This window comes from Hirundo rustica, chromosome 2 (genome assembly GCF_015227805.2).
Source record: "Hirundo rustica isolate bHirRus1 chromosome 2, bHirRus1.pri.v3, whole genome shotgun sequence".
NCBI classification, from domain to species: domain Eukaryota; kingdom Metazoa; phylum Chordata; class Aves; order Passeriformes; family Hirundinidae; genus Hirundo; species Hirundo rustica.
The window spans coordinates 101846562-101918650 of NC_053451.1; the positions used below are offsets into that span (position 1 = coordinate 101846562).

The window sequence follows — 72089 nt, forward strand, 5'->3', positions numbered from 1 at the left end:
TAGTAATAAACAGTGGATTAATGCTTATTGTGCTTGATGATAACATTGCTATTGATCAAAAGCCATCATAAAAAGCCTCCAAAGTTATTTTTAAAATACTCTGATGGTCTCTTTTGATACAACAGTACCCCATCACAGCTACAGTAAAGCAAGTCTTGGTCAGGCAGTGTCTGGAGTGTGGGAACTGCCAAGTTCAGAGAGGTGGCAGGATTGTGACACAAGTCAGGTCTATCCTGTAATTCTGGTCATAAGTGCTTCCTATTACAGCAGTGTCAGTCTCCACTCAGAATTAATTGCTTCTGCTGTCATTAGCACAGAACTTGGTTCTGTCCTTGCCTGTCTGGCACGTGTGGACAACAGTGGCTGGGCTGTTTTCCTCACCCATTCGATAAAGGAAAAAACTGTATGCCTGCGCCCATCTTCTGAGCTTTATTAATTTGATTAATTATTATACATGTTGAAGATATAAGTGATCATGTACATATCGTGTGCTAATTCTTATTGCAACCTGTGCTGCATCACCTTATCATTTATTTCCTCTGTCTTCAAAATCGGAAGCGCAGAATCCTGTCCTGCCCCAGGGGCTGGCACCAGACAAGTCAGCCCTGAATATGGCTGTGGCTCAATGCAGCCATGAACACAGAGGAAATTCAGCTATCCAGCTTGTCAGAAGCAATAAATACTGTGTATCAGAAGAAAATCATTCTGACTGGTGGAAAGTAAGGGCTTTGGAAGGATACGTATGCCCTGCAGAATGCTTTTGTTCCATGACCAAAGTCTTCCACATATCTCATCTTCAAAGACAAGACTGCAGACAGTCCTGGCACCTTTCAGGGTCTATGTTAAAATTACCTCAATAGATTTAAACCTTGCTCTACAAGCCTGGTTGTCTTCTGTACAACTCCATTTTCATTACCATCCTTGGCTGGCAGGTGGAATAAAATTTACAGCAGTCACTGCCTAGTGTAATAGCTAAGATAGTATCCACTGGCCTTATTTTTTACATGTGCCTGAAGAAGGGCTTGTGTACACAGAAGTTATACATTTTTCCCAGCTATTTAATTTACATGAATAAGAAGATAAAACCTCTTCTAACAAATGTTGCCCCGTGTGTGTGCAAACCAGTTTTAGATCAGCACCATTATAACTGCAGTAGCGCAGACAGCATGGGAGACCCGTGAGAGCTGCTGAGGCACAAATCCTGTGTCACTTCAGTCTCTACTCAGCTATAGCAATACTTTTCCCCAAAGTCAGGGCATCCCTACCCTGTACAGGGTTTATTATTCTTTTAGAGGTTCACAAATGGAGAAATTCCCTTCAGCAAATCAAAATAAGATATTTTTCATTATTATCCATCAAGGGCAGAAAAGAGTACATTTTCTAAGTTATTAAATGAGAAACAGCTTCAGGAGTTCACTGGAGACCAAGGCAGTACAACAAACAGGAGTTGCCTAGAACAGATAAGGTTCCTGGTGTGTCTCATGATGGATACTAGCTGAGTTTAATTTTTTGTGCTTGATAGAAATGTGGAAGGGAAGAACTTTTGAGCTAGGGGATGCTCAAATTGCTTTGAAACATACTGAAATTACTTGACCGACTCATAATTCCCTAATTAGGTTTACAATTAAAAGAAAACCAACCAAAAAAGCCACTTAACTTGAGGTAACTCACAGGATTGCATACAGTTGTGGATGAAGAAAGCAGCACATGACTCCACCAGCTCAAAGAAAATGATTAATTGGTAAGCTGATATATGCTCCTAAACACTTTCATTTATGGTTATGTAAAAATATACAATACAGTCAGCTTTGTTTATGGAGCCTGATTAGAGGGCTCTAAGATGGATGAAGGAGCAGAGAGAGAAAGGCAGGACATATTTGGTTTTTTTCCCCTCTGGGTCAAGAAACTGAGACTTTTGCCATGTTGATTGCTTAAGGAGAAGTCACATATACACCATATAAAAAATCTTTAAATTCTGCTTGAAAAAAAAGAATGAAGATCTCAATTTCTTGAATGTAGTAAGAACAAACATCTGGATCTACCTGTTTCACCTGTTTTTATGAAGTATCAGTTTTCTTGTGCTACTGAGATCTGTGTTAAAGGAACTTTTCCCTCCATGCCCACCCATATTCAAATACACCATTTATTCCCCTCATTTATTTTTCTGATGGGCACAACATCCAGTCCACCACTTTAAATCTACAGACGCCTGTCGGCCCCTATAACATAGACCCATCATGTCTGAGTGTAGCTCAGCTGTCCACACTCACTCAGCTTCTCGTTTTCTTCTGGCACTGTGCAGGGAAGAGAGCTGAGCCTCCCTGCTGACTCTGTGTTCAACCTTGGGTAGTTTGCAGGCAGCCATTTGTCACTGGTGTCCACCACAGCGCCTGAGATGGCACCCGAGCACATCCTTGTACAGCTGCTCCAGCCTCCCACCAATGAAACCAACCACAGAGCAAGAAACCACTTCAATGACCAGCAAAAAGAGTTCTTCATTGAACTGCAATTTTCTAAAAAAATTGCTTTTTAATTTTTTGCATGGTAAGTAAAAGCAGAAATGTTTTAACCATGAGCATTTCTGTTAGTGGTGTTCTAAAAAGGGGCTCTCTGATTAATCCTTTTTCCTGTTTTAAGTGACCAATTTAAGATGCAGTCATGTAGGATACCTAAATCAGGAACTGCTTATCTTGTGGGAATGAGGATTTGTACCAAATACTTACTTGAGAAAGCTGCCTTGGAATGATGATAAGCCATGGGTAATCAATATGCAGCCATCTACTGTTAAAGTGTTTTCCAGACCAGTCTAGTAAAGATTAGGCAACATTTCTGGAATATTTTTCTTCTTAAATAATCTTCTGAGTATTAAGCATAAAGTTTCCTGAAATGCTTAGAATCAGATAAAGTTTATATTCTTGACTCATACATTAATAAAAGCCATCCTGGTTTCATTTAAATCAGTAGGGTTTTGTCACTGATTTCAATGGTGCCGGGATTTCAATCTTTGTACTCTTTGTACTCTTATTTCAGCATTAAAACTGCCTTGCTAGCACTCCTGTATCTATGTGAGTAGTCAGTGCAGGATAAAGGGAGTCCAGAACAGATCCACCTTTCTCTTTTTAGTATTAGATGTATGCCAAACTATTTGAATGAAACAGAACAGATTTTCTTATATTAAACAATACTGGACAAAATTCAGAGCTTTCCTTGAAAAATCTCTACTCTTCTGAAAGGAATCATAAATAACAATCTCTATTATTTCTATAGAAGAGGTTATTTTAGAGGTCTCCTTCTCTGCCACATGAACTCCTGTCATCTGTCATGCTAAGGACATTTGTTTGGAAAGTCTAAGGTTGTGCAATTTTGGAAAGATTCTCTGTAATGTCTGCAAGGTAGATGCCATCTCCTCCTAAGGTCACTCAAGGGATATGTAGTGTCATTGCCTTTTAGGGCTTGCATTGAGAATATTCAGCTTTCTAACTTACTGCACTGTGGAGGAGTAAGGCTGTTTAAGTGTTTACCAAGTGACAAAAACATCCAGACAATTACATATGTGTCAATGTTTTCAAATATTCACCTTAGACCATGGCATAACTACTCCAAAAAAAAAAAAAAAAAAAAAAAAAAAAAAAAAAAAAAAAAAAAGTATATGTTACATTACTTTTAACTCAAGAAAGGAATTTTTCATAGAGTCATTGAATCTTACAATGGTTTGTGTTTCAAGGGACCTTTAAAGATCATCTTGTCCCTGCCATGGAAAAGGATGTTTTTCACTAGATCAGGTTGCTCAAAGCCCTGTATACCATGACTTCAAGCACTTCCAGGGATGCGGCATTCGCAGCTTCTCTGGGCAAACAGTTCCAGCATTTCACCACCGTCTTAATGAAAAATATTTTCCTTATGTCCAGTCTAAATTTACCCTCATTCAATTTAAAATCATTACTCCTTGCCTCTTTACTATGGGTATTACTACAAAGTCTGTCTCCATCTTTCTGATAACTCATTTTAAGTATTGAAAAGGAATAAGTTTTTTACAATTTTAACTTACTGTTTTTTCAATCGCAGGGAAAATTCTAATGTCAGCGAACTGACATTGGCAGAAGAGCAGAATATTGCTAAGCATGAGTGAATTTATAGAACCCATCTTCATAAGAACCAGAAGATTTTTCTGGCAGAACTTGCATTTCCACTTTACACGTCCACTATACCTACAGCAGTGGCATCCTATGTATGGCTGTCATAATAATGACAATAAATATAGACATTGTCAGGAACATCACTGCCCACAGATTTCTGAAAGATGAAGGTATTTGTTTTCAGGGAAAGAAAAACTCACTTAGGTAAATGAATCTTGTAGACTAAAGTGATGTTTCATGAAAGGAAACTGCTGTTAAAAAAGATTGTCGTTGGTGCTCCCCGAACTGATCTGACAGAGCATGTTTGGATTGTTTCTGTCATTTGGCAACTCTCAGTTTACTTAGCTTACTTAAATATTATGCAACTCTCTGGTTACATAATAATAATAAGGTTAGAGGAGAACTATGTACCACCCAGGTTTAAGGCAGACAGCTGTGTCATGGTCTGCAGGAGACAGCAAACTACTTCTGATAAGAGCTCTGGGGAGAAATTTAGGGCAGCAGGATGCTCCTCTAAGGAGTCACCCTAAAAAGTCAATATCACAGAATGGACCCAGATATTTAGGGCAAGGAGAATCTGATGAGAAAATGAGGGGAAGCAGATGGGAACTATTGGTTTCCCTGTAATCTCATGGCAAATAATTGCATATGCAGGATAAGTCCCAGATCTACCCTCTGACTCTTAAAAGCAGTTTTGAAAATATTTATGTCTGGCTTTTTTGTGTGTGTCTGCTGCACTTTATTCAGAAACCAGCCCATGAATAAAAAGCCAAATATTTCTCTTTGTAGTCGGTATGCAGGTAATATCTCCCGTGCCCAGTCTGCACAGCTGCTCTGTCAGAAGGTCCTATACATCCTTTATTGCTTCTGTGTGAACAACCATGGAACAGTTTCTGTGCCGTCTTTGCTCTACTGTGTAGCTAGAGGATGCTGATGCTCTTCAAATAGCTGTAGTATTATAAAGCGTTAGAAATCCTTGTGCTGACTTGGTGTTAATAGTCATATTTCAAAAAACGACTCTTCTACATAAATGAACAAATTTTGCACTTCTAAAATAGGCTTGGCACAAAGCCACACTGAGTGCATTTCCCCTCAAGCTCTGTTTTTTGTTTGTTTTCACCTCTAGAACCTGTGTTGTTTACTCAGAGTGTGACTTTTCCTGCAGGTCAGTCCAGAGGAATCCTCTGAGGCAGTTTTATGAAATACAGGTGTGGAGTAAAAGCAGCTCACCCAGACAAGAAGCCAGCCCTGAGCAAACTCAGCGCTGTGCTCACTGAGTGTTGACTGATGCAGCTGACCAGGAGCAAGGATGGGCAGCACCACAGGACTGGTCAGGTGCACAAGGAGATGAGCAGAAATACTTATCCATGGACCTTTCTGGAAGAGACACAACCTCATCCATGCTTTCCTCCTGGATATGCTGTGAAACATCTTTTCCTCTTGTGGCTTGCTTCTTGCTCTCACTCAGTCTTGATGGTACTCAGCCACCGAGAGCTTTGATGGAACATGATCCTTTGGGAGCCTTGGATCACTGTCCTTTTCCTTAGACCTGCACAAGAAGTTCAGAATTAAATGCAAGTGTGGCCAAAGGACTGGGAAAGGCAGTTATGTTCCCAGTCTTCAAAGATGCTGGATGGCACTGGCTCTATTTAACTTCAGCGGACAGGAAATTACCTTCAAACTTCACAGCAATGAACTTGTAGGTTTCTTTTTCCCTCTCTGCAATAGAGAGGTGTAGCTGTTAAATGAACTCTGAAAACCAGAATTTCCAGCCCAGTATGGCAAACCATTAACAGGAATAAAGCTGGATAGCAAAAGTTAGGATTGGAGTACCACATAAAGACTAAAAATAGTGCAAATACAGAATACAGCGAGAATCTTTTTACTTATATGGTATATCAGAAATACTTGGACAATAGAAAATACCTTAAAGTTATGTAAATGTAAGATAATTAATTAATTAATTAATTAATTAATGTAAGATTACTAATGTAATGTAAGATACACTAATCAATGTAAAGAAATTAAGTGTGGTGGATAGGGCTCTTATATTTAGCAGTGTATGGGTCTTATAAACTGTACAGCCTCTGGAGGAGACATGAGGTTAATAACTCTTCATCTCCCCACTTATGAATCTGTATCTGTGCAACAAAACAAAATTGCAGACGACTTGCTTCATGTCTGGGCTGGAGCAGAACTCATCTAATTTAAAATATTTATAGTGGGATACCACAACCACTTTCCTATACCCTCTCTTTAATGGAAAGAAATATTTCTCAGGCATAATTCATCATGTCCTAATGTAGTCCTTTAAGGAGCTCAGATGACTCATGTCTCCTTCATTCTGGACATAATGTTGTAAAAGCCTAAAGCTCACTGAAATTAATCCCAACCTCATTGCTTCTTTTTTTTCTTGTAAGTTATTAATATATATATATATATTTTATTATTATTATTATTTTAATTAGGGAAAAGAATTCCGTCCAGCTAGGCAGGAATGTACACGGTGTCTGTATTCAACAAGGTTCCTTACTAAGGAATGCAGTGAATGTGCAGCATTTCTGTGAGTGTGCCATGGACATGCTGCTCGTTGTGACCAGTCAACAGCAAAATCCCGACATTGTGTTAGAAATTAACTCGGGCCACATTCAGGTCATATTCATTCTTTGAATTTGAACATGGCAGTGGCTCCCTGAATGGGAAAACAGGAGTCCAGAGCTGTCTCATCTGAACAATGGCATGCAGCAAGCACGTAATCTAGGGGAATAGAGGAGTCTCAAGAGTGAGAGGAAAGGAGGGAAATTCAAATGAGAATGGAAAAGGGAGCTGGAATGGGAAGAAGAAGGGAAAAATAGAAGGGAACAGGAAAAGGAAGGAGGAGGAAAGGAAGGTGTTAAAATAAGATCTAGAACCATTGCAAGGGCAGAATGTGAAAGTCTTTTGCTCCAGATGTAACTGTTGGGAGACAAGTATTAACCATCAGATTTCATTAGAGTATGCTGCAGGAATGGGCTGGGAGCCTGCAGTGCATATCCCAGGTGCTAAGGAGGGAAAAACAAGCCGAGGCAAATGTAAGACTTTTCCTGGTGACATCTACTACATATTTTGTTATTTGGCCAGCTGGAGCATTGCAGCTCATGCAACAACTAACTAATCTACTAACACAAGGGCTGGAAGGCACTTAGTGAGGTTTTTGACATGTACTGCATTTGGTGATGTTTCTAATTAGTAAAAAAAGGAGCAACCAATCATTAAATGTGTACAAACCCCTGAGAAGAACTTCTACCTCTCTGAAAATTACTGCTTTGAATCAATTCCCAAACTTATACACTACCTCCAGCACAACTTAGCTTTCTGGAAGTATGTTAGGATGGTTTTGGTGGTATTTCTGGAGAGCTGTCAGTTCAGGCAGGCAGACTTTGTAAGGTATCCCACAGGAGAAGTGGTGCTCAGAAGGCAGGGGCATGACCTGTCATGGGTCGGTTCTACCTCTCGGGATGAGCCACAACTGCGCTGCCTTTGCTGGCACTCACCCCAGACAGCATTGTGGTCTGCTGGGCACAGACACCCAGCTGGCTCAGCACAGGGCAGCTCTGGAGGAAGCACTAGGGTCACACTGCCCACCAGGATCCCTGTGGGTCCCTTCCAGCCCAGGATATCCTGCATTCTAAGGTACTCTGTTTCAGAGTGGAGCTGAAAAGTCTGCAGCACTGCACGCTGTGCTGCCTGCCTTTGTGGGCTCTAGGCTCAGGAATTAATGTGCCACTTTGCAGCACAGACATCCAACATCCTTCCAGAAAGATAAAGGGTAGGAAGGGCCCCTTCCCATGACTCCTTAAGTAGCTGACCAAACAGCTATTAGACAAACATTCAGTCAATAAATAGATGGAATCTAATTCTAAGCATCCACTGTACAACAAAAAATACTTGAGATGATTAATTTTCTCAAAATAATTAAAAAAAATCAAAGATTAAATAGAAATTATTGTACATCTCTCTAAGTTTTGTTCTTCAAATATCAATACAATGCACTGAAAGATATTGTCGAAACTGGATACAGTCCCATCTCAGACTTCAAATACTCCGTTTCAAAAAGGTTGAGCTTCCTTCTGCTTATTGCTTTGAAACTTGGTATTGATGACAGTCAAAAGACTCAGTATTGATGAAATTACAGTCTTATAGCCAAAATCTGAAACAGGATTTAGCAGCACAAAAGGGTGGCCTTAATGGTGGGAATCCCCCACATTTATCTGCCAGTTTGCAAGGAAGTATTTCAAGTTGTTTTTGATAAGGGGATCAGTCCTTTCAAAGACTTGTACCTAAAGTTTATGAAAAACCTTTCAAAAATGCTGTCATTCACTGGGGAAATGAGCTGTTACTTTATTGACTTAATAACAGTGAATGCAACCAAATTTCTGGTGCATTATGCTTCAGCAGTAACTTTAGACAAAAACGTGCTGAAATATTTTTGGCAGTTTATGTTCCAGACTTGTTTCATTTTTCAATAGATATGCAGGCCCCTCAGGTAGCATTTTAGTTGTATTATTGTTGCTTTCAAAGAATTGTCTTTATGTGTAAACAAAGTTTTTAAATCCATATTTCACCAGTTTTCACAAACTGATTCAGAAATCAGGAATATCAGACAACTTAAGTAGCAGAATTCAAGCTGCAAATATAAAGTCAGTTTACAGAAAACTGGCTGTGTACCGTGAGAAAGAAGAAACAAAAGCTTGATTTCAGATTGAAAACTGTGGCTGCAAACAGTATCACAGAAGTTAATGAGTATGCACACAGAGAATACAGCCCCAGATAAATGTCCTCAAGTGATCGTTAGCAGAAAAAGGCTTCTATTGAACTTTTCATAAATCAAGATGTTTAAATTGCCTTTCACTCTGTTTGTAGTGTATTGCAAATAATCCAATCAAAGTTTTTCACTTTTTGATGCCTTGGTAAATTCTGAGACTACTGAAAAGGACCTGTAGTATGAAGCCTTTAGAAACACAGGGTTATTTTCTTGCTCTGTTACTGTTTTTCTAGATCAATGTGGGTTTCTCACCTCTGTTTCTCATCATTAAATTTTCTTCTTTTTAAAGTTGGGAAAATGGTACAGAATGTTTTTCATTCAATAGTCAAAAAGTGAAACGAGAGCAACAGTTTCAAATGTAATTGCATCAATTAAAGATGTCATTATTCACTGAAATGCTAGAGGACAGCAATTATTAGCAAACACCTGATGTTATCTGGTCCTCTTTGTGTTCTTTCCACTCATCTCTTTCCAGTTCTCCCCTACGGGCTGCTAGGAACTGTTTGATTGCCAGCAAACTTTCTGTGAAAGTATCTGACCTTGGGATGACGAGGTAGGTGAAAGAATTGGGAGCCTGACAATTAGGAGCTCTGATGTTGGTGTATATGAGTTTACTGGCATTGATCAGCTGCAGCTGGCTGTCAGGGAAGTTGGGACACCAGGTCTGATACAGCACTTTGTGTTTTCTTTCCATTAATGACCACAAGTTATTACAGAATAAGAATAAAAAATAGAGACTAGAGAATTGCGCCTGATTTGGGGACCAGGCATCTTAATCAGCGGCCACAATGAAGAGAAGCTGGAGAGGATGAGCAGCCCATGGAGCACGTCCTCTGAGAAGAGGCTTTGAAGAGAGCTGCTTTGCCTGGAGGAGAGGGGGATAAGAGGGGATCTAAATGCTGCCTGTAGCCACTTAGAGTTACAAAGCTAACAGAGGCAAGGAAGGATCTGTGCCAGGTCATGTAACAGCAGACATTGGCCACGGGCTGCAACTCGGGAAGCTCAAGTTGGATAGTAAGAGTTGTTTCTCCAGAAGGGTGGTGGAACACTGAAACATGCTGTTTGAGGAGATGGCAGTCTTTAGGGGCATGTAAGACTTAGCAACACAGAGCCAAGGCTGACCTGCTCTGATGTTGGGAGGAACCTTACCCGAGCAGAAAGCTGGGCTAGATTGGCCTGACAAGAGGTGCTTCTGTGATTCTGCATTATTTCCCTAGTAAATTGACAGCGATAATCTGTTCTAGATTATAGCTAATGCCTCTATCAGGTATCCCTTGGAAACCTGAGATTCTGCCTAGCCTTTCTTTAGGAACCTTATGGTGTTCAAGGAAGAAGCAGCAAATAGTATTTCACTGTAACTTGGTCACAATCAAGTTTGGTTTTTGTTTTTAGGTATGTTCTGGATAACCTGCATTTAAGTTCTCTAGGAACCAAGTTTCCTGTGAAGTGCTCAGCACCAGAAGTTTTCATCACACCAAATTCAGCAGCAAGTCAGGTGCATGGGCCTTTGGTATGTATGGAATTTGACATAAGAGTTTGCATGTATATATGCCATTACATTTGGATTTCATCAGATTGTTAAGCAGAAATGTTAGACATTTAACACACTGAAGGGCATAAAAAGCAGTTATAGTTTGTGTTCAACATTTTTATGCAAACAAGCCCTATCATTGTTGGATTTTTTAGCCCTAGGATTCTTCTTTTAGGCAAACAGGAACTCTGCCCACTCCACATTTGCTACATATCTGTTTAATACGGTAAACTTCGGCAGTGGAGATCGAGTAGAATCTTTAGTCTGTCTGGACCATAAATCAGCGTTGCCCAGCTGTGGAAGAGAGTCTCTGTGAGCTGGGACTCTGTATCTCAGCGAAAAGCATATCTGTTTGCAGATCACTTTCCACCAAGAATTTCAACTTCTACTTCATTTGAACTTCTACTTCAGTGGTTTCAAGCTGTGATTTCCAAATCCCTGGAGTGTGTTCAGTGTTTCTAAAAGTCTGCAAAAGGTGTCAAAGGAAAGGGAACCTTTTGTGAACAGACTTGACGTCCACTTATCTGGGTCTGCTCCTCCAGAAGGAAAATTTTGGCAGTTGTCAAATTGATGAAAGATTGGCAACCCACTGTTCTTGGCATTAAACCGCAGTGAATAAAGCAGATAAAAGAGGTTCTGAATGTTGGCTTGCTTCTTATCTTTAACCTCAGCTAGTCTCCTAGTGTTAAGCACTCTGGCAGAAAAATAGCCCATTCATGCCCTTTACAAGTTGTTTATAATATATACAATTAAGTCAGAAGTTGGATTTTTTGTGGCTACATTTTCTTTTTGCTCCTATTGATTAAATCCTGGCCCCAGGCTTTACTTTCATTAACTTCAATATTGGCATTAACTTGAATGAGAAATTATATTTTTCCTTAGAAGATATTTTTTCTCATTTTAACACTCTCCATTGATGCAGTGGAAGCAAGGGGAGTGTGGGATCAGTCAGTTCTTGTGTGATTGTTTTTAACTAATGAGCCTTTAAAGAGCTAAAGAACAGAAATGATGTATTCATATCCCAAAAGCAGATGTCAGAGAACAAAGAATCCTAGTTTTTTATGTTCCCATCAAGGAAAGCTGGGATTTGGATGCCATTTTAGTGTCAGTGTGACACTGCAATGCTCCATTCTTCAAGCTGGAGTGAAATCATAGATCCAAAAAAATTATTTTTAAAAAAATTATAGCCAATATTATTATCATTGTGAAATAAATATTTCCCAATTATTTTTTTACTTTAGGGTAGTCATATTTATCACATATATTCAGTTACAAGCAAAATTGCTTCTTGCAAGGCTATAATTATGAATTAGTGATTTTGGTATTATTCAGTGTTTCTCTTGCTTCTGTGTACTCCAGCTTTTAAAGGTATATATACAGCTGACACTGTAAAATATTTGGAAATTTTTCTGATACCAAAGAAGTGTATGTCCCACTCAGAAAAATAATTTATTATTATTATTATTATTTCATAAAGACATAGATACCTATAGTTGTCATTTTGTTTTTCCTTCTCTGTGTACACACACATACGTTAAGAGGATATTTGCATGTATTCTGCAGAAAATTCAGCCCATCATTGTCATTAATCCCCATTAAATGTATTTTGTAACTAACTTTATCACCTAAATTAATCTCCTTATGAAGTAGGAGTTGTTTTACATTCAGGAACAGAACCACACCTGTCAGTCATTTTTTGAGGGGACAATATTCTCAGAGTCTGATCATTTTTATGTTGCACGTGTATCTTGTTCTGTGAAAAAGGGGCTTGTATTCCCTGATTATCATTTTGTGTCTTAATGTGGGAGGTGTTCACTTTGGGAAAGCAGCCCTATGAGCCTCATGATGATTGCAGAAAGGATATTACTCAAGGATACGGACTTCACAGACCACAGCAGGTTTTGAACATCATCGACCAGGTAATGGACAACTGCTGGTATGAGGTATGTGTGTACATCTGCACATCCAAATTGGAGAAAACAAAATAACTAGGGAATCACTAGGAGTCCCTGCTGATAGCTGAACTGATGTTCATAATGAAAATATCCTTTAATAAAAGCCATTGCTTTTATTATGTAAATTTTATTATGTAAACAATAAATTCTATATTGTCTAGTTCAGGACATAGTTAATACAGGAAATGAGGCACAAAGGCAGGTTGGCTCCCTTCTTTTCAGAAGAACATATTTAAGCATAACACCTTTCAACATCAACAAACACAAGATGAGATTCCTCTCACCTAATTTTAACAGTTTAAAAATTGTGTGCTGAACTAAACTAACTGTCTGAATTTCTTCCACGACTACAGGACAATTTCTGGTCCCTCGCCATGGTCATTTGCCCTTTTTCTCTTAGCAGCCACAGAATAAAAGATATTTGCTTTCCTGTACAGAGATTTTAAACAGCAGACGTAATGGAGACAGAGCTCCAGTTTTACAGACAGTTAAATCTCTTTGAAATAATCCTGCCCTTACAACAGAAGGATGTGTTACCACATCCACGAGTCTTCTAGGAGCTGGAAGTCAAATGCCGATCATGCTCATTTTATTTTGAGATCTGCATCTTCTGTGCCAAAAATCATCCTGATTTATTGCTCCTCTTCACCTAAATTTTGATCAGCTGTCTGTAGACCAGGACTTGTTTCTCGCCAGCAACAAAGAACTGTTTTGCACATTATTGATAACACCATGAAATGACTGATTTTCTCTTGGGTTTTTTAATAAAATTGCCAGGAAAATGAGTAAAGTGACTTATATTAGAGGACATATTAATGCAAAGAAAGAAGATTAAACTATCACAATGTTAGATAGATATAAAAAGTAAGTTAAATTTTATTTACCTCCTGCAACTTCATTTTAGCGCACAGAAATTTATAGTAACATCCCTGTCTATGAATTTCTGCATGCTAAAATCAAGAAAAAATAATGCAAATTACAGTTTCTGAGTAATTTTAAAATTAAGCAACTATACCTGTCATCTTTGCTTCATTTAGCTACCAGAAGAGTGCTCTGCCTTTTATCTGCTGTTACCATTCTTTTCAGGCATTGAGAAAGGGCAGCAAAGCTTGAGAAATAAGATTCACAAACAGATGGCTGTGCACACTGGCTCCACATCACCTCTCTGCTGTACAAGAGCTGACCCTGAAATATGCCTGACATTAGCCACCCTTATTATTCTGCATTTTAGTGTCGTTCTCATTTAATCAGGGGGTTGACCAAGAAGCATATGGAGACAGCATTTCTGATGCTCTGTGGGTGACAGAATTTGGAAGGATACTGCGGAAGAATGTAATTTATTTTGTTAGCATTTTTTCAAAAGACTTCTCAGACACTGAGATATATATACCAATTATGTGCACTCCTTCCATGCCTCCAAACTGTCATTATTTGGCCTTAACTGGAAATGTGAACAGGGAAAAATATGCTTGGTAGGTTTTCTGATTATCATAACTCATCTGAATGTGTTTTTTCTTCATAATCACTTGAAGCTGACACCTAAAGTTGAATTTAGAGCTACTGCAAGTGACAGCAACATAAATAGATATAGTCTGACTTTCAATTACTTAGAAATTACTACAGGTAAAATATTGTATCTGTTTTCTCACCAGTATTATTGATCCTAGTTTTGGCCCTCAGGGTGTATATTTGATTTGGAATTCATTCTAAGCTTCATATTTAGGATATTTTCAATTTAGCAACATATGAGGCATCTAGTGGAGTGTTATTGCTTCCTGCAATAAGAGGTAGAAATAAAGAAAATAATGTTTTATACAGAATTCTATAGTCCTTGCAACAGTAAATGGTAAATTTGCTGATCTCTATAAAACTTGAGAAGCAAAAATTTGAAGATAAATGAAAATGCTATTAATATAATTGCTTAGCCAAATATTTTACTACTGAGGCACTGAAATTTGGCTTCTGATGTTAGTACTTAAATAGGAGGACCCAACTTTCAAAAGTGCACAGCACTACAAAAATTAGCGCTAACTTCAGCAAGTCTTGAGATACAGATACATCTGAAGCTACATAACAGAGGCATCTAAACTTAGACACTAACAGTTGTAAAATGCTGATCTAATATCTGTAAAGAGGCTTTAAAATAAAGTAATTTCTGAAATAAATCCTTTTCTCTCTCCTCATATCTGAGCTATTTCAGCATGTGATGCCCGTGAGAGTCCAAGGGATGTCTGCTTGCCCTTGCTCTGATGGAGCTGGCCCAGCCCTAACAGGGACCTTTCTGCAGCTCTAGCTGGAGCTCACCTGAACCGAAGGAATAAGAAATGCAGGGTGCAGACATGGGGAAAGAGGAGAAAGAAACGAAGGTCTCTGGTCAGACAGAGGCTCCCACGCCTGCGCTTGCCAGCCTTGCCTGGTGCCAGCACTGCAGGCTGGCTCGGAGAGCACATCCTTGTCCACGTGGGCTGCTGGAGGTGCGTTTGAGGGAAAGCTGCATTTGGGGACATGCAAATGGCCTTGGAGATCTGTGCAGCCCTGGGGGGCACAGAGGATGCACAGGAAAGAGGGGCAGGGCTTGGTATGATGCTGCCCATGCACCAACCTGGGCCAAGGAGTGCTGGCTCAGAGCAGGGGTCAGGAAGGAGCGCAGACCTGACGATGGCTGGCGTGACTGATTACTTTATTTGATTGTTTCCAGAACTGCCATTCCTTTTTCGCATTACTGCAAAGTAAATAGGAAGACCACAAATAGTTGATTTATTTCTCCTAAAATTTCAGCTCAAATACTAAGGTTTGGGGCTTTTATGGCAATGAATATATGGTATAGATAAGCAACTTTAAAAAAGCATTTTCATTCCTTTGTATCAGTGTCTAGTTTGCAGTTAATTAGTATTGTCTGCTTACCATTTTGAACTGCTTTAAGGGTCTTATCTCTTACACAGAAAATTAATGTGGAGTGTTATAAGAGTGTTTTGTGAACCCATAGAGCCCAGATGTATTTTTCAGATAAACGTTTGGCTGCTTTCTATAGAGCGTGATCATTTCGGAGACCCTTGATTTTAAGAGTCCATGCATTTTCTGAGCATTTTTCCTGCAGGATTGGGTTTGCTAACAGCTCTTTGTCGCAATCCAGGACTAAGTATCAGAAAATCTTGTGGTTTTCAGCGACTGGATGTGTACAGACAAACAAACAAACAAACAAACAAAAAACCCCACACTGGTATGGTTGCAGCTACAGTGGGGAACCTGCAAGACTCAGAATCATAGAAAATCTGGCTGAAAGGGCCCTCTGGAAGTCATCTAGCCAAACATCTCAGTCAGAGTGGGATTTCCCCCACTGCTCCATCATCCATACCTTCATACATATCTTCATCTAAGTGATCTCTGGACGCTTCTAAAGGTGGAGATCCCACACCCTCTCCCAGAGTACAGAACAGCAAACCTGGTCCAGTGCTACTCTACCCTCCGTGTGAACAGATTTTGTTTTCCAGGTGCAATCAGAATTTCCCAAGCCTCAATCTACTGTCCCTTGTGTGTAAGAGCACAATTGTATTTGTTGTACACAGCACTTGTAATGCAGTATTTGTAATTGTGGAGGCAATGGCCAAGGTACAGGGAAAAATAACAAAAACCACTTTGATCATTTAGTATCAATAAAGTTTCCGTTTTTAATGTCAACATAAAAGAGATTTTTTTTTTTTTGAAGGAGCATGGGCTATTTCATCTCTACAATACTTATCAAGCAAACAGTTAGAAAAATAACTTATGTTATAATTTTCTAATAAACTTCCAGTGCTTGTTAGTCTTCATCCAGTATCCATTTTACACTGATACAGATTTCTTGAAGGTGCAAAAATTGCAGTTATATCAAATTGAGTTCTTTATCACTGAGGTTCTTCTCTTAATCAAGGGGTTTTTTCATCAATGCCTTTAGAAACACTTTTGAGGTCTCCATCTGGAAAGATCAAGATGTTCTTCAGGAGTATATGAGTTATTTTTATGTGTGTCCTGGTCTGTATACATCTGTATACTTCCAAGCTTTTGTATCTCATTACACAGGAAACTGAAGCTGGATGCACCACACACACGAAAAGCAGCACAAATGGTGTGTAACGTTATGCACATAACTCATAGAAAAGCCATGCATGTTTTCTAGTTACCACACAGACAGCAGATTTAGTTGCTTTGGCCATGAACCAGTAGATTAATGGTCAACCAGAAGACATTGTTTGATGACATCCATAGTGTTTTGCTCCTTTGCTAGGCACTGTTGTTAAAAGTGGAATGAAAAAACCAAGCCCTTAGTGTGTCCACACCTTTTAAAAGGATGTTTGTGTCTCTTCAGCTGGCTCAAAGCCCAGGTTGCTTCTTCCCTCTTCACCATAAGGGTTCACCTCTCCATGATTTGATCCTGCTTCACCTCTGCTTTCTCTTGCTCTCCTGTAACAAATATTAATTTTATATTAGAAGAATATTATAATATTTATATTAGAAGGTCCCTGTTCTGTTCAAGTCCTTGTGGATCCCCAGAAACCCTGACTGTAAATAATACTGCGTTTAACTGGAAATATTTATATAAAAGAAATCGAGTTAGGTTTAAGAAGAACTGTAGCAAATCTGCTGTGTTCTTAGAAACCCTCTTAGTGGAGGGACAGAGAAAACCAACAAAGCTACACTTGTTAATACAGTAATAGTTAAGGAAAATGTCATTACTGTACAGCCTACAATCAGATTACAGAAAACTGCAGGTGCTGATGAATGTGAGCAACTCTGTTGTTGGAGAAGGCACCAACAACACCTTCTTCCCAGCAGGACATCCCCTCCTCCTTGCAGCAGGGTTGGCAGAAGCCTGGCCACCCTGCAGCTCCCTGTGGCCAAAGTGTTGTTTAAACTGATGGTGATGGAGAAATTGCATTAAGCTGTCAAAGCTGTCATATACTGAGAAGCAGAGGGATAAACCTTTAGCTATCACTGTTGATGGGAAAGGGATAACAGGCTTTCATTCCTTAACTTCAGGTAAACTAAAGCCTAATTTGTAAAAATCCTGATGATTGGATCATTGGGACATCTTCCAGTAGTCATGATCATAGTATCAAAAAACATTACTCACTTTTTGCGATCTCTTAGCCCAGTGACGATCAAGGCAATAACTCCAACAACAGTCAGACTAATGACCACCCCAAATACAATTAACCAGATGGTTACTGGTGGTTCATAAGGTGCAGCCAGGGTTGGAAGTATTCCCACAAACTCCAGGGTATTATCATCCAGTCGGAAAGCCTCATTGATTCGTCCTCGAGACATCCTGCCATCAAATGCAAATTCAAAGAGTTTCACACATTTATTGGAAGGAAAGGAACAGTTTTCAGTTGTTCTACAAATCTCCAGCATGCCAAGCTTCCCCTGAACTGCTGAAAAGGCTGCAGAGGAGGGACTCCTAAACCCATATTCCTTCTGGTATGTGAGTGACAACCACAGGAACTTAAACCCTTAACCCATTGCAGCTTAACTGACATGTTCAGACACTGCATGGACTCTTAAACTCAATCTTAACATTTATCAAATGAACCTTCTGATCTCTTCTCTTTGCATTTTGACCTTCATTCTCTTTACCATTTCTTGTCTATTGAAAAGATTCTTAGTTATGCCAGATAAACCCACAGCTTTGACATTTTACCTGTTTCCCTGCTACAATCTTATACAATTTTGATTAGGGTGTTTCTCACTGCCCTGAAAACCCCTCCCCTGGTGTATGATCTGTGACTTGTTTTTCCTTACACTTCCACATATGCTATCGAGTGCTAACTCAGGAGTGACTTTCACAGCCATATTCTTCTCCCTTAGTTCACCAATTTATATCACTACTTCTTCAACCCTATCTCATGTGGATGCTGCTTTTAGATTTGTGCCCTCTTCATTTCCCGCTGCACATTACCCATGATCTTCTGCAGAGTTGCAGTTTTACTTATCATTTTTATAGCAATGACTTACAGTGGTGTCACATTGTGCTATAAAAGAGCTGTTCATTGACCTGTAAGTGGAACTAGCTCCTGCTCTGACCTCTTCTATATAATCAAATACATCTGGCTGTCTTTCTAGTACACCATTATTCTGGAGTCCTTGTTAACAATATATCTTGCACTGACTTTTCAAAAATGAGAGGAAGAACATGTGTGCATACATCATTACTGTGTTCTGTGTTTCAGGATATAAAATAGTTCCTGTTAAAGTTTGAGCAATTGCATCTGCTGGCAAGGTATGACGCAATGAGATGTGTTTTGGCAATTTTACAAGACCCTTGAACCATTTTACTTTGGCTGTTGTCCAAGATACCATCTGATAGATGGACTGTTTTCTTTTTGTCATAATAGTTTTCATCCTAGTATCTCTCATCCCACTATTCCCCTTTTAACTGCAGAATTTTCTTTCTTGTCATTGCTTCTGCCTCAGCTGACTTAGGCACTGCTTTCCTTTCCAACCTTCCATCTGGTTGGTCGGTTGGTTGTTTTTTTCTTTTTTCCCCAGAGAGCAAAATCTCACCTGATGGCTTCTTCCACGTCAGCTTTGGGCACAACATCACTGATATTACCTGGCATGCTGACAGTAATGTAAAAGGAGATCCTTTGTGTCTGTTCTCCAACATGAATGTCTGTAATTCTGAAGGAGAAACAGAAGAAAAAGGTTATTTTCATTACTGAGATGACATTAGCTCTAAATTCGGGCAAGTGAACAGTTGTGTTTGATTGGCATTGCCAGGGGTTTAGTTTACACTGGGGAAATGATTTCTAGTGAAATCAGCTGGGAAGTGAAATCAATTTTCCTGCCAGAATTCCTTTTCCTATGTGCTAATTTGTAACTTGAGCTGGAGAGAGTCTCCCTCATGCCTAAGACAAGACTGGGTGTAATTTTCCACGGCACATAATCACTTGCAGAACAGAAAGTGTTTGGGGTTGGTCTCATGAGTGAGGTGATGTATGAAGTACAAAGTGGAAAAAAAAAAAAATAGCTTTCTTCCTTAATTTTCTAGAGTAGATTCTAGATATTACATGACTGATTCTATAAAGTAATATCTAATAGCTTGTCTAAACATTATTGAAGATACTTAATCAAAAGCATTGTTTTTCTTACCAAAATCACTTTCAGGTGAAAGATTTTCAGCTTGTAACTGAACTTAGATAGGATTAGTAAGTCTGTACCAAATTCCAGTGCTTTATAGTCAACATGTTTATCTCTCCTTGGCCCCAAACCTCTTGGATATTCAAGTATGATACACATACACTGCTAGAAATGTTTATTTCTAATCAGTGTACCTTCCCTGATATGCCTACATAAGTGTTGGGCAGAAATTGCCAAGTTCATCTCTATGACTGATAAGCTGCAGGAGACAAAGTTTCTTACCTAACTTTAGCACGTTATTCCTAAACTTGAGGCTCTTGAGCGGAAAGATACCACATAAGCAAGCTGGCATCTTGCCTTTTACAAACAGCTGATGTTTCTGTCACCTTACATTTGACTGAAGGCACAACTAAACCCACCAGTTCATGCCATTAGCCATGCAGAAGCAATGCAGGCACAGCTGGCACAACTAAGCAAGCCACTCACTGGAAGTCAACATCCTGTTTCTTTTTCTTTGCGAAGTATTTTCTCATGGCATAGGCCACAGATGACTTGAACAAGAAGAGCTCGCTTTCATCCCATGCATACTGCAGAAACAGCACAAGAGAAATTCCTCAGAGATGGCAAGAAATCAGACACAATAAGAAATCTTTCTAAAGAGAAATAGCAACTGTAATGCTGGGCATCCAATTCAGCATTATTTATTTGTGCCATGATAGCACATCAGAAACCAACCCAAACCCTTTAGATCTGTTAATCTGGACACTGTGCAGGAGAATAACCAAGGAGGCATCCCTGCTGCCAGACATCAGGCTGTCCCTCTGCAATCTCTAGCACCTTTATATAGGACTGCTGGAGATGCTGCAGTTCCAGCACACCTCCCTGCCTTACAGGGAGAAAAGGCATCAGCAAGGCTATCCCTACTAAATACTGTGGATTTTCTTTGAAATTAAAAGATGTCATGATTTAGATCTTGTTTTAATCACATAATTTAATTTGCAGACCTGTTCTATTAAGGAGGAAAACCTTTGTGGTAGAGTTGTTGTGTGAAGGTGGCTAATTTATTTGCTTGATGAGATCGGATTTTTGTTTGGGGTCTGTTTTGGTAAAAAACTCTTTGCATCAGTACTTCTGCAGCAAGCACATACTTGGTTGTTTTGTTTTTGTTTTTTTTTTTTTTTTCCCTGGAGAGCAGATAGGTGATATAAAAAAAAGTATTGCCTGTGTGCAGGCTTCTCCTGGCCTGCCTTGTAAGTCCAAAGTTATTCACAGTGGAAGACTGAAACAGCTTCTCTGGGGCAGGAACCAAGAGCTGTACAGGGGGCAAAAACCACCACAGGAGGTGATAAAGCAGCCTGCTCTGTTGTGAAATAACGTGTGTGCATGAAGGGAAAATTCCCAACTGAACTCTGTGGCAATATCTTTTTATTCCCCTCAGGCACAGATTTGATTGTGGTTATGATACCTGGGCAGGAAGGCCTATAAACGCTGTCAATGATAGAAAGTCAGCTCCTGATTTTCTTGAACATTATTCAGGAAGGTGTGGTAGAAGGCAGCTCTGCTGTAACAGGCTTTATAAAACCCAGCTACATTCTTCAAATGTGTCCACCTCTTGACACTGATGTAAAATTAGAGGTATGTATAAATATCTATGAGGAAGACAGGGATAGACAGGAACAGACAGGGATAGACAGGGATAAACTGTTTAGCTGGGTCTGTTGCAACAGAACAAGGAGTAATGGCTTTAGACCAAAAGAGAGTTGATTTAGATTAGTTACTAGGAGGAAATTCTATGTGAAGGAATGTGAAGGTGGTGAGGCATTGAAACAGGTTGTCCAGAGAGGTGGTGGATATCCAGTTTCTGGAAACATTCAAGGTCAAGCTGGTGAGGCTTACAGTAACTTGCTCTACATGAAGATGTCCCTGCTCATTGCAGCAGGCTTGGGCTAGCTGATCTTTAAAGGTCCCTCACAACCTAAAGAGTCCTGATTCTATTACTGAAGGGGAGGAAAGGGCAGAAAGAACCCATTGCTGTCAGTCCATTCAGAACCAGGTCTTGGGAAAGGTGCAGGTACCCAAAGCCACGGCAATCAGAGCAGTCTCCAGGGCATTTGGAGGGCAGGGGCTGTGCCAGGCTTGGCTGTTCTCACCAGGAAAGGCTGAACCCCCTTTGTGAGGCAAATGCCCCCAACTTTCTCGTTTGCACAGGCCTGCACTGAAAGCACCTCATCATGTTACTGCTGCTGCCTCCGGCAGCTGGCACTGTTCACTATCACAGCAAAGAGGCTATTGTTGAGGCTTCTCAATTTTCTATTTATGCTCAACATCATCAGGCTTGCAGTGCTTTATTATTATTATTATTATTACCAGGATCTAATTGAGCTTGATTCCTCTCTTGATGTTTTCTGTACTTGGCATGTTGACTTTTTAATAACTGATTCATTTCTCTAGCTTATATTTTGTCTTTTTCAGTCTAATGTATTTTAATTGCCACTGTGCCTCTCAGCTGCCTTTATAAATACTATTACTGGCTGTGTGGATGGAAAGTACCTGGCTGGCTTCTGATCTTTGAGTCGTGACGACTCACACGGCTTCTCCAGGCATCTCAGGCACCCACCGTGCACTGTGCATTACAGAAGCTGCTTTGCTTTCAGAGAGAAATGAACTGTGCCAAGCACCTCTGCTCTGTTACAGTGTGTTCACTCCAAGACCCCATATGTGATTAGAAGGACAGTGTAAGTGTGGCCTCTGATTCAAAAGGGATTTTTCCTTGTAAAATACAAGCAGGCTGCATGTATTTTAAATGCCTGCAGGCTGACAGCTCTCCATTCCCTAACACTGTCTTGCGTGACAACCCTTTACAATGTGATCACACATACGACATTGACCTGGTAGAGAATTTTGAATTAATGTTTGGAGAGGGTTCTGGTTTTCAAGTGGCAGTCAAGGGCTGACACTCCTCTTTATTTTAAGTATGGCAGACCTCAAGAGATTCAGAGGGGATCTTGTAACACTTTCCCTTGTGCAGGCCCTTTCATAAAGCCCCAGCTGAAGCAAAGCTGGGGATGCGTCAGCCTCATCAGCTGCACTGGTGATCCAGGGATGCTGCGGCTGCAGCTCTAATCTCATCAGCCTAAAAACAATTAGCAGGGTAATTGCGGCAGTGCACGCTCTGGTACAGCTGGCGTGGAGCCCATCCCGGAGTCTGGATGCTTAATTTGCCGGAACCTGGGGCTGTCGAAAACGTCCCTGCCAGTAAGAGCCAGGGCTGAGTCAGGGCCCGTGGGAGCTGCAGCTGCGCTGTGCCCCCAGCACAGCTGTACCTGAGCCCAAGAGCAGCAATCTTTCCCTGCCTGCTCTCTCCAGAGCTAACGAGTACAAGTACAAAACTGCTTGCTGGCATACTCAGAGTGCTTTGTGCTGTTAGGTCAGTGCAAAGCAACTCAAAGTACACCTTAAACAAACTATTGCATCTTCTGTGCACTGTGAGCTGTGCAAAGCACCCAAAACACATTGCTCTGTGTAGCTGGGCTGAGATTCCTGCCCGAGATTCCCCCTGCCTTTTCTCTATGCCAGGTCATGCACGTAGCATCGCCTGCTGCTGCCATACCAGCATTCAGCCACGTCCCTGGGGGCTCAGCAAAAGGGAACTTTGTGGGGAGGCAGAAAGCAACTGAATAGAGAAGGTTTCTTGCAAGTTTGTGATGGGAACTGGTTTTGAGAGGAAAAGGTATGGCTTGCTCTTCAGAACCTACTGTCCATGAAATAATTCAAATTAAGTAATCTGTACGAGATTGTTTTACAGCTGCTCAATTGCACAACAAAAGACTACGATGGCTAAAGGCAGGCATAAAAACGATATTAAGCTAAACATTAACCATAATGACTAATAAATGTGTTGTAATATGGAACCTTTTTATGCTGTTGATATCAGTTTTGAATTGTATCTAACTCGACTAGGCAGTCTAGGAAGCAATAAAACTCCAGTGGGGCTTGCATGTGAGAGTGATTGAAGCAAGAGCATCAATTCACATGAAAAATGAGCCCATGGTTTGTGTCCTTGCTAGTGCAATAGGCTCCTAAATGACCTGCCTGATGACATACTCATTCTTGGCAAATTACTAATGTCCTGCAAGGTGAAAATGGCTATTAACAGGAATGAAGTGTCTGCACTTAAACCTTCTACAGTACCTCCATGAGATTAGCATAAAGAGGAAGAATTAGAATAAGAAGAGAATTTTCAGCCTGGGTTAAGCAGATGGGCTAAACCAATACTCTGTTTAAAATCGTAAAATCCATCTTTGGCTTTGATGAGATTTTTTTTCATTGCTGTAATACATTTTATTGGACCAGCTGGTATAATTGGGGAAAGCAGACAAGCTCTTGGGAATGAAAGCCCTTCTCCTCATCTGAAACAGGAGCAGCTGCGCTGCACTGTCCCCCACAATCTCAATAACAAACTGTCTCTGCATCAGGGTTGGAGGGCAGGGAGGCAGCTGAATGTATCAGGGCCTGGAAATATTATCATAAACAGCCGAACAAAAATCTACAGAGAAATGCTAACAGATGTGTTTTAGTTTGAAATCAAGAGCATTTAAGGACAGAGAGTCGGAGCCACCAGCCTGCTTTTAAATGTGAAGCTGCTCTAAAAACTTGTGAAGTTTTAGTTATTTAGGTATTAGTTATTGCCATGATAATGGCAATTAGAAGAAACCAGGTAGAAGATTAAAGTGGACACATCAGCAAATCTGGGGAAAATACAGCCATTTTCATGTACACAGGTTCCTCCATGTTAGCCCTCTAGGCCTGGTCTTTAGGAGGTGAAAAATCATGATTGGTATCTCTACAGAATAACTCATCTAGCCGAGATGCCTTTCCTAAAGTGGGTGGGCTCGCTCCCTGGAGAAGTCATTCCACTAATTCTAGAGGGAGCCTTGACCACAAACTCAGACAAGGCATCTTAATGTGACAACTGTATGTGACAGCCCTTCACCTGAGCTGATGCCACCCTTCAGACACAAAGATCAACCATCAGACTCCTTTTCTGAGCCATTATCACAACCCCCCTGTTGCCCAAGCAATAAGAAGGGTGCCACAGGACAAAAATACTCACCGCCTGGTCCCCCAGAGCTGACTTCAGGCTGATGCGCACTTTGATGGCATCGCTAGAATCTGGTTTTAAAAGAAACAAGGTCCATGTTAGAGCTGCAGCAACAAAAATTCTGCTCCTGGGAAATGCTGAGATGGCTAAAGTTTCCTTACAGGTTCCCTTGCTCCCCTTGGAGACCTTGGTGGAACTGAATTTGTTTCCCTTCAGTCACCTCTATTGCAAACACGCTCATCTGAGCTGTCAGTTCCCAAGTCTGGTTATGTAGCAGACAGAAGGAAAATTCCTCTCTCCCACCACTGGGAATGAGCAGTTTAGATGCAGATGCTGGTGCCTGGTTAGGTGAATCCCGCTATCAGAGACTGGCACAGGGCTGTAAGAGTTTTGGTGATCTCCAGTACTGGCAGTGATTACACAAATGTAACCTGGCTGGTTCATCACTCAGTGCCACAATAAGCTGAAAAATGCATTTTTCCACAATCTCCTCCTTTCCTCCCCTTGAGCTGCCCTCTTTGACTAACACATGTCAGCAGAAAGCATAGCAGTAATGTTTTTGTACTGGTTTGCCCCTACACCTGGCTCCCAGGACCAGTAGCTCCCAGCTCTGCAATACAGGCACACTGCTCTCAGGAAAGTGCCACACAAGACCAAGCTTCTGAATCTTTCTTTCTTCCTAGAGCCATTCCACACTCTGCGTGCTGCCATTATATATATAAAAAAAAAAGATACCTCAATCTCTGAGAACTTGGTCTCTGACAAACTTGTGCTGACTTCTCCAGCTCTGGCCAGGAGGAAGCCAGTCTGTTTTCCTGTGAGTAAAACTTTCAGCTCAGTGTTTATTTCCCATAACCCTGCTTTTCTAGGGAGAATAGCCTACAAGAGAGCGACTTTGCTAACCAAGGGTTGTGAAGAATCACTAGTGTCCTCAAATCACCCACAAGCCATACGTACATGGAGCCCAGTCTGTTTTCCAGCCAATGTATCTGCCAGAATTGTTTTTTTTCAACCACTCATATAGAGGTTCAAAGTAGTGGAGCAAGGGATTTGCATTCATGTATTTTTCTCCTGTTACACTTTCCAGTGCTTGAGTCCAGGGCTTGGATCTCCCTAATGCCAGCAATTTTCTGTATATGTGGAACGAAAGTAGTATGTTATTGCTATGTTTCATCTAGACAAGAAAAACACTCTGTGATCAGTATAAAAGTGTTCTTTGCTTCTGAATTCACTCCTTTCTCCTATTATTTCTATTAATAAAATATTTTATTCCCACAAGCAAGTAATTAAACCTTTGATGTTTATAACCTTAGAGTACATAAATTTAGCCAGCTTGTCAAAATGAATTGAGCAGTTATAGGCTAAATTTACAAGCTAGGTTTATTTTTGATGCAACCTCATTTACTCCAGAAGCTTTGTTATACTCTGATATATACACGTGAGAAATTTGCTTTGTTACCTGAGTTTCTGCCCAGCGGCAGTGGAGTTGGTAATGTCACATTTGTGAAGAGGGCCAGTATGGTTAGCTGCCTTGCAAAGTGCCTCCTGAAACTGGAACTGATAGATGGTGCGGGTGTAATACCTGAAGGAAGGGCAAGGAAAAGGGAGACACAGGTTTTATGAACTGTCTGTCAAGGAAACCTGCAAGCCTTTGGCCTTCGGCAAGCTCTGCTGCATCAGCTGTCACTCCTGCTTGGGAGACTGCATTGCAGGGAGGGAGGCCAGCTGATTTTTATAGGCGAAGCTAACTCAAATTTAGCAAAATGCCAAGATCCAACGAACTAGAAGAGCCCCAAATCTGTTTGTTGCCACATAAATCAGGAGAGAGTAAAGTTTCTAAGGTCAAGCTCTCTGCTCTGAGCCCTCTACCATGAGTTGGCTGGGATGCAGTGGACATCCAGGGGTGCATGTTCTTGGCCCAAGCGACATGGGGCTCAGTGATTCCCCAGGAGGCAAACACCTCATACAGAAGTGCTCCTGCTGGTTTGATGGCAGCATGAAACTTTTCTGCTCAGCGAGAAGGTCAGCAGCCTCCTCACTGCTCAGAGATTATTATGGAACAACCCTTGATGTGCAGAGAAACACTCTCATTGAAATCCACAACCTTTGGTCTGGGCTTTAAACAAAATGAGATTGGGTCCTGAGACTCTCCAGCAGAGGTTTTAGATAGATGGGGCTTGATCTGTAGCCAAAACTTAAGTCATGAATTGAACACTGCACTACCTTATAAAGGAGTAATCATTGGCCACATGAAACAGCGCAGCAGGGTCACAGTAGGTCTCATCATGAGGGACTGGTTCCACAACACCAACTATGGCTCTCCTGGAGATGAAGGAAAAACACAGGGTTTCTGTTTATAGACAATAGGCAAAGGTAATCTAACTCAGCTTTTCTTCTTTTTTGTGTGATACATGTGGACAGCTCTCACTTGCAAGCAGAAGTGTTCCATGCAGCTCCCAGGAACCTCAAGTGGGTTCTGCTCCACAGCTGGAGAACACAGAGGGGAAGCTGTTTGGAGACTCTTAGTGCAAGGAAGGGATTTGTATGATAGCAGGGTGTGCAGGGAGCAATTTAGTGGTACGAAATAATCTGCAAGACATGAGCTTCACTCAACCATCTCACGCCCTGGGCCATCCCAAGTTTAGAGACCTGCATTTCATTCCAGGCAAGGGCATGCAGACACCAGGCAACTCAAAGGGTGGAGGGCCTCCTGTGCTACTGGGCTGCAGATGAGTTTTCTTTTTATTTTCCTCTCCTGAGACTGTGTTTCTTGAGATGTACTACAGAAACAAACCCATGCCTTGAGTTCTGAAAATGTAATAAGCTTCCATGGAAATACTTTTCATAAACCTGTATTTCAAGCAGAGAGCTTTGCAGTGCCACCGCAACAGATGTGATAAGCTTCCCTGAACAATTCATCATTCTCTATTTCTCTGACATCTCTGCCACTTTTGAATACATTGAAGCTGATTGATTTTTACAGCGGGTCAGGAGGCTTGCATATATCAGGTTTTATTATCGATTCTGTTTGCTGATGGAAACTTACTGTTCGTGTTAGAGGCTCCCTTTTCAGTGTGGGGCTTGTTTGGTTTCTCTGCATTTTTCTGCCCTTACATTAAAACCAACCTGGGAAATTACAAACTCCAGTCTGAATCATACTTATTTTTAATCTTGTGCTCCAAGGTGCTGAAAATAGACTGATTGATGGGCATAATCTGAAAAAAACACCTCTGGCTGTTACTTGCATAGGGAACTGTATTTTCCCTACTGAGAAAGGTGGTATCTCAGTACACAAGAAAGGAAAGATGCATTCTGAAATCTTTCAGACAATTTGCCTCCAAAAGCACTATATGGTGGGGAGGAAACACAAAGCAGAGAAGTGTGCTAGAAACTTGATGGATTGAGATCTGCATGCTTCTCTGGCTGGCAAGGACAATGATCTTCACTTTCCACTTGTCCTTAAGGATGTGGGGAGCAAAGCAGAGCACGTGACCAATGACACTTAGAGAAGGGCTGTACTTCAGCTGCGGAGATGTCTTGGGGAATGTGTCAGAGGGAACAGCAATGTTGAACTGGAACAGGCCATGCAAAGGCCATGGGCTGTCTTTATCAGGAAGGTGACATTAGAAACAGGGAGAAAGTCTTTTGAAAGGCAGGGTAAACTGCCAGGGGCTGTACACATGGGGATACATGGCTTATGAGACATTGTCTGTACCACAACTGGGTATTTCTATCTGTCACCCTACTGGTATTTACAGTAACACCCAGAGACACAGATGCTGCCCTGTGGGGGCACAAACACCTCAGTATGTTGAGTTTGCAGGTTCATATTAAAAGAATCCTCTTTGTTTCTCAAACTTACTTCATCTCCCACCACCGCTTGGTCCATTCCTGCTTTGTAATCTCACCCCTAAACACCATCCACCTCCACTTCTCCAGCATGTAAGTAAAAGGCATTGTTCCAACAATCGTTAGTGCTTGTTTGAGCAGAAAGTTGATTTCAGTTTCTGAAGAGAGAAGCAGTTAAGGTAATGGTTATGGTAGCAATTAGTATCTGATTAGATGGCTAAATTTGCTTCCCTTTACAGCTAATGCTTACATCTTGTTTGAATTACAGATTTTCACTAAAAAAAAAAAGTGGAAGGAAGAATACTACTGAAAAAAACATGAGATAAGATCATTTAGGAATTGCACACTGTATTGTCTCTCTTTCTTTCCCCCAAACTCTTGAATAACCTAGTCCTTTGACATTTACATTTAGTTACCCATCACTGAGAACCTTTCCAGTCTCTGAAGAATTTTGAGCTGAAGACATCCCAAAATGTTATAAAATGTGCATCTTCATCCACCTAAGGCAGTACTCAGAAGCCAGATGACTGCATTATAAAGAGGGCCTCTCAATGTTGTCACTCAATATTCACTTAAGTGGGAGATGTAAATCTCAAGGTTTCAGTTTCATTTGAAATACATGTCTTGATAGAGATATGTATGGATTCATGCAACAGAGATTGAAAACTATCTGGAAATTGGAGACATCTAAATGAACTATGAAGATTTAAGGATGAGTTGTTCAGTACCGAAGATAGTGAAATGATAGCTATTACTTTTTAAATTATGTAACAGCATTGTAAGGCAGTGATCCTTGCTTCACAATGTGATTTGGGGAAAAGATAGTATTTCTGGTAAATTAGAGGAGTAAGATTTTCAGAAGCCTGTCAGTTGCTTGCTGAGTTTGCAGGCACAATCTTCTGCTACAAAATAAGGCCAGCAAGTGCTTCCACGTAAGTACATAATATTTTTGCATTTTTTTTACCTTCATCATCTTGGAACATTGGCTCTAGGAGATCAAGCGATTTCAGGTGCTGAGGAGTGGCTGCAGAAAGTGACATAATTTCGCCTACAGCTTCGTGGAAGCCCTCATTGGCACCGCTCCTCAGCAGGTAGGGCTGCTCTGCGTATGCCATGTCATACTCAATGTGGCCCATCTCGTGGTGTGCAGTCAGGAAGTCATCCATGGTCACTTTGGTGCACATCTTGATCCTACACACCAGAATAAAGTGTCTGTGGTTAGAGAGAGAGTGGCCCAGAGAAAGGCCGCCTTTTGCAGCCTACAGCCATGGGGCAAAGCCACGCCAGAACTTGCAAATTCCTCTCGCCCCTTGCAAAACCTGGGCAGCTACATCCCCTGGTACGCAGCGCAGATCCTCCTGCTACAGCAAGACTTCACGGGGAACTCAGCAAAACACCTTCAGCCACCTTGAAATTGTCCAGGGAGTAAGAGAAATCTGCTGTTTTGTGAGAACAGCTGTTCCCTAAAACCTGGCAATAAACTCACTGTATGTGTGGGAGTGAGTAACCACCACCAACCTTACTAAGATAATGACTCCTGCTACTACATCCTTGTGTAGGTACTACTTACTAAAACAATGTCTTCCAAATAAAGGTTTCCTTTCACCTTCCCCAGACTGCTGAGGTGGGACACTGATGTGTTTCACTAAGGCTCTGCTGTGCACCAGCTGCTTTCCCTGGGTAACTGTGGGACTGCAGGAGGGATCAGAATTTCTGTGAGAAGTATTCATTGTGTGGGAATTTGCTGTCCCACTCCTTTCCCAAATACGGAAAAGACTGATGGATTTTCATGAAACTGGACAACTCTGCTAAAGATATACAGTGAACTCTCAGGAGATTTTCCCTTTGCCACCCAGGGTCCCGCTGCCATTGCTGCAAAATGTGCAGCTGTCCACAAATCTCACTGGTATCCACCTGCATTTCTGCTTATTCCTTAAGCCCTGGAACATAGTCATTATTTCTCTAATTCATAAAAATATTAGCCACTTCTCAGCTAAAATTTGAGAGTAGATCTTGAATAGATCTACTAGTAAATCTGAGTACACCTTCACAGGAAAAGTTACACAAAAAGGTTTGCAGTCCCACAGGATCCTTGCTCTCTTCTCCTCCTCCCCCTTCTTCTCAGCCAGAAAAACAATAAAAGGAGAAATTATAACTTAAGACAGCATGGTGCACCTTTAGTGAAAACGCGTTTGTTCTAGGAGGTGGTACAAAAAGCGGCCATAGCAATTTCAGTACCTGTAGTCCTTTTTCCCCATGTCCCATGCTGTGGGATGGCAGACAACCTTCCTGTTGTCAGTCGGCTCTGTGAGCATGGAGTTTGCCCAGAAGCCATCAGTCATGTTATCAAGGCCAATGGAAGCAAAGAAGGCCTCAGCAGATTTGAATATTTTAATTGCATCCCATTTCTGAAAGAGACAATGCCACCATTAATCTCTGCTTCTGCATGCAGCCTGTTCCCAATGCCCTGCTTAATGCAGGGCAGCTGACTTTGTATCTAATTTCCCAGGAACTTCACACCTGCACCTGGCCTATTGAAAGTAAGTCAGTAGTGTCTGCCTTTGGCTCTTCTGTGAATTCTTCTGGGAACTGGAATTAGCTGTTTTTCATGCAAACAAAAATAGGTTTCTGCACTCAGAGGTTCAGCAGAAAGCACCTGACCCAGACCAGAGAAGCTCTCAATAAAAGATAAGGCAAGATAAAAAATGCATTCCTGGTATCTGCAATCCAACCCTTCAGTCACTTCAGTCAGCTTGGGGACAGCTCACTTGAGGAAGTCGAGCTCCATGCCCAGCAGATAAGCATGGGAGATTTCAGCCAGAACCATAAAACCTGCCAAACGTATCTATGGGAGTTGCTTATCAGATTAAAACTGATGGTTATGTTCAGGATAATTTAGCCATTCAGCAGTTTTATAATTCTACTCAGCAGGAGCTCTGCATTTACTGGGCTGAGCTCTCACAGTGACCTGGGTGGCAAACAGCTCATTTGGATGGAAATCCCAAATGGGGCACACCCACCAACAAGGATGAGCCCACCCATTGCTCAAAGGCTCTGCAAATAATGCTTCCCTTCTTGCAGTGGTACTTCAACAGACTCAAACTTATGACTACAAGGGGGTCAGTAGTGTAAAACAGAGGTGAGATTAATGAAGACTTGTGAAAACTGCTAATGAAGGAAATTCAATTATTCCTTCTCTTAGCAGCATAACATTTTCATGGAGTGCTGCATGAGAGGAGTAGGTTTTGGGCGAATAATTGCATTTCAGAAACCAAATTCCATCTATCACCCTTTAGTTTTAAAAAGGAGTAAGGCTTTGGGAAGACAACAGGGAATTATCTTCACTCATGTTCTTGGTCTGGTAAAGGTGCTGTCACAGCTGTTAGCTCTGCAGAGCTCACACAGACCTTATGGTGCTATGCAGTTATCAAAAGATAACAGGCAGCATTGCAGTTTCTCTAGCTGTATCCAAATAAACAAGACTGACAAAAATAAAACAAACTGTGATATACAAACTATTTGATTATGGTGATGAATGGCAAAGGTCATGTTTGATACCAGCCCACTCCAGGAGTCCTGAAATATTCATAAGTACAAAATATATCTCTTAATGGATAAGTGTCTCTGAGGAAAATAGACTTGGGGACAAGATTAAGGGGGTCAAAGAGGGTGGAGGAAAACAGAACAGCTAAGGGGGGTAGGTACAGTGAAAAACACATAAACACTTAAAGGTGAAAAGCAAAAAAAGGATGCAAAGAGCAACACTTTGTTGAGAGTGTGTCTGCCTGAGGGTAGCCATGGATTTTTAGAGAGCAGCTGATATGTGGTGCATAATTTTTATACCATGTAGACTTGTTACATAATGTATACTGCATAAAGGCATGTCTTACCTTTTCAACCATTGCAGAAGTTACATCAATGTTTGGTTTGGCTGGATAGGGAACAGTCAAGGCATACAGATTTGTCCAGAATCTACCCCACATATCACCTTCATAAAAAGAGAGAAACAAAGAAATACTTTAAATTATTTATTATGTATTGCTCAAAGGTGCCAGACAGGTCTATAAATCATGCAGTGTCAAAAATAGGGACTGCTATTCATCTAACCAGGCCTGGTCCAGATGTGGAGGGGAGCAGCTCTGGAAAGTCATGCATAGGTCAAACTCAGATCGAGGATCCTTTTATTACCCATTATCAGCAGTTCTTGGATGATATAGTTCAGGGCTGATAGCACTCTCAAAGGGGTATAAAAACTGAACATCCTTTTTGTTGGTCCACATGATTGTTGTGTCATGTTCAGGTACACAACAGTTACGGCAGCTTAATACTGCATGATTTGAAAGCCAAGTCAATGTGGGATCTTAGGGTAAAATTTGAAAGGAAAAACAAGTCTCTCTGAAACTCTCATTTCTAAGGAAGACAAGTGCTGCAGAGGGGAGGGAAATGTCCCAGCCAAGTGCTAGAGGTTTGTGCTATGTGAGGTTTGGCAAGGATGCTTTCCCTTCCTGCCGCTGCTGCTAAGCACTTGTGTCATCTCTGCTAGGAATTTATCCATTTCTCCTCTACCTTTCTCTTATCTGTAACCTTTTTGGTAATATCCTGGTTAAACAGTCAGATTGCTCTCCACCCACGTGCCCTGGAGGTGACTGTCCTGTGTATAAAGTCAGGCTTGCACGACAAGGATGTGTTGACATACCCAGCAAGTGAGCAGGGAGGCTTCCTGTGGAGCTGATGAGCTTGGGGCCGTACACTTGCCCCAGCTTGTGTCTCACGTAGGCATGCAGCTGCTCGTACAGAGGTTTTATCTGGAGGCAGAGGAGGAGAAGCAAACAATTTTTATTTTTTTTTTCACTTTGCTCTATTCTGCTCATTACTCCTAAACAGTGAGCCTTGAAGCTCTCTCTGAAAAAAAAGGCTCCTGGCAGGCAACTGCACCTCAAGCCTGCAGCTGAGCTTTGCCTCCCGCCTCAGGGCTCGGGCACTGAGTCTGGATTCCAGCCACAGAAGTCCTGCTCAGGTATGAGGGAGGGAGCGTTGCTAACTTTTGAGCTGGAGTATCAAGGATGCCATCTACCCCATGGACCCTACCCAGATGAGAGACTTGGACCTGCAGAGCTCCCACTTTCCCAGCCTTTGGGGACCAAGCTGGTCCTTGAATGGCTACAGAGGTAGAAATGCCATGTGTGTCTCCTCCTCTGTTTTGTTCAACCCATGCAGACTGAGATCAGTTTAAAGCAGGTTTCATTTTCATTCAAAATATCAGCACGTGAGACCACCAGTTCAAAACACAACCCTGCAACGCAGGTGAGGGCTTTTCCTGCCTCTACCTGCTCAAATGTCTTCTCCACATCTTCGATCAGCTGATCACGGCTGTATTTGTAATTTTCTGGAGACTTTGCTTCATAATTTGCTCTCCAGTAGTCTCCGTAGTCAGAATAACCTGTAAAGCATGGATGCATCACATGAGGACACCACATGTGGCACTGCTTAGGTCTGCAGAAGTGCAGCTCCCTGCGAATCCCATGCAGACCTGCAGCCTTCCCCCAGAGCAAAGCAGCAAAATGCAAGATATTTTGGGTTTAGTAGAGAGGAAAAAGCCTCCCTGAGGGTCTGTCTCATGAACATGCAAGTATGGGAGGTTTCCAAGAAATTCAGAAATTGATGTCACGGTTATCTGCTAGTTAGGGTCATACTGTCTGGAGATGGAGGTCAAAGGAAATCAGGAATCCAGACTGGAGCTCCTGCAGCTCTGAGGGACAACAGCCTCTGCTCAGGCTGGATGCAAAGGGGTTCTCACAGGAGATATAAACTGAGGGACATTCAATATAGGCCCCCTCTTCCAGAAACTAAACCACCAGGACACATGCAGACACCAGAAGTGAAATTCAGCTCCCAGTTCCACAAAGTCTTCCAGTCCACTGATCTCCACCGAGCCTGGAGTAGCTGATGTCTCTTCCTTAGGGGTATGGAGGAAGGCCAGAATGACCATCTCCTAATGTTTGGCTTTTTTCCCTGTTTTACTATTTGGGCCATATTTGCTTATCCAGCTCCAGCTTGACAGTTTTTCCAAAACAAGGAGGATGGGAAAGCAGCAAACTGGCCAAGAGACAGATGATGTAGCTACTTCAGAAGCTACCTTAGAAAACCCCAAAAGAAAATTGGAAGGCAGCTGCTACTGTTCCTTGGAAAGATAATTCCATATGATTCGTGTGGAGATCTCAGATTGGAAGCACACTTCCCTTAGTACAAAATCCTTTTTTAACACCCAGCTGAATTACCAAATCTGATCATTCCAGCTAGGGAATAATGCTTATAAATGTACCAATAATTGTGGCTGCTGCAAAAACATCAAGGCCCATAGGAAAGAGGAGATGTCACCAAAACTCAGCAACGCTCAGAAGATGTTTAAATGGAGTGTGCTTGTCCATAAATCACAAATGGTGCAGTTCTGGGTTTGTAATGAGGGGCACTGATGCATTATGGCCTTTGGAAAAAGTGCCAACAAAAAGGTGCCTCTTGTTCCAGGCTGGGAAGAAACCTCTGAACTGGCCAATGGCAGTTTGTCCATTGCCTCTTACTTTGAGAGCATGCACACCAAGAGCAGATTATGTGCAAATTATGTATGTGTTTTGAAGTCTTAGGAAAATTCTGTAAGACTGAAGTGTGTTCACTAGTTTCTGGAAGCCAGAAGGAAAAAAAAAAAAAAAAAAAAAAAAAAGAAAAGAAAAGAAAAGAAAAGAAAAGAAAAGAAAAGAAAAGAAAAGAAAAGAAAAGAAAAGAAAAGAAAAGAAAAGAAAAGAAAAGAAAAGAAAAGAAAAGAAAAAAGAAAAAAAAAAAAGTGACTTGCCATTAAGCCTTGCAACCTCATTTTCAAGTTCAACATACTCTTCATATAATGGTCTCATCATTCTGCCAACATCAGCTCTCCAGCCTTCCCAGGCCCACAGTCTCTCATCATAATCGGTGCTGTCAGCCATAATAGCATCCAGACCTGTCAGAACAAAAAAGTAGGTACTAGGCTTTGAAAAAGCAGAATTTTTCTTTCACAGCAGGCATACAAACCAAAGTGAAAGAAATTCATGAACAGAGAAGAAAACACTTTGTATTTTATGTACTGAAAGATGCCATTATTTCATTGCATCCTTTCCTAATTTAAGGTTTTCCCCTTGTCTTTAAGAAGCGTGGAGCACATCATGAGTCTCTTAAATGCTCTCTCCACATTCGCTTCCCTTAAGTTGGTAGAATTCTCAGGACTGGCCTCACCACAACACTGAGTCCACCCCTGATGGCAGGGAATAAAAAAATAGATTTTCTGTGATACAGGAAAGCCCCAGGTGACAGGCAGGCTGCCACACAAGCTGAGCAGCCCTCCACCAGCTTTTTTTCCTACAAAGAGGAGACAGTATGTCTCGTGGGCTGAAGGTCCAACAGAGGTCCCTGAACTGCCAGGTGCAATTAGATTATGACTAAGCTCTAGATAGCAGGAAATATCTGCTGAAATTGCAGCCTGTTCTTTTGCAGTCAGGAGCCACCCTTTGGCTCTCTCTGCACCCTCAGGGTGAAGAACACAGTAGGGGCAGTGGTTGGTGTCATACCTGGCTCCAGCACCAAACACTCAGATGGATTGTTGATTTTACAGACGGTCCCAGTGCTGTAGATGGTACTCATTGTATTTAGCACAGTGCCCAGCTGCAAGTTAGATGCAAGATAACCTGTTAGAAACCCACCCTGTGCAAAATAACAGCCAATTATGCTAATTCCTTAAGAGCTAGAATCAACACTTTACCCACCAGCTTAACATTAAAGCATATGTTTGAGCTCAGGAGAGATCAATGAAAGAACTTGCCTAAATGCATTACTGAAGCAGACCTAGCTGGAAAAGACAGATAATCTCCCAAATACATGACATAACCTACAGGTTCTTCATATCCAGTCAGACAGAGCTCTGGGTTCAATGAGCACTGATTGTCACGAGGGAGCTGTCAATACACAGCAGCAATAATAAAAATGAAGTTTATGAATGTGCTTCCACAAGCATGAATCCACATAAGCCTTGCAGGAGGCTGTGGCTTTGAGTGCTAGCAAAAAGAGCCCCTTTGGCAGGTATTGCCAGGCTGACTGTTGCCTGTGGGTGTTAACATCACATCACACTAATTGCATGGACCTGCTTGGACTCCATCACAGAGAAGCTGTGGTTCATGTCTTGGGCCAAAATGTACCTGAAATCATTCAGCTCTATCTCAGAACCTCTGCTGTGTAGCTTTGTTTTAAATATTTCTTAATGTTTTCCAATCTTCATGCCTCAAGGAAAACATATACTATGTTTAGCTTTCCCTTTAGCAATTTCTCACTTAGAGCTTTAAATCAGAACTCTGAAGAGCTGTCAGTGGGAGGGGTAGTTAGTGAGCAGCTCTAACTTTACCTCTGTCAGCATTAAAATAAATCAGTGCCCAAGCACATTTTTGTGTCAGTGAAGAATACTTAGATATTCCTATGGAACCTCATCAGACTGTATAAAAAAGTCACTTTTCAAATATGAATCAACAACTTCAACCCCAAAGGCCATTATCCAGGAAATTCTGAGTGTCTAAACAAGGAGGGTACTGAAGAACATACCTCCTCAACAGAGACAACATTACCATTGGTGCCCTGTCGTGATCCAAAATAAATATATGCTTGTATGAACTGTCAGCATTCCCACCAAAACAATCTGTTTTTCAGAAATGCACCTTATTTGGATCAGACAAGAGATCCAGCCAATCCACTGCTTCCCTTGAATGGTGATTAGCACTGCTGACCTTAGAAGAAAAATCTCAGGATTCTTCTGTAATTAGCACTGTAGAATCCTGGTTCCCGTGACTCAATGTTGTTTCAAATTCATCTCCAGCAAAGGGAAAGTAATTTAACTCTCAAGTGTTTGGATATAAATTCCTTTTGATTATGCATAGCTGCTCACTCCAATTCCATGTATAGTGAAACTTCATTATCCATATGCCACCTCTTAGGTGAACTTGTCAGTGCAAATGTCAAATCTTGCTGGCCTTCAGTAGCTTTCTGTGGAACCCTCCCCATTTTCAGGCATCCCAGGGTGCACAGTACAATGAAATATTCCTTCTTCATCACATTGTGATAATGTATCATGTTCAGAGGAAGAAAGAATTCCTCCATATCCACCTTTTTGACTCACTGAATGGCCTTTTACCCATATATTTCTGCTCATTGCCCTAGGTCTGGACTTCACCAAGCACTTTACATGTCCTTTCTTGGTTTTATGGTTAATCTAGCTCTGAGTGAAAGGACTGCTCCTGAGGCATGTTTAAAATTTATTCCATGGCAAAACTGCTGACAGAAATGGCAACCAGCTCCCTAGGCCAGACTACCCCACAGTCCTGTATTGCTGTGAGCCCCCAGGACAGGTACACTTCCATACCATACACGTCATCATCCCCAAACCAGCAGGCTGGCGACATCACCCACCAAAAAATGATGAACTACATTCAACAGCTTACTCTGGTATATTTTTCTGGTGACAGCACAGATGATCCTCTTTCCTGGAGAGTCTGGATCTGGAGCTTGGTGAGGTCATCCGTGATGCTGTCTACTGGGAAGCTGCTGGCATTCCTGGAGGCCTCCTCGTAAAACGCGGACCACTTGGCGCCCGCCTCGCTCTGCAAGGGGTTCATACAGCCCTGAATTAGCACCTCCAAAGCAGTGGAGTGGCCTGATGCACTCAGTGAACAAAAATATCACTACTAGGAAGAACTTCACTTGTGAAGAACACCCATGGATTGCGGCCTGAGGACTTGCACCGCACGGTGAAATGGCTAGAGAGCCTTTTGATTCTGTTTTATTCACACATCCAGATAACCATTTTTTCTTTGGGAACAGCCAAAAGCATGACTGTCTATTCACACCTTGCTTGATATAATTGATCCAGCATCACTTTGCTGTGTCTCCTGCTGCTGTAAATCACATTTTCTTCCCTTAGTGCTTTTCTTCACCCACCTGTGAAGAAATAAGCCAGGGCACAAAGAGATCTGTGACCCAGATGTCAATCCCCATTTCTGCTGCAGTAGCAGGAACACTCAGCAGCCAAGACAGTGATACTGAGCCTGTTTTTAAGGCAAATATTACTTCTGAAATACTGGCAAATAAAAGATTATATTTGGGCAAAGGAGGATCTAAACTGGTGCTCAAATCAAGTGTGCAAAATCTCAACATTTTGCATGAGACTGGTTTTAACACTTCTGCAATTACAGACCATGGTATGTGAAACTCTCAAATTTCAGTGCACAAAGTAGCAGCATTGGAACACAGATTGGAGTTGGGACTGTCTTATTCACCTTTTTCTAATGTGTTTGTACACAGTCTAACACATCAGCACCAATTCCAAACGGCAACAAGAACAGCACTAATTAACCTGGCTCCTTGGGACAGTTTATTTAATTGTGCTTATGCCAGAGCTTCCCAGCTTGTGGAGAGGGCACCTGCAACACCCATCTGAGGTGGTGTTCCCCTCAGGAACATGCCTGCTGAGGCATCAGGGAACTCAAATGTCATATTGTGCCTGAAGAGCTCCTTCAGGTGCCCTTCACCCCTGTGCAGACACACCAGTAAGACCAAGACTTTCGCAGGGCTGTGCCTGAGTTGTTCAGCCCCATGTGTGACAGGGCTACAGCACCCACTGCTCCAGGCTCCAGCAGAGAGGGGTGGTGGCAGATTACCCATGGAAATGCCGTCTCCACCTCTCTTCAATCCTAGCTGCAGGAGGGCAGCCATCACTGGAAGGCTCTCCAAACTCTCCCCTTCATGGGAGAAAACAGTCCTGACACTCCTCAGCAGCTTGCAGAGCTCAGCGGGCAAGAGCTTGAAAGCACCCAGAGGAAGAGCATTGCTGTGCCAATGTGTTCCCGAGTTCCTTGTCCTGAGCAGGAACAGAGAGGTGCCTCAGGAGTGGCAGGGCAGAAGAAGGGGCTCATTGGCTCCAGAAGCCAGGGGAAAGCAGTTCTCTTGCTGTCTGGTATTTCCACAATCAGAGGAATTGGTTGATTCATCAGAGGAATAGTTGTGGGGTTTGTGACACAATTTACAAGGAAAATGGGTGTGAAGGAGCCAGAAGGGACAGCATTCATTAACTCTCCTCCAGCAGAACAGAAGGAGGGGAATCAGTGAGTTTATTACCAGCGCTGCTGAAGAGATCAAGAGAGAGAAAAAGTTCTCTCTAAACACTAGACTAATTGGTTTTTATTGCTGGTATCTCCTCACGTATTTTATTATCATCTCATTAATGCTGAAAATACTATATAGGGCTTTCATTTTATGTGTTTGGAAACATTACAGTTTAAGTATCTGATGCCTAGGAAAAAATTCCAGACTGACAATGATTAGTCATTAGGATTTCTTCCAGCAACAGTCTCCTTGCTTTAATTAAGAAATATGATAATGAAAACATTTTTTAATTAAGTTATATGACCACAAAGTGAAAGACCACCCATTAGCCAAACATAGATGTAGGATATTCAACTTCATTTTTATGCTCTGAATTGTTTTCTCTCAGGCTTGAGTTAACTTTAAAAAAAGGTGCTGCTTCAAAACAAAGCAAAATTCAAGGTTGTTTTGTTAATTTTGAAAGGCTTTGAGCTTACAAGATACTGAGCTGAGGCATGGCAATATCAGTAACCAGCCAGACCATGGCTGCCTATTCTTGACATGTTCTTGCCTAGAGACCCCCGGTGCTGGGGCAGAAAGAGGCTGGGGTTGAGAAGCAAGAACTGTGTTGGAAGATAGCATAAATAAAAATGCTGTGGTCCTTTCTGCAGATAGAAATGGACTTTCAAACCAACACACAAGACCACTGTAATAGAAACTCCACTGCTGGCATTTGCTAGTCCGTGATCTCACTTCATTTTTCCTGGTCTAGTACCTCCAGGCAGTCTACCAACTGCCCTGACTATGAGAAGAGTGATGGGGGCAGGGGGAAAGGTCCACCACTGGGTAACTGGTGTGGGCTGCTATATAAATCCATCAGAAAACATTTAACAGAATGCCTGCATCCAGAAAATATTTGCATACTCACTGAGAAGTAAAGCAACGGCCTGTGTCAGTAAAAAGCCCAGTGTTCGTCCGGTCTTAGGGAAAGTGGGAGACCTGAGCTCATGTGGGTGCAAGATTCAAATCCTTTTTCCTTGCACTGCAGACAGCACCTACCCCAGGCCCTTGGCGAGGATCTTCACCCTCATGATATGCCCTCTCCAAGAGAAAAGGGAAACACTACACCTGGAGGCACAGGTGGTGTTGGACTCAGCAGAAGAAAGCTCCTCTCTCCATCCAACAGAGATTTTGAGGATGAACATGCCGTGTTCCCTTGCCTTTTCCCTCCACTCACTGGAGTGACCTGACGTGATGGCTGGGGACAGTCCAGTTGCTGGACACCCCTGTGCAGTGCAGGTAGTCCAGTACAAGCCCAAGGCTGTAGAGGCTGGCAGGGGCCCAGGCACATCCAATGAGCATTGCGACATTAAAGCAAGCTCCTCTACCCTCCCCAAAATGAAGCACAGATACCAGAGAAAGTAACACTCCAATTTCAGCCAAGCTTGGTGGAACCAAAGCAAATCAGAAAGTGTAAGATTCCTAAGAGAACAGTAAAACCCACAGGACGGAGCACTTACCATTTTATTGGCATTCTCCTCAGTGATGTTGGTGTTGTAGTTCCATGAGGCAATGGAGTTCTCATAGCTGATATCTTCTGCCCTCCTGTTAAACTCTTCTAAAAACTTTTGGGCTTGTTGTGTGACATCCTGAGGGGTCACAACAGCGCTCAGGCCACAGAGAAGCCAGAAGTGGATCAACATATTCCCGTGCAGGATGGATGAGACCCTCTCAACAAAGTAGGTTCCCTCAGGTCAGCTTTTCTGTTGGCCTCTGCCTCATCAGCTTTCAAGCATGGCCCCTGTGAAGAAGGCTGAATCCAATTTGCTGGACCTTTTATAGGTTTTATTCATTATAGGAGAGAAAGGAAAAAGTTTTTTATAAAAAGCCAAATAAACAAAAGTCAATGATTAACTTTGGAAAAACATAATTACTCCTGCCATTTTATGGCCTTCTTATAAAAGGCTTTTACTTTTGGTTAATGTTTCCTAAATGTGCTGTCAATGATACAGCTGGTCACTTTATCTATAGCCTACCCGTGTCTCTGGTAGCTCTGAATCTGTCAATCCTTTAACAGGTTGGTGATAAGCTGTAAAAATATTTAGAAACTTCACTGAAACATCAAGCCAAGAACCTTAACTCCCAGGCAGGAAAAAAACCCAGTTAGTCTGAGATAGGGTACCTGGTTGGGTATTTAGGGCCATGTTTTAAAAGGCTTTGCAAAGCCCAGGTGATCTGGGGAACAAACCTCCTTTTCAAAGCAATCGGGGTATATAAAACCTGAATTTTAAATGTGTTCACTGAGCCATCAAAAAGCAGCAAGAGACTTTGCGGGATCACAGCATCTTGTGAAGAGACCTAATCTGAACTATAAATCAACTGGATTTAAGTACTCAAAATGACTCCATCTTAATATTTAAATACCTTTGCTAATCTAGCGAGGAACCCAGCAGTTACTGCAAATCAATGGGAAAATCAATGCATGAATTAGCTCTGGAAATGCAGCTTGGGTTGAGTGTTATTGATCAGACAATGCCTTAGTATTTTTTAAATTAGCTTATTTCTGCTCAGGATCACATGGTTGGTTTTGTTTTGGGTCTTGTGGGGGTTTGTTTTGAGATGCAACTCTGAAGCCACATCCACAGGGTTGGTTTCCCATTCCTAGCAGAGTTTCTCTGATACCACCATGAGTCTGCATCTATGGGGGCAGCAGGAATCAGCCCCTTCACTGCCAAACCCCGGAGAGGATGTCCAGCCCTCAGGGGCCCTTGGGAACCCAGCACAGCCTCAGCAGGGCCACCAGCAACAGGCATCTGGTAAGCACAGCCAGAAACCAGGCACTTTGAGGAAACACCTGGCTTCAATATCTTGTGGTACCCACATGCCGTGGACCAGGGGTGAGTGATCACTCTCATCCATGTGCAGTCCTTTAACAATCATTTTTTTCGAGTGAAAGTTAGCAACATTCACTCAACCTTTCCCCAGAGGTCACGTTCCCTAAATTTCATGTCGCTCTTCTTGGTGCCATCCAGACTTGCCATGTTTTGTGCTTCCAAAGTGATGGTGTTCATATCTGCAAACAACTGAAACTGTACCAGTGACCAGGAATCCAATCACTGGAACATTTTACATGCAGTGCCTCGCTGACACACCCCTTCTTTCTGGCGACATTAGCCAACATCAACTCATATTCCAGTTGAGACCTTTCTGGTAGTGTTACTTGCTCAGCCATTCCCTTTTTTGCCTCCGTACATCTGGTTCTAGGGCGGCACCAATTATTACATTGTAAATTTGTCTGGGCTGAAGCGCATTGCACTGATTTCAGTACATTTTTTAAAATTTTATGACCGCTTGGAATTTGTAATCCTTTGAAGGACTCCCATGGCAGTGCTTGGCAATGCCCAAAAACCTGTTAATAGATAGATATTCTCTTCCCACATCCAGATGATATGGGAAACAGTAAAGCCCAGGAGAGGTATTAAAATGACCCCTCTTCTTGACTGAGAACCACAAAGCCTGTTTTCTAAGTAATTATGTGCCTTTTGTGATTCTTGTCTTGCTCATTGCTTCTCAATTTGCCAGTGAGATTGTCACATGGTGAAATGATGAAAGGTTTTTGTGCTGTTGTTTCAGCTGTTGTCTGAGCAGAGAATTACGCCTATTATAACCTTGATCTCTTCTTCTTCAGTAGAGAACAGGGACTATGTTGACCCTTCACTTCAACTCTCCTATTTTCTCTTCTACGCTGGTAAGTTAATTACACAATCACTGAACCGGATACTTTTTAGGGTACTGAAACAGGGCTGGCTGATTCTAAACTCCTTTTTTACATGCAGGTGTTATTTTTCCCCCTTTACAGAGCTCTGCTTGTCCAGAGGCAGCCCTGGTAGCTGTCACCTCCCTGCCACGGTTCAGGAGTCACCTTTGCTCCTCACTCCCACCTGCTGCTGCCACCTGTCCATGCACAGCCTGAAGCCCCAAGGGGTACATGCATGAACCCAGGAGGCCCCAAAAAGCAGGATACTTCTAGGGGATACCTGTAGGGCAGAGAAGGGTGTCACCTCATTTCATTTAGGGCTTGCCTCTGCAAGTGCATTTAAATGTGTGTGCAAGCACTGTAGTGAGCTGGAAATAGAGCAAGTAGAGTCACGTTGAATTATGCTGCAAATTCTCAGCCCTATTTGTAAGTTCTTTTCTATTGCATACCTAAATGCAAATCTTGATATCATTTCTGAGGAATAATACAGGAATTACACTCTACCTTTCTTGCCATTGCCTTTACACAAGAGAAAATAAGCTGCGAGATGAATTAACACAAAACTACATTTTGAAAAACTGTTGGAACAGTGAGGAGTCACTGAACCTCAGGCACATCAAACCTTCATGGATGGATCTGCTCCCATTGAGAAGACGTATGGGAGACACTAGATTTGTAGAGTCATAGAATCCTAGAATATCCTGAGCTGGAAGGGATTCACAAGGATCATCAAAGTCCAACTCCTGGCCCTGCACAGGACAGCTCCAAGGCTCACATCATGTGCCTGAGAGTGTTATCCAGTCATTCTTGGACTCTCACAGGGTTGGTACTGTGATCATTTCCCTGGACAGCCAGTTCCAGTGCCCAACCACCCTCTGGGATGATAGGGACTTGACTGTGTCAGCCTCACTAGCACAGCAGGATTTCTGCAGATCAGCCAGGCTCTCAGCTGGGAGTATTTGCACAGCCAGAGATGGTGACGGCCCTCCATGCTTGGGCGAGGGGCATTTCTTGTGGTGGACCTTCATGCTGGTCTGGAAAGCTGATGAGAGCATGAAGACAGTTGTGCCACAGCAAAAAGGAAACAGCTGAGAAAGGGAAGTACCTTGAGCCTTTTCAGGAAATTCAGATCTCCAAGGGCGGCAAGGCAGCAGCCATGGGTTTGGCTGACAGAAGAGCAGCTGGGGTTTAAAGTGTGTCTCGGTGAAATCCACTGTTGTGTGTGATGGCAGCCAGCCTGCTTGGCAGGAGCAAAGGGCTATGTCAGTTTGCCTCTGCCACAGCACAAAGGCTGCCTGTAACCTGACATGCTGACACAGGCTCCTTCTCCTCCCGTGTGCCAGTTCTCCCCTCCACCCCTCCCGTCTGCAGCGGGAGCTGCGGCTCCCAGCTCCTACCTGATGCTCCCAGTCCTGTCCCCAGCGTACGAGCTGTCTGGCATCTGCTGAAAGAGCTGCCCACCGATGCTCATCTGTACTCTGGCTCTGTTAGAGCAGTTTTCTGCCTCACCACTCATGTTGTTGGCTGAGCTGTGCTATGAATCTAGGACTGCAATAACAGAGAATTGCAGTTAGGACATGCCTCAATAAAAACCCTCTAGTTGTGTATTGGGCACCACACACCCTTAAAATGGCATAAAATACCATTATCAGGACAACTTTTCCACACAGGAGCACTGTTTAAGCTCCCTGGCACACTTTGTCATTCTGCCTAGTGCATAAAGGGCGGACAGAAGCGTTACTCTGGCCGCTTTGTGAAGAAGGGCTCCGAAAGGCTGTGGCTGCACGGCGCCGGGATCGCCTGTCCTGGAGCATCCCCAGGGACAAGGAGCGGCCACCTCACCGCCGGCACAGGGCTGCGGCCGCCCCACTCGGCCGCTCCTCGGCCCTTCGCCGAAGAGCCGCTCGCTTCAGTTAAATACCTGGCAAATCCGTGCTCTCGGGACTCCCGAAAAGCGGCTTTGTGGAGGAGCGAACAGCCCGGGGCTGCCTTCAGCCCCACCGCACATCTCCCCGCAGTAGCGCCTGGAGAGGGGCCGTGCTGCCTCGGCTGGCCCTGGGCATCGCTGGGGGGCAATCGCCCATCCTCTCCTCCTCCTCGTGCTTCGAACTGGGGGCTGGGCAAATAGTCCTTGTAATCCCCCGAGCAGCCTTTTTCCCACATGACTAACTCTTCTGCACGCGTGACATCCGCCTTTTCCCAGAGGAAAGCCCTCCCGCCAGCGCTGGCACTGGGATGCTGGCTCCCTGGCTCCCCAGCTGCCAGCTTCAGCCAGGGCAACAGGGGCTTTCCCCACGCTGGGACACACCCCTGTCTACAGGAGGAGGCTTTCATGAGATGCTCGTGTCTGCTCTCTCGGGGGACCGGAGCTGTGTGACAGCGGGGAGGGTGCGCATCTCTCCTCTGCGGGCAGGCACCGCCTGTCCAGCTCGACATCTGAGCCACCAAAGGCACCAGCACTAAGTCTCAGCTCGAGCATCAGAAGTTTGGGCTTAGCTGGCTCTTCCTCTGCAGGAAGGAGAAAGGGCAGATAAGCGGCTGGCAGGATTAATTCCCAGTTGCCCAGCAGGAATGGAGGTAAAGGCACCAGGAGGGACTCCCCACCTGCTAAGCCACACTCAGGACCTCTGTGTCTGAGGGCAAGATGAGAGGGGAGGCTGCTACCTGGAGAGCACCCATCTCCTGCAGCTGGTTTGACTGCCCAGCCACCGCCCAGCGACCTCCCAGAGCACGGAGGGCTTTGTACCCCGCTGGGCCGAGCCTGGGACCGATGCTTTGGACAACTAATCCATATCTCTCCATAACCTCCTCTCAAGACAGACTGACTTGCTCCCTGTTTTTCTTTTTCAGACCTGAAAAGAGCTGTCACCTCCACACAGGAGCACTCCGAGGTTTCCACAAGGCTGTTTCCCAAGTCAAAGAGTGCTCAGCATTGCCAAGGGGACAGTGCCCCCTGCAAAGGAGCCAGCCTCAGATCTGAGGATATCAGGACCTGTAAAGATGCTGTCAGTTTCCTGAAGCATCAGGAAACCAAAGTGCTTTTGCAAAGTTTAGGAGAAAGCTTAGAAGCTGAATGATTTTTAGGAAGATGAGTGTACAAACTGGCAGGTTAAATTAGGGTATCAGAAAGTGTTACTTTGAAGGCTACAGTAAAAATCAAAAGCATACGCTCTAAAGGCAGAGGAGAGGCAACCACTCAGGGGCACAATATTCTGCATCCCCTACATCTTTCCCTTTACAAAAAACCACCTTGCCCCAACAATGAAGGGAAAGGGATCAATCTTCTGAAACATGGCTTTGCATCCAGGCAACATGTGTTTCTCACTTCAGTTTTACTAAGTGAGTGGACCCAGTTCATTTTACAGTGACCATGTGTTCACACATCAGCACCTGCAAAGTTGTTTAGATACAATATCATCAAGAATGTTAGTCCAAAGTCTAAAATTCCTGTTGGTCCACAACTGATAAAAACTACAAACTGTAACTTGTAGTATTCATAATTTAAATTATAGGGGAAAAGCAATGGTGATAGAGAAATAATGCAAGAACTCTTGCAGTTTCTCCAAGATTAAATGCTTTCCATTTAGCCATTGCTGTAGCTAGCAAGATACTTTGACAGCCTCAAATTGCCACCTCTGAGGGAAAGGGAAACATGGTAGGAAGGAAGAGGACAGACTAACAAAATCAACCTCCACTTTTTTACATTAGATCAAATTCAGTTTCTACTGAACCTGCTTACTTTACTCACAGCAAAGCTGGATCTCAGCTACAAGGGAAAAGTTACGCTGGACTGATGCAAACGTCAATGCAGACACAAAACATCCAGCTAAAACACAAGTCTTTTATGCAAGGTGCATCCATAGTGCTTAATGTATTCACAAAACTGAACATACTGACGCATTTGTGCAAGAGTGAACCACTCATCACTGTCGATGTACTTTAGCTTCACTTGGTTTGAAAAATAGCAAGTTTAGTCAGTCAAATTAGGCATATCTAACTGCAAATTTTTCATTAGCAATTGTCTGTTTGCGTAGGAAGCTGTGGTGTCACTCCATTGCACACATCCCTTCTTGCCCACCACATTGAAAGGAAACAAAAACCATGAGCAGCCAAAAGGAGCCGTTCACAGAAAGCCAGGCACAGATTGTTCATTGCTAATGGATTGTGGACAGTTGGTCAATGCGTTTTCTATAAAAACTTGGCATATTTAAAGCAGCTCATTTCACGAGTCACAGATTACTACACTGATGAACTGACCAGATTTCTGAGGGCATCTGAACCATGTTTTAAGAGTATCTAGAATCACAGGCTCCCCTTTTCACTGAGTTGTTTCACATCTTTGTTGCACTTCTTCCCTGAGTTTGAAAGTAATTTCTTTTGTTTTCCCAAATGTGGGAGATTACACATGAAAAACTCTTTCTGTCAAGATGTGATCACTCTCCTTGCTTGGTCAAAACTGGTACCCAGTTCCTGAAAGAAATCATCAAACCAAAAGCTCTTGTGCTAAAACTGTGATTTTTATTAATTTGGAAATTATTCCATAGTCACAGTGATGAAGGAACAGGACTTGAACTTGCCCTGAGACTTCTTGAACCCACTTCACCCATCTCTTTTGTGAACAACAGCTGAAACAATGGACTGATTTCCCTCAAAATGTAGAATAAAGGTGCTACTCTATGAAGGCTCAGCCAGGAAAGAGTTTTCCCCATGAAGATCAGTATGACAGAAGCAAATGTTACACCTGGACAGACTAACAGGAGCACATGAGTGCATGAGGCCAGTGAGCTCATCTCTGCAGGCTCCTCAGCACAGGCAGAGCCCCAGGGAAATACTGGGTCCAGCTGTGAGTGCCAGGCTGCAAGGTGGGTTGATAGAGATGTTTAGGGCTGAGTACCACAGACAGACTCTTTATACCGACCTTCTTCAGCACTCCAAATGCGTAGCTAATGACTGACAGTATAAACAACTTACTCGTGCATGATTTGTGCTCATTCTAGTGCAAGCATCAATGATCTCTCTCAAGTAAGCTGAACAGAACTGTAAATGTCCTTTCTGAAATGTCAACTCGCCGGGGATGTGGCGCTAGTGATAAACGTTGCAGATTTTCTTCAAACAGAACTTCTCTGGGTTTATTGCTTCATTTAATTGAATTTTCCTTTCTCCTCTCTTTTCTCAAACACAGCTCTTGAAAATGAAACAGTTCAGTCTTGGGCACACCATGTACCTTTTTCAAAATTCATTGGTACAGTTCAAATGTAACTTAAAGCAGAACCAACTCATTGTTTTAGGAAGCAATTCACCATATAGTCTATATTGCTTGTTACTCACTTTCCTCTTTATTGTCAGGGGTTGGATGCAGGTGGTTTAGAGGGAAAAAAAAAAAGTAAGTTACATAAAACATCTGGGCCAGATTCTCAAGGGATATAAATTGTTGTACCACTTGCAGGCTCTGGAGGACAGGCTGTACCAAATCAAAATGCTCTTTGTTTTCTAATATGATCCTACTGCACAGACTAGAAAAGAGATTTCTTTCTTCTGTAGCACTGTGACCTTGATTAACCTCATTTGTGGTACCTATTTCAGTGAAAGAACTAATACCTACACTGACTTCAAAGTGTTGCTAAATGTGGTATATGGCCGCTCATGTATCATTTGCTTCTCTCAAGCCATTTTCTGTCAGCAGAGAGGCAAGCTAGATGTATGCTCTGGGTGATTCCCATGTCATCATTAGCAGAAAATTAAGCCAAACTTGCTGTAAAGTAATTATGCAGCTAAAAGGTGAGCTGTAAGGAAGACACTGATTAAATATTTACCACCACAGTCAGCCCACATTGCATAATGTCTTGTTTAGAGGATTTCAGTCTGTTTTCAAATTGGTGGCCAGTGCCATGGGCTGAACTGAACCCTCACTCAGGCCTTGAGAAGTATGCTCAGATAAGCTTGGCCCTGTTTCAATCAATAAAAATCAAGAGATTTGTATTTCAGTATCATATAGTACGATACAGGATAACAGCAATTCTTAATCTGTAGCTTGAGGTTGCTCTTGCACCACTAAGCTGTTCTCACCAAAATCTTTCACAGGTTCTTGGAGGTGCTGCAGTCACAGCAATCCATTGTGATCACACTGAGGTATAGCTATCTGTCATGCAAAGAATGGGGTAAATGTGAAGGCTTAGAAATGATGGGATCTGAATTACCTCAATAAAACTTTGCCTGCATGAGAGACCTTGGAGCAATGACTGAGCAGTAATAACACTGTACTCTGTATTTCCCCTCTAACACCAGCAAGCTTCATCTTTGACATTCCCGTGAGAAATATATCCACATGTGGATGGTAATTTTGAAGGAGAGATATTATCACTAATAACCAACTTTATTAATCCTTTTCAGAATGGAGCAGCACACACTAGAACACAGAGATGATGCAGTCCTTGTCCAGAGGGACCCACCAGCAGGACATCAAAGACAATTGTGACAAATGAGACTACATGATGCAAATGATTAGGAGGTACCATAGTTTTATTTTGCATTTAGCCATCCTCTCCCCTGCCTCACCTAGCCATGGGCTTCCCCTGCTCAGCTTTCCCCTTTCACCCTTTCTGCTTTCCCTTCTCCTTCCCATTCCTCCCTTTCTGCTGACACCAGTCCTAAGAGCCAGTACTGAGACAAGTCAAAGGTGCTCAATACAGCCAAAAGGCTGAAGGATTTCCACCCTGGGAAACAAGAAACCTTTGTACCCCTCAGGACACTAGGATGGTCCTTTATGAGCAGCTTTTACTCTGCTTAAGCCTGTTCCTGTTGGTCAGGAGTCTGATGAAATAATCCTAATAAGCAAAGAGGTTTTCTAATATTGCCTCTAAACATGACACTGGAAAGAGGATGGCTAATGGTCAAATGCTGCCTCCAGTGATGTGAACAAACAGATGCATGGTGACTGCAGATATATTTCGCTTCAACACATTTCCATTCTGTTTTTACAGTTACCCACACACAAAACTCTCCTTTTCTGTGGACCAGTGCTTCTGAAGACAGCCAGAATTTCATCACTTATCCAGGTCAGGTGCACCAAACCCAGCAGTTGGTATTTCACACCTTGAATCCCTTCAGAAGTTATCCACCTGTCACACAAACATGAAGGTTCATCTGACCGCAGGCTGGCTATGCTGGAAATCTACTCTACATTTATTATTAAAAACTGTAAGCAAGACTTTTCTAGAGAGCTGTGAAAGACTATTTACAAGGGCATGTAGTGACAGAAGGGGGAATGGCCTCAAACTGAAAGAGGGCAGGTTTAGATAGGTATTTGGGAAAAACCTTTACTGTGAAGTTGTTGAGGCACTGGAACAGAGTGCCCAGAGAAGTTGTGGATGTCCCACTCCTGAAAGTGCACAAGGCTGGACTGGATGGGGCTCTAAGTAACTTGGTCTAGTGGAAGGTGTCCCTGCCCATGACAGGAGGATTGGAACCAGATGATCTTAAGATCCCTTCCAACCCAGGCTGGCCTGTGATTCTATGATTTAATGAGAGCTGGGCCACTAAACACTGACTGCACCTGTGGAAAACCTGCCCTTCGTTGCAACTTTTAATTTCAACAAATTTCAGAGTTTTGCAGCTTTTAATTTCCAGCTCACATAATCAGTAACTTTGACAGTTAAGTAAAAAACACTCTTAGTACCAGATTTTTTCTAGCTCCATAGCTATAGATGATCCAAGTATTTTGACCTGGTTTTACAGAGACTGTGAAAGCTTTTTTGTTTCTCAATAAATGAAAACTTTCATGCACTGATGACTGTTCCATCCAAAGGCATAGCATACTACATAGCAGCTAACAGAAGTAATTTTACAGAAAAACCTTTGCATATGGCTTGAAAGAAAACCCATCAAGAGTTGACAATGATAGATGATCTCCTCAGTGACATTCAGGAATAATACAATTTCACATTTATGTCAGGAAAACAAAAACAAAAACAAAAACAAAAACAATGGACATATTTAAATAATCATTAAAAATGAGATGCCTGGCACAAAGCAGGTTCCGATCCTGTTCTGCCACACGTCTGGAAATCTTTTCTGGATATTATCTGAGGCCTTCTTATTTGCACTGCTCATGAAAAAGAACTGCAATGGAGGTTCGAGTGTATGTGTTATAAGCAAAAGGTTCTCTCAAGGGAAATTATGTGCAAGGACATTTTTCTTGTCTTCATGTTTGACATTCAGGAGTAGTGATGAGAAAAGGCAGGCACAGGAGTCTTTCAGAAAACCACCAGAGAGCAGCGGCATTTCATAGGGATGTGAACCGTTCATCGTCTGCTGCAAAGACTCCATTAATGTGGCCCGCTTTTAAATCCAGTGCTTCACAAGGAATCCCATTTTCTAGTGTCACTTCAACTTTCTCTTCTAAATTTTCTCTCTCTGTTGACTCTTTATTCTTTCTAGAAACAAGAAAGAAAATATCATCTTATTTTGTTGACCTGCAGCATTCCACCATGATTCCATACAAAGAAAACTGCATATTTAATTAGAAGTTTGTCATAGGTTATGGTCCTAAAGGCACAATCTGGGGTATTTTCTTGCTGTATTAAATACACTGAATGGGTGTATCTAAATACAATAGCTGGGGGACCCATGGATTGGTAGTTTAGCAGTTTGAGCTCGGAATTGGAGACCAGAAAACCTGAAGTAGACATGTTGTAAGTATGTTTAAAATATTATTTCACCTTCTTATTCTGCAACGTGACCAGAAGGTGCAAAAGAAAAGCTGGGACAAAACAAAACTTGGGGAAAAAATTTAAACAAACAAACAAACAAACAAACAACCTCTAAATCTGTTTGGGTTTTTTTACCTCAGGAAGGTCTACACTAAGCATGTGATCTGACCCTGCAATGTATGTCATAGATCTCACCCCATGATCGGTACAAAATAAAACACATTTTTTAGAAACTATTCAGACTTAGACTAACTATAGCCTCCAAATGTGGAGACTCGGGTGCCCTCACATCCATGATTACCTTCTTCAGAACATTCATGATTACTTTCTTAGGTAATCTCAATGCTGCAAATCTGCATTTTTTTCTTCAAACTTGATTAGTGGCCACCTTCCTACCCAGTATTTTATAATTTTGTTCTCTAGATCAAACAACTGCATGGCTTTCACTTTTCCAGACTCCATTTGTCTCAAAACATATTATCATAGTGGTTGAATAAAATTATCTACATTTTAAAAACAATAAAAAATTATCTAAAATATAATCATGAGAAGATGTAATAAGCAAACATCAGTCAACAGGTCATGATGTTCCTTTAATTCCAGATTTATTCTGACCTTAAGAACAACTAGTTCATAGCTGAAAAACCTGCTGTACTTTATGGCTTGCAGCATCAGCGGTTTCAGAGGACAAGAAACTCAAAGGTCAGCTGCACTACTTCTTCCTATCTCACAACGTGCACTGTAACAATCTGACTCAGGACAACTGTAAAAATCTGACTCACTGTAACTACTAATGACAGAGATATTAACAATAATAAAATTTTATTGGCCTTTGGGAGATTCTTGTTATTACAGACTTGTTAAAATAAATTTGGGGTGTAGTAGCAGAAACCTCTGACCTCTGGCTGCTCTTACATTGATAAAAAGGAGTGTTCTTTAATACAAAATTGTGGGGACAGAACATAAAATTACTAAGAAGGAGGTTCCAATGAGAGGAGTAGAAGATGTGTGAAACTCATTACCAGAGGAATTCAGAGAAGCTAAAAACTTCCATGAATCCAGGGGGTTAAGGGAAAACATTGTGAGTTACCCAATACAAGAAGACCAAATCCAGCTCAGGAAGGCCCACAGCTGCAAATTAATTCCTGGGAGAACAAATACAAGGAAAGACTGCGTGCTTACTCTGTTTTCACTCTTCTCAAGGCAAATGGGATTTGGGGGGATAAGGGGAGACTTTGGGCTAGTTCAGGACAGACTGTAAAGGATGATCCTGCCCTGGGCATGTGACAAAGCTGTTGCTGTATGGGGAGGTGTCCTATTTCTGCAAGGATAGGAGAACAAGCACAAGGCTGGGAGACAGTGTGTCTGACCCAGCTCACTATAGGCACTGAATTCAGCAAATCTCTCAGTTCAGTAAGTGACACCTGAGTCTAATTCAACACTGAAACTCCTCTGTAAGCCAATTCCCCTTCCTTGACACCCTGAGCATGGACAGCCTGGAGCACGTGCTTTTGGTCTTATCTGAACTGAGGTATTTAAATGGTACTTTAAAGGCCTTTAAAGACAAAATGCCAGATTTATGAGAAGACAACACCATCCTTGGGCCAGAGTTCCAACACAGCTTACTAGGCAAGCGTGTTCCCATTATGTAAGCTCTGGACAGTCTTATAAGGAAACTAATCACTGGACATGCTGAAGTCTTTGAAAACCTGGTCACTTCAGTGTCTGACAAAAGACATCAGCATTTTTGAAGTCCTTTTCTCTGATGTCTGGCTTTTTTTTTTTTTTTTTTCTCCCCAAGAAGCCAAACAGCCCAGACCATTCTTTTTACCTCTCCAGTCCTTGAAACAGTAGACAGAAGAAATATATGCTTGGTTTACACTCTCTCTCACTTTCCCGCCCCTGCCTGCAGATGTTATTGATGTGAAAGGAGGGTTAGAGTTCAGCCACAGATGAACCTGTTCTGAGGAAAGGTTAGATGTAATGGTAGAGTAGGGAAACGGAGAAATGAAAGAAGCATAGCAACTAAAAGGATGAGCATGAGACAGACAGGGCGTCAAGTGAGCACAGGCAGGCAGCAATGAGCCATTTTAATAGCAGTGTGATGATAAGAGCATGCAGTTTACACCATACTGAGGGGAACTGCTCAAGCTCAGATGAGTTATTTTGAAAATACAGGGGGAAATCCTACCTTTCAGCATGATATGAAGCACAAGTGATTATTTTAGCTGTAAAAATCACAGCTATTTATCATAGTTTATTTACAGTACATTTATGTGAAACATTCAGAGAGCCCCTTTAAGTTAGACACTATAAAGAAACAGAGCCATGATGCCACAGAGGGCAGGTATGGGCTACAGGTACCAACACCATTCAGTTTTACAGAAGAGGTTGCCTATGTTTAGGGCATGAAATAATTCAGTCCATATAACATGGCTGTGATAGGGCTTTAACTATCCACAGATTCCAAATACCTTCCCAGACTCTTTCTCCAACAGCATTTCATCTACTGTTTGCTGAATTTTGTGGGATTTTTTTGAAAACAGAAAAGGGTCTTAGAAATTCATCCAACTCCTCTGATTGCAAAATATAACTTATATATAATATAAATTATATTTTAAATATAATATAATTTATAACTTACATATTTTATATATATATAATATATATAATAAGGTATTCTGACTACCCTACTAAAGGTTCTCTGTGAGAGGCACTTAACCCTCACAAGTGTTGTTCTTCTGAGGTCTTCTAACATTCTTCAAGATATTAAAAAGGCAGAAAGGAGATGTCTCTTAAAGTTACCACTTTTCATGTATTAACTCCTTGTTCTGATATATTTGGGGATAAAATCCATTATACAGTTAAGAATTTTTATATTACCTGGTTGTCAGCAGGAATTTACCCTTTTCAGTTCTTCTGCTGTTTCTGCATAAATCTATTGCTGAGGTCATAATTTTGTGTAAACCTAAACTCTGTGGCAGCCAAAAGCATGGTAGAACCTGAACGTCTATGGCAGAATCTCAACTTAGCTGCTAAATTTCTATTCCTTATGCTCAACTTGGAGCCAGCAGAGGTGGCAGGACCAAAACCCCACCTGCTCTCTGTGTTGCTCCCACATGCTCACACTAGGGAAGCGTGAACACTCCTCTTTTTCACCAGTGCCACCAGGGCAGAAACAGAGAGGAAAAGGGAGTATCTCTCCTACCCTACCACCAGAAAAACTCCTAAGCTCATGGGGAGATCTGCCCATGAACCTGTGAAGGGCTGGGTATTTTGTGCTCATCAGGTCATGAATAGTAAGTGAAACCTTGCTCTGTTTCAGTGATCAGACCCTCTTCAACCATACATTAATCATTAGTGTGTGCTCTACTGAGCCTTCTCAAGCTGCAGCAGCACAATTCTTTTAGCCCTACCAGCTTCTGGCACTACTGCCCTGGAAGGGACACAGTCACTGCCAGCCATCCCCCTCTTGGTAGCTGTGTGAGAGGAGACTCACCTGTGCCTCCAGGATCATATCCTTACACCCTCTATTTCCTCATTACATCCTAAAATTACTAAGGCATCTATAGTTTACAGTTAAAAATTTTAAGTCTTTTCCTCAGAAAAGGAGAGACGAGTTATCTTTACCTAGCATTATTCTGTCTGAGTCTGCTCTGAAACACAAAACCAGTTCAGCTGACCTAATTAACCAGAATTCAATTAAAACAGAAGAAAGGCTAGACTGCTTACTTCTTGTGTTTCTGAATCCCTGAAACAATCAGGAAAACGATCCCAGCCACAATGAGACAAAGAACAACACCAAATACAATAAGCCAGACAGGTGTAGAGGGTTCAACAGGAGGTGATAAGGTTGAGGTTATCTTCAGGAACTGCAGTGTTTTGTCACTCAGTAGGAAGGCATTGTTGATTCTGTTACGGTTCATCCTTCAGGGGAAAAAAAAAAAAAAAAAAAAAAAAAAAAAAAAAAAAAAAAAAAAAAAAGAGAGAGAGAGAGAAAAACATCACAACTCTTTATAAAGATATTTTACAAGTTAAAAAGGTTGTAGAAAATAAAAAGATTTTTCATGAATGTGCTGCAAGTTAGGTGTGGGAATACACAAGACAGAGAGTAAAACAGACTTAATTAGCATGGCTGGTTTGATAACCAAGATGCCATGGCTTCCTGTCTCTCTAGCAATCAACAGTAGTTAGGCAGGGCTGAATGTCATCCAGCATGATGAAGAAAAGGATGTTGTCCACCATTAGTGGGGCTCAGCCTCTTCTCTCAGGCAACAGGACAAGAGGACATAGCCTCAAACACCTCTAGGAGAGGTTCAGGTTGGACAACAGGAAGAATTTTCTTCACTGCAAGGGTGGCTAAGCATTGGAAAAGGCTGCCTAGGGAGCAGTGGACTCACCATCCATGGAGGTGTTTAAGACACAACTGTACATGGCACTTAGTGCCATGGTCTGATTCACACAGTGGTGGTTTGGTCAAAGGTTGAACTTCACGACCTTGGAGGTGTTTTCCAACTTAAATGATTCTGTGATTCTGTGATTCTATGATTTTATGATTCTGTGATTCTATGATGTTGGCAGGATTATACAGACCTTGACTATAACAGAGACTTCAGTAACCCATCAACACCCACATACCAAGAACATTTCAAACACCAGACTTTTGTATGCATTTATCTGAAAAACTGGGAAATAACAGATGAGACCTGAAGTATGGTATTATTATTTATTTCTGGTTTGAACCATGTCCTGAAGACACAGCAGGTTGTAAGCTGTAAAGCTGGCACTGCTGCCTTGCTCATGCAGCATTCAAGATTAGCACAGGAGTTGCAGATCTACCCTTCAATGCTTGCAGGGTTTACTTACAGTTGCCCCCTAGTCCCTCCAACTGAATCATCCTGCATGATACGGGCTGGTACATCTGCCCCTGCTGCTGTAGATTTTCTTAGGTCATGAGGCACAGGAAACAATTTGGTCTGGAAGAATCCACACCTATTGTCAACATGTCCTTCTTCACTGCAGGATGCTGCTAAAGGGACTTGTACTTTCCACATTTTTTCCATTTCCATATGAGAAACTGGAAGTCTGAGAAATATGGTTTTTTACAGAAGTAGTACAACTGCTATCCTTTAGTGGATATCTTCACCTATTTTCACTGCCTGTAAGCATTCCGTTGCCTGTAAGATATTTCTGGATCTAAATCTAAGCAGGCTTAAGAGGCTTTATAAGTATCTTTCAGTAGCTTTTTCAAAACGTAAAAAAAAAATATTAAGCAAATGGATAACATAAATTGGCCTTGAGAGATTCTTATGATAGCAGTTGTATGAATTTTTGCAGCTCTTTTTTGCATACAATTCAATTTATTTACCACAGAGCAAGTATTTCCTAAAAAAAGATATATGGGAAATATAGGTAAGATTTAACAAATGTCTCTTCTTGGAAATCATAATGTTTGGCTTCCCTTAAACAGGAAGTTCTTAGCCTTAATGGAAAGTCAGCATTCCTGGGCAGGACTGAAAGCCATGGCATGTTTTAATACTCATAATTCCATAAGCTGTCTGCCATTTAGAAAAGATTTCCTTAGTGATATGAAAGGATCATTGTGAACAGCTGAACTAAGCATTGTGTACCGTCACCTAACGGCTTGAGTTTCAGAATTATGTGCTGAAACACATGCAGGCAACTGCAAGTGCATTTCATGTTTGTATATGCATAACTATATCTTGTGTATATTTATGCAAAACCTTGAGTATCATACAGAGCTCTGACATGGTTTACCTTCCTCTTTATTCTTACTTTGTAGGAATCTCAAACAACAATAATCTAGTCCATGACTAGTGTTATGTGCTACCCTGGCATGAAGAATTATAATAAAGGTTTTGTATGGAAGCCAGCAATCAGAAGCAATTGAACAAAAAGCATTGTAGTTTTATAGACCATTTTATTTCTTGTTTTTAAATTAAAACTTTTCATAAATAGCATATTCTTTATCAGGTGACAGACAACAGTTAAAAACCAAACAATATCAGCATCCAATTTCTGTGCCAAATGGGGCACATAAAAGACTTAAACAAATCAGCTTATGCCACTGAATGTATCAAAGAATAACAGAAATGCAAAACCCCTGCATTCCAGCACTCTTACAGAGAGCTTCAGTGAATAAATAATCTGCTTCCTCCACTAATGCTATGAAGCTATTGTTTGGTGTCTCTGTAGGAAATAGTTTAATCTGCTCATAAGCTTAAATTAATCTTTCCAAAAGAACGCATACTTATTCATCAGGACTTAGGCATTACACCTCCATAGAGATAACATGAATTTTCAAGACAGAGCACAGAATGCCTGAAAACAAAGAGATCCATTTTCCACTCCATGCTTGAGAAATACATGTGCATTATGCTGCTTGAGGGACTCATCCCTATAAACCCCTGGTGCAGGTTTTTTCAGACCACTGAAGTCAGATTATCCCATTTTTTTCTTTTTTCAATGTCAGCTCCACATTCTTCCTTTTACTTGCTACAGAATGTGATAGTAGAAGGCAAAGTGATTTGTAGTGCACTGTACTTTGTACAAGCAATGCTCAACTGTCATTCTGGAACGAGCTGGTATGAAAAGAATGTGAGCATAAGATTGCTTAAGAGAAGTGGGGACACAGCCAGCTGTGCTCAAGAGGAGTTCACAGCAGCTCTTCTCATGTGAAAGCTGACTTCTAAATTAACTCAGATGAACTGTTAGTGAGAAGCACTGAAAGGGAGCCTACAGTCATTAGCCCAGGTGTAGATGTGCATGTAGCATGCAGTGAAAGCTGAATTATATTAATCCCACCCAGAAAGTGTGTCCTTCCATCACCTGAGGAAGAAGGCTATCTCATTGAGAAATGTAGCAGCTGGATGAGAGTGGTGTGCCACACACTGGACAGCACATCCCTCTGGAAAGGGACTAGATTTCTTCTGAGTCCCCAGCATCCACAAAGACTCTTTCCAAAGTTATAATCCCAAGGCTCACATTCTTTGCATTCTGTGGGACTGTTAAATATCTTCTAATCTCATATTCATTAAAGAGTACTGACCCTCAGTGTTTTAGCAACTTGGATTAGTTCATCCTTAAAGAGGCAGAGCGCTCATTCATACAAGGCCCAGAGAGAGAAAACATCCTCAATAAACAAGGAAGAAAACATTCAAAAGCAGTGATTGTACCTGATGGCTGCCTCTACCTCACTTCCAGGAACAGTCGTCACATTTTTGGAAGAATCTGTGACCACAAACCAAAAGGACACCCGGTCTGTCACATTGCAGAGCAGCACATTGGAAATTCTGAAGACAGTTTAAAAAAATATAAAAAATCATCATTAAAGAAGCATGGAAGGAATTATTGAAATATTTTAGATTTTCTTAAAATATTGCTGTCAACTAAGGGGGGAAAATTTCTTATTTTTAAAAAAGTTAACAGTGAATACTCAAGAAAGAAATACCGCTCACCGTATTTCTCATTTCCCATACGATTTTAAAGAAATCAAGCTTTTGAAGAACAAACGAGTCTTCAAACAAATTTCTAAATCTATTACACACTTGCATGGTCTTGGACATACATTTAATTTAATCAAATGGGAAAAAAATGTGAATAACAATCATCATTGGCTGTGATAAAGGCCATAGAATGGAACAAGCGCATTGGTGAACTAAGAATTCTGATTTTGACAGCAAATACTACGGGAAGCGGTCACTGAGAATTGCCCACGTGATTGTCAAGTGAATGCAGTTCTACAAGATATATTTGTTGGAGGGAAGATCAGTGGAATTGATGTTATTCTTTTTGACATCTTCGTTCACAGAGCCAGGCAGAGAGTAAGAGAAACAAGCTAAATTTAGTCATTCTACTGGCACTGGCCTCTTCCTTTTAGCTTATGTAGTGTCAAATATTTATATTATCATTTTTAAAGGAAGGTTGTTCAGTTTTATGTAAAGTTAAATGTCGAAGGGCACAGGCAGGTGGCTTCTCATGGGATACTACATAAATAGTATGAGAAATGCCTTTTAAACGCTTCCCTCCCCCCCCCCCCCCCCCCCCCCCCCCCCCCCCCCCGATTTCTACTAGTAAATGGTGGAAGCATCAGAAAACCCTTCTGGAAGGACACAACCACGAGTATTTAAGCGAAGGAACTGAAAGCCGATCCATTTCAGCACCGGGACCGCGCCCGGGCGCGCCCCGCGCTCTGCTGGGCAGCGACACCTGCCGGCCGCCGGCGGCACCGCCCCGGCCCCGCGGGAGCCGCAGTGGGACTGGGGGGACTGGGGAGATTGGTGGGACTGGTGGGATTGATGGGACTGGGGAGATTGGTGGGACTGGTGGGATTGATGGGACTGGGGCACTGGTGGGACTGGTGGGATTGATGGGACTGGGGCACTGGTGGGACTGGTGGGATTGATGGGACTGGTGGGATTGATGGGACTGGGGCATGGGTGGGACTGGTGGGATTGATGGGACTGGGGCATTGGTGGGACTGGTGGGATTGATGGGACTGGGGCATTGGTGGGACTGGTGGGATTGATGGGACTGATGGGATTGATGGGACTGGGGCATTGGTGGGACTGGTGGGATTGATGGGACTGATGGGATTGATGGGACTGGGGCATTGGTGGGACTGGTGGGATTGATGGGACTGATGGGATTGATGGGACTGGGGCATTGGTGGGACTGGTGGGATTGATGGGACTGGGGCATTGGTGGGACTGGTGGGATTGATGGGACTGGTGGGATTGATGGGATTGGGGCATTGGGGATGAGAGGGATGGGAGGGAACGAGAATGCCTATGCCTGCACATTCCCCACCCACCCAAGAATCTGTTTGTAAGGCAGATCACAGTGCCTCATTATGAATATTTTGTAGAAATGTTTTACGTCCTGATGTAAACTTTATTTGAATGATGTTTTGGGAGCCCCAGGTAGTAATATACCATTTTACACATTTTATTATCTATCTATCTATCTATCTATCTATCTATCTATCTATCTATCTATCTATCTATCTATCTATCTATCTAATGAATCACAGAATGGCTTCAGCTGAAAAGGACCTTAGAGATTGTTCCAGCCCTCATGCCATGGGCAGTGAAGCTTCCACTAGACTAGGCTGCTCAGAGCTCCATCCAGCCTGGTTTTGTATACTGCCATGGATGGGGAATCCACAGCTTCTCTGGGCAACCTGTGCCAGTGAGTCAGCACCAGTAAAGAATTTCTTACTAATATCTAATCTAAACCTATTCTTTTAGTTTGAAGACATTCCCATTTGTCCTGCCACATGCCCTTGTCAAAAGTCTCTTTCCATCTTTCTCATAGGCTCCCTTCAGGTACTGGAAGGTGCTATAAGGTCATGCCAGAACACTCCATTTTCCAGGCTAAACAAACCAAGTTATCTCATCTTTTCCAAGAAGGAGAGGAGCTCTAGTCCTCTAATCACAGAATCACAGAATATTCTGAGTTGGAAGGGACCCACAAGGATCATTAAATCCAACTCTTACGTGAGTGATCCACACAGGGATTAAAGTCACAACCTTGGCAATACCAGCACCATGCTCCAACCAAGTGAGATGATTTAATTTTGGCTCTTTGGAGCTCTCTCCAACAGATTAATGTCCTTTCTGTGCTGGGGACCCCAAAGCTGGATGCAGCACTCCAGGCTCTCACTGGAGCAGAGCAGAGCAGAGCAGAGCAGAAGGGCAGAATCCCCTCTCTTGCCCTGCTGGCCACACTGTTTTGGATGCAGCCCAGGATAGAGTTGGCTTTCTGGACTATAAGCACCCATTCCAGAGAGGTATGAATAAAACGGAAAGCAATGCTTTTGCAGAGCCAAAATGACCACTTTTACCTCTCTAGAACAGTATCAATTTCACAGAGAATTTTTATGGATAAAAGAGGAAAGCCATACTCTGGAATTTGAAAAAATGTTCACATCAGTTTGCTGGCAACAGTCAGAAGATGAAAGCAGATTTATTCTTTGTAAAACAAAGAGAAAGCACAAAATTTTCAGGAGAGGGGAAACATGCCTAATTTTGGCTGGTGACTGAAAAACTCTTGCTGACTTCACAGAATATCTAAAATTGTAACTGCAGAGGAAGTTTTCTCTCTGGGTGTTTACAACAGTAGGACCCAAAACTTCATGTTGCCCAAGTTCCTAAAGCTGTAGTTTCTGTGGCACAATCAAAAACCAGACCAGGTGGAAAATCTGAGTTGCTGTTGCCCCACAGATGTTCTTGAAATGGGGTAAGGAAGAGCAATCTCCAAAGAAAAAGATAAAGGCAGAGAAGGACTGGCAGAACACCCTGACTTTCATACGCTCGTTCAAAGAACACATCAAGCTAGGGTCTTCCCTAAGGTGCCAAAGTGTTTAGCTTGAGACAAGGCAGTCAGTCACCACGGGGGTAGCATCCCTCTGTAGAACAAACAGCACTGAAACAAGGGTGTCATGGGGTGACTGTGTATCCCCAATCGTCTGTTGGGTGCAGGGGGGAGGGCAAGCGCGGTTTGTTTTTCCCCAGGAAAACCCTGCTCATCGGAGTGACCTTGAAGCGGGGGAGTTGGAACACGGCAAGACAAAAGAAGCTCTGTTGTTTTTTTGCCCCGGCAGTTAGTTAGTTTAGTGCTAGCATAGTTAGACGCTGTAGAATAGCTGAAGCTTTTTGCTTTTGCTTTTTTTTTTCTTTTTCTTTTTTTGTCCTTTTTTCCTTCCTTTTTGCTTTTTTTGTCCTCTCCTCGGAACTGTTCCAACCTCTCCGGACTAAGGACCTGGGGAAGCACCGGGGGCCTCCACAGGGGACCCACCCCACCAAGACCAGCCCTGCACATCTCCTTTTCTCCCAGCATCAGCAGAGACGGAGCGGTGGAGCACAGTGACGACCCTCGAGGAGACTTTCTTTAAGTTTGTTATCCCTCCGTAAGCGGCACGAAGCTCTTGTCATCGGGTATTGTGCTGGGAGTGCTTTGCCTGTTTAATAAACAGGTTTTTTCCACTTCTCTCTGAGGAAATCTTTTTTCCCGAACCAGTTGGAGGAGGGGAGGGCGGCCTGTGGGAGGGTTTCTCCAAAAATCTGCCTGAAACCACAACAAACTTATTGGCGCCCATACGTGGGGCACGAGAGAGTGGAAAAACCCTGTACTGATTAATATTTAGCAGTCAGTAATTATGCTGTTTGACCTCATGTCTCTTGGGATGGGGGCCTTGCTGTGTTTTGGATCCTTAGGCTTCTTTGAGGTCTTAATACCTTTGTGGTCCTTAGGTTTATTTGCATATCCAGAGATAGCCCCAATATTGTCACTAATACGCAGTTTTTACAGCAGAGGGACACGGATTAGAGTAGCTATTGGCCTTGGTTTAATCATAATCATTTGTAGGAAGTTTATAAAGGTGCTGAGATCTTTTCCTACTATGTATGGGTCATGGTTATGGTTATTCACCCTGTTTGTGGGAAGAGGAGCAGAGGATGAAGCGTTGCAGTCTTTTGTTTCCTTCTTCTCCTCTGAATCGGTTAAATCATTGCTGGAGAATGTTGAGTTTCCCCTGAGTGTTAAAGAGACCATCTTTCTGGTATGTCATCTGGTAAGCCTCCTCTATACAGTCTGCAGCTTCTCTAGAATATGGGCTGAGATTTCTAGAGAGGCTGATAAAACTCCTGACCCAGGCAGAGGAAATCCTGAGTGGTGTGGAGAATGGGAGGATATGGGCCAACTCCTCAAGGAATTCTCTGACCCTGTAGTCTGGGATTTTCCACGGGAACAAATTCAGAATCCAGTGGAGTTGGGGAAATACCTGAAAGAGAGGTACCATGATGGCTCTAAGGGGGAGAAGATGGCTGCAGTAAGCTGGGCCCTGGCATATGCTTATCGCACATTGCTAGAGACTGTAGGGCAGCAGACAGAGGCAGGGGGGAAGGGATACAAATCAACAGCCACCCCAGTCACTCAGGCTACAGCCAACACCCCAGTTATGAAGCCAGCAGCTAGACTAGAACCTGAACCTGAGTTGGCAGCTAAAGCAGACAGTAAGCCTAAGCCCCTGGCAGTTGCTCCGGCAAAGAAGCATACAGTCAAAACCGATCGACCAGTGGACGATGATGACCCAAGAGAAGGACCTTCACCAAAATCAGAAGCCAAAGCTTCTAGCGCAGGATCAGAAGCAAATATTGATTCCTTTTCCCTGAAGGACCTTCGGGGCCTAAGAAAAGATTACCGGCGACAACCTGACGAATCTATAATTAGTTGGTTAGTCCGTCTTTGGGATGCTGCAGGCGAGGCTACAATTCTGGATGGCACTGAAGCGAGGCATCTGGGATCCCTGTCACATGATCCAGTCATCGACCAGGAGATGATGAGAGAGGCTAGTCCTTGCAGTCTCTGGATACGGGTCCTAGGAAGTGTGGCAGAAAGATACTTGTGTGCAGATGATCTCTATATGCAGCAAACCCCATGGAAGACCATAGAACAAGGGATTCAACGCTTGAGAGAAATGGCAGTGGCAGAGATGGTTTTCTCAGATGATATAAACACTAGGAACCCAGACTTGGTATCATGTACATCTGTGATGTGGCGAAAACTTATACGACTCGGGCCATTAGAATACGCTTCTGCTTTAGCAGTAATGAAGCGGGAGGACATGGAGGAAACAGTGCTTGATATGGCAAAGAAGCTCCGAGCATATGCAGATGCTGTGCATGGCCCAACACATGCCAGGATCGCAGCTGTAGAAACACGTCTACAGAAACTGGAGGATAAGATAGATGAGAACCATAAGAAACTCAGGGAGGAGATTAGAGAGGACCTTCTCCAAATCTCAGCAGTGCAGATCAGAGGTTCTGGTAGCCAACGTAGACGCTCCCCGGCTAGGGAGAGAGGATACACTCCACGTGCTGAGCTGTGGTTCTTCCTGCGGGACTGTGGAGAAAATATGAACAGATGGGATGGAAAATCTACGGCTGCCCTGGCACAACGGGTGCGTGAATTGAAGGAAGTCAAGACTCAAAGAGGGAGTTCCACCAAAAGGGAAGCGGCTCCAGTTGCCCGTAGCCGAACTGCCAGGTATGATGACGATGACATGTCCGACCCCCTTGAAGGAACCTCTAAGACATATGCTCAAGGAAAGAAGGATAACCAGGCTTAGAGGGGCCCTGCCTCTAGCCAGGTAGAGGCTAGGGAAAACCGTGTATTTTGGACTGTGTGGATTCGTTGGCCTGGCACATCAGAACCACAAAAATACGAGGCCTTGGTTGACACTGGTGCGCAGTGCACATTACTTCCATCAAGACATGTGGGGGAAGAATCTGTTTCCATTGCTGGGGTGACAGGGGGTTCACAAGAGTTTACTTTGGTGGAGGCTGATGTGAGCCTGACTGGAAATGAGTGGAAGAGACACCCTATTGTGACTGGCCCAGAAGCTCCATGCATTTTGGGCATAGACTTCCTCCGAAATGGGTATTTCAAAGACCCAAAGGGATTTAGGTGGGCATTCGGGATAGCAGCTGTAGAGACAGAGAGTGTTAAGCAGTTAAATACCTTGCCTGGACTATCAGAGAACCCATCTGCTGTAGGTCTTCTGAAGGTGGAAGAGCAACAAGTGCCAATTGCCACTTCAATAGTGCATCGCCGACAGTATAGAACAACTCGAGATGCTGTGATCCCCATCCACAAGATGATCCGTGAGCTGGAGAGCCAAGGGGTGGTCAGCAAAACCCACTCACCCTTCAACAGCCCCATCTGGCCTGTGCGCAAGCCTGACGGAGAATGGAGATTGACTGTGGACTACCGTGCCTTGAACGAAGTGACTCCACCATTGAGCGCTGCTGTGCCGGACATGCTGGAACTCCAGTACGAGCTGGAGTCCAAGGCAGCAAAGTGGTACGCCACAATTGACATTGCTAATGCCTTTTTCTCCATTCCTCTGGCTGCAGAATGCAGGCCTCAGTTTGCTTTCACCTGGAGGGGTGTGCAGTACACCTGGAACCGACTGCCCCAGGGGTGGAAACACAGCCCCACCATCTGCCATGGACTGATCCAGGCTGCACTGGAAAAGGGTGAGGCTCCGGAACATCTACAGTACATCGATGACATCATTGTGTGGGGGAACACAGCAGCAGAAGTGTTTGAGAAGGGAAGGAAAATCATCCAGATCCTCCTGGAAGCTGGTTTCGCTATCAAGAAGAGTAAAGTTAAGGGACCAGCTCATGAGATCCAGTTCCTGGGAATAAAGTGGCAAGATGGACGGCGGCAGATTCCCACTGAGGTCATCAACAAGATTACAGCGATGTCCCCACCAACCAATAAGAAGGAGACGCAAGCTTTCCTAGGTGCTATAGGTTTCTGGAGGATGCATATTCCCGAGTATAGTCAGATTGTGAGCCCTCTCTACCTGGTCAGCCGCAAAAAGAACGATTTCCACTGGGGCCCTGAGCAGCAGCAAGCTTTTGCCCAGATCAAGCAGGAGATCGCTCATGCAGTAGCCCTTGGCCCAGTCAGGACGGGACCAGATGTGAAGAACGTGCTCTACTCAGCAGCCGGGAACAATGGCCTGTCCTGGAGCCTTTGGCAGAAGGTGCCTGGGGAGACTCGAGGCCGACCCCTGGGATTCTGGAGCCGAAGCTACAGAGGGTCTGAAGCCAATTACACCCCAACTGAGAAGGAAATCTTAGCAGCCTATGAAGGAGTTCAAGCCGCTTCGGAGGTGATTGGTACAGAGACGCAACTCCTCCTGGCACCTCGACTGCCTGTGCTAGGGTGGATGTTCAAAGGGGAGGTTCCCTCCACCCATCATGCCACTGATGCCACATGGAGCAAGTGGATTGCTCTTATTACGCAGCGCGCCCGTATGGGTAAACTGAATCGCCCTGGGATTTTGGAAATAATTACCAATTGGCCTGAGGGTGAAAACTTTGGCCTCACAGATGAAGAACAAGAGCAAGTGACACGGGCTGAAGAGGCTCCACCATACAACCAATTGCCAGCAGAGGAGACGCATTATGCCCTTTTCACTGACGGTTCCTGTCGTATTGTAGGGATGAACCGGAAGTGGAAAGCAGCCGTGTGGAGCCCCACACGACAGGTTGCTGAGGCCACTGAAGGAGAGGGTGGATCAAGTCAACTTGCAGAACTCAAGGCTGTTCAATTGGCCTTGGATATTGCTGAAAGAGAAGGGTGGCCGAGGCTCTACCTCTATACTGATTCATGGATGGTAGCCAATGCTCTGTGGGGATGGCTGAGGAGGTGGAAAGAGGCTAATTGGCAGCGTGGAGGGAAACCAATTTGGGCTGCTAAGGAGTGGAAAGACATTGCTACCAGGGTAGAGAGACTACCTGTGAAAGTTCGCCACGTAGATGCCCACATCCCCAAGAGTAGAGCTAATGAGGAACATCGAAACAACGAGCAGGTAGATCGGGCAGCAAAAATAGAGGTCTCAAAGATTGATTTAGATTGGGAACACAAGGGAGAGTTGTTCCTAGCTCGATGGGCCCATGATGCCTCAGGCCATCAGGGCAGAGATGCCACCTATAAGTGGGCCCGAGACCGAGGGGTGGATCTAACCATGGACAGTATTTCTCAGGTTATCCATGACTGTGAGACGTGTGCTGCCATCAAGCAGGCCAAGCGGGTGAAGCCCCTGTGGTATGGCGGGCGATGGTCCAAGTATAAGTATGGGGAAGCCTGGCAGGTTGACTACATCACCCTTCCCCAAACCCGCCAAGGCAAGCGCTACGTGCTCACAATGGTGGAAGCCACCACGGGGTGGCTGGAGACCTACCCTGTGCCCCATGCTACTGCCCGAAACACCATCCTGGGCCTTGAAAAGCAAGTCCTGTGGAGGCATGGTACCCCCGAGAGAATTGAGTCAGACAACAGGACTCATTTCAAGAACAGCCTTATTAACACCTGGGCTAGGGAACATGGCATTGAGTGGGTGTACCATATTCCCTACCATGCACCCGCTGCAGGCAAAGTGGAGAGGCACAATGCATTGTTAAAAACCCAATTGAAAGCATTGGGTGGGGGATCTTTCAAGAATTGGGAGCAGCATTTGGCAAAGGCCACCTGGTTGGTCAACACCCGAGGCTCCACCAACCGAGCAGGCCCTGCGCAGGCTGAGCCTCTGCATACAATAGATGGAGATAAAGTCCCAGTGGTGCATGCCAGAGGTTTGTTAGGGAAGACAGTGTGGATCAAGTCTGCCTCAAGTTCAGACAAACCCATTCGTGGGGTTGTCTTTGCTCAGGGACCAGGTTGCACATGGTGGATAATGCAGAAAGATGGAACAACACGATGTGTACCTCAGGGAGATCTGATTGTTGGGTGAAAATCATTTACAAACATCACTGTCTGCTGAATGTTATTGCCATTGTCTGTACATTAAACCACACAGAATGAAATAGAAGGAAATGTGTAAGTGAGAGGGTATTGCTTGTATTCTTTTTTTTCTGTGGGGAGAATGGATGGAAGTTTTATGTGGAATATATATTGGTTCTGTCTGTAAGTCAACGATTGGGGATAAGGGGTGGAAGATGTCATGGGGTGACTGTGTATCCCCAATCGTCTGTTGGGTGCAGGGGGGAGGGCAAGCGCGGTTTGTTTTTCCCCAGGAAAACCCTGCTCATCGGAGTGACCTTGAAGCGGGGGAGTTGGAACACGGCAAGACAAAAGAAGCTCTGTTGTTTTTTTGCCCCGGCAGTTAGTTAGTTTAGTGCTAGCATAGTTAGACGCTGTAGAATAGCTGAAGCTTTTTGCTTTTTGCTTTTTTTTTTCTTTTTCTTTTTTTGTCCTTTTTTCCTTCCTTTTTGCTTTTTTTGTCCTCTCCTCGGAACTGTTCCAACCTCTCCGGACTAAGGACCTGGGGAAGCACCGGGGGCCTCCACAGGGGACCCACCCCACCAAGACCAGCCCTGCACATCTCCTTTTCTCCCAGCGTCAGCAGAGACGGAGCGGTGGAGCACAGTGACGACCCTCGAGGAGACTTTCTTTAAGTTTGTTATCCCTCCGTAAGCGGCACGAAGCTCTTGTCATCGGGTATTGTGCTGGGAGTGCTTTGCCTGTTTAATAAACAGGTTTTTTCCACTTCTCTCTGAGGAAATCTTTTTTCCCGAACCAGTTGGAGGAGGGGAGGGCGGCCTGTGGGAGGGTTTCTCCAAAAATCTGCCTGAAACCACAACAAAGGGGCAGCATGGATTGCCCTAGGGTATGTAAATTTGGCTTCTTTTTTTTGTTCTCTGTTGTTTCTAAAATCCTTCTCAATTACAAGCATCCTAACTCTGGTTTTACCGCCACCACTTTTCTATCAGTGGAATACAAATGCTGCAAACCCTTCCAGGCCCCAAAGAGAATAATCCTGCTCATGAGAAGTTCATAGAAGATGAGTAAACACCAAAACAGACTGGTTCAACAAGTACCAATGTGGCAATTTCTGTGCAGTGGTGCACTTTTTTTTCTCACATGCCATTTGCTTGCAGGTTTGATTCACGGCACAGAGAACCATTTTCAACTATGCTGTCACACTGTATAGATCGGAGAAACCTGGCTTCTCCAGGCAGTACTGAAGTGTATTTGTAAATATATATGTGGACATTTTTTCCTTTCCTTAGCAGTTGATGGACTTCTGACATGGGATTATAGGACAGTGTTATCATCAAAATGACAAGATCCTTGTTTGGCCTTATGGCACCATGGCAAAAGTCCAAAACTGCATTTTTTTTAATACACTGATGAGTAGAGTGCAGGAAACCCTGGCAATTCCTTGGCCTGAAACACCATCATTGCTCTGTATGGAGATTTAAATGATTGTTTAGGGGTAAGAAAGAGCTGTCAGAGAGTCAAAGGGAGCTGAGTGCCCACAATGGCTGTTAGCTCATGAAAGAACTGCAGTTCCCAGATCCCAGGTGCCTATATCCAGCACTCCCAAAAGCATCATGTCTCTTCCAACACAGGGCTCTGCAGCTGCTCCTGCAAAGGAACGTTATCTTCTTCCCAGCAGCCATGGGATCACCTTGATTTAACAACTTTATTCTGGACTCTTACTTTGTTGTTCTAAATGGTCACAATATTTTTAGTATCAAAAAAGCCCATTTAGGAAGATGGATAACGTCGATGATTTTTTTTCTGGTCACTTCATAAGGAAAATTTCAATTTTATCTATAAATGGGGGGAAGATGTACCAAAAGTCTGTTATTTGAATGAAAACAAATGTGTTGACATTCATTCTGCTCTAAAGATTAACTAGTCTCAGGCCCAAAAGAGATGCATATCATTTCAAATGAGTCACAGATTAGAGAAACCAGGGTTAGTAACACAGGCTACAACAATAATTTTTTAACACTGGAGATCAAAGGTTGGCTTACGTAGTTCATGACCATATGTACTGAGAATCAATTGAAAGGCTATGTATAAAGCAGGAAATAATGGGGTATTAATTCCCCAGTGAAAAAGAAGTATTTATTTGTATCTCTATGAATAGTTATTGAGTAATTTGATTGATTGTACCTTTCTTCTGTTTTGTGCAAACTTGAAAATTCAACAAGCCTTTCAAACATTAAACGCTGCTCCATGATTTATTAAATTGCAGTTTGGAAATTAACTTTAGAGAACTCGAGATGTAACATGCAATCCTCCCCATTCTGTGCTGGGTCACTCAGTGGTTACACAAGGACAACAACAGCAACAACCGCTCTTTGCAGCACCACACTGAAATGCTTGTCATCACAGGCTGGCTCTTATCCGGCTTCAGAAACCTAATTAGAGGTGACTTTGAATATCTAAAATGGTGGGGCAGACTACAACAGTGATCCACCAGACAAATTATTGTCTGATACAGCTTGCTGAAGTTAATGGCATTTGTGTCTCATGTGGAAGTTGGTTGTGGCTGTGAGTTACTTCAAAGCTGAATATGTTAGAAATGAATGGGATTTTAAAGCGGAGGTTTGTTGCATCCTGGCTATGGCCACATGCATAATTTATACACTGGCAGAACTAGTATTTAGTTATGTAAAATAATAGTGATTTTTTCATAGGTTTTATTTGACAAAAAACTTCAATTAACCAGATGTAACATTTCCTTAAGTTTAGATGCTACCAGAATGCAGTCACAATTTGTTTGTTCTTATATGACAGAATAATTTGTCATTGGTCTTTTACATCTCCTGAAGAAAATCTGTTGACATTTTCTTGCAAAAGCTTGCGTAGTAAAATGCAATTTATTTGCCAGCAGTGCAATGTAATTTATTTGCTACAAGCTCCTGCTTGTGCCTCCCTCTTCACCAGCTCTGCCAGGATGCTGCTCCTGTGCACAGCATGCTGCTGTTCCCTCATTCCCACAGGATGCTGGCTGCTCCCACACTTCCAGGCCCACTGCACAGGGGATGGAGCAGGACTGCACTCCTTCCTTCCAGCTGCCAGCCACAAGGGTGGGGAAAGCAGTGTGTTATTTCCAGGACATCTAACAGGATGGAGGCTTTCACAGCCTTCCTGCTCCCATGTAACAGGCGCATTTTTTGAGGTTTGTTGGGAGGTTCATCTAGCCTCTCCATCACTAAACGGGGACTCTGAAGTCCCTTGGGATTTGAGAGATCCATGCATAGGAAACTCCTCAGCCTGTTGCCTAGGAAGTTGTGCCAGATCTCAGAGCTGCACAGCTCTCCTTCAGGTGACATGCTGTCCATAATGACCCCAAAGGTGTCTCTAAGTGATACTTGAGTTACCAGTTATACCTGCAACATACACCTCACGAGGGGTGTACCCAAGTTACACCCCATGAGAAAGTCTGAAACCATCTTCAAAAGAGGTAAATCCACAGCTGGCTGATTCCAAATATTGTACCAACTTTTCTGACCAACTTAGCAGCAGGGAATTACTGATGTGTGCAACACCACCTCCAAACTGGAGTAACACTGGCATGACCATATTTGTCCATAGGGAAAACTCTCTAGATAGGAAACTGAATTAATGGGTATAAATTCTATGATTG

General features: G+C 42.9%; 2 protein-coding genes across 3 annotated transcripts in view; both read right to left on the minus strand.

Moving 5' to 3' along the window:
• Positions 1-16154: 16154 nt before the first annotated feature.
• On the minus strand, positions 16155-41352 carry ACE2 (angiotensin converting enzyme 2). 2 transcript variants are annotated; one of them, XM_058419336.1, is made up of 18 exons: positions 41161-41352; positions 38002-38160; positions 36088-36181; positions 35340-35483; positions 33820-33932; positions 33189-33297; positions 32383-32480; positions 30731-30900; positions 29457-29683; positions 28506-28650; positions 26867-26965; positions 26103-26225; positions 25601-25773; positions 24656-24714; positions 20029-20129; positions 18967-19083; positions 17537-17731; positions 16155-16866 (listed from the first exon to the last, which is right to left on the minus strand). In XM_058419336.1, exons 1-18 carry the CDS (start codon positions 41341-41343, stop codon positions 16746-16748), a joined length of 2430 nt encoding a protein of 809 aa, XP_058275319.1. In that variant the 5' UTR covers positions 41344-41352; the 3' UTR covers positions 16155-16745. The 2 variants fall into 2 exon arrangements, with proteins under 2 accessions (XP_058275319.1, XP_039911600.1); XM_040055666.2 differs by lacking the exons at positions 32383-32480; positions 33189-33297; positions 33820-33932; ... (2 more) ...; positions 38002-38160; positions 41161-41352 and adding an exon at positions 31013-31299.
• An 8441-nt stretch (positions 41353-49793) lies between these two features.
• The window catches only part of CLTRN (collectrin, amino acid transport regulator), a 30137-nt gene continuing 7841 nt past the window's right edge, over positions 49794-72089 (minus strand). The window contains exons 4-6 of the mRNA XM_040055972.2: positions 59302-59418; positions 55838-56032; positions 49794-51829 (exon numbers count right to left, since the gene is read on the minus strand). Coding sequence (XP_039911906.1) covers positions 51679-51829; positions 55838-56032; positions 59302-59418 — 463 coding nt within the window. The 3' untranslated portion in view covers positions 49794-51678. The remainder of the gene's footprint in view (positions 51830-55837; positions 56033-59301; positions 59419-72089) is intronic.

What these genes read in the sequence shown, in the direction of transcription:
- ACE2 (XM_058419336.1), bottom strand. Translation starts at nt 41,343, where the DNA reads ATGTTGATCCACTTCTGGCTTCTCTGTGGCCTGAGCGCTGTTGTGACC. An exon ending in CACCAGAAAAATATACCAGA is followed by an intron (nt 36,182 to 38,001) that starts GTAAGCTGTTGA and finishes TCTAACTTGCAG; the next exon opens with CTGGGCACTGTGCTAAATAC. An exon ending in CAGCTCTGGGGGACCAGGCG is followed by an intron (nt 20,130 to 24,655) that starts GTGAGTATTTTT and finishes CTGTTTCTGCAG; the next exon opens with TATGCATGGGATGAAAGCGA.